The following is a 72,089-nucleotide window of genomic DNA, read 5'->3' on the forward strand; positions in this document are numbered from 1 at the left end:
GAAAATCAAAATGTTTACATTCTGGGTTGGTTCCTAGCTACTAGACCATTTGTGATCAAATGCACTGAACATCCCTAAAATTAGACCATTTGTGATCAAATGCAATGAACATCCGTAAACTATTAATTCAAAACTCTTGAATTGGAAGAATGTACTTTCTAACTCTGGAACATTGTTTTGACACTCACATAAATATAAATACTTATTCAAAGAAGTAACAACATTTCTAAACAGTTTTTATTATGTAAAAGTATTTATAATGTTCAAAAATTAGGAACATTTTTTATTTTTAAAGTGTTTATAATTTTAAAAAATTAGTTGATAATTTCATGAAAAAACTATTGTTAATAACTCAAAAATACTTATCATTTTATGAATATCAAAGTAGAGTATATTAATAGCATTATTGTATTATTATTATTCAGGACAAAACATTTAAACTAGAAAAAAAGAAAAGAAAAGAAAACATAGCATATGCCACCATTGATTTTGTAAGAGCCAAAGGCCACTAAGGCTCTCCAATGCTTCACCAAAACGCTCACCAAGCAAAATTAATAGCGAGGCAACCCAATTTGAAAATGTCTAACGTTGCTTGCCATTGCCAAATCCACTCGTCAAAGTTTTGTCAAACTCCAATCGCCTCACCAAATTTAACGATCCATCTTGACCAAGAATCCCTTGCTTTCTCTCCCCCACAATGGCTATCTCAACACTAATGCAAGTCGATTTGTCGTCAGAAGAGGCCCGCCATTAATGCAGCAAATTTGGAGATGGAGGTCCAGGCAATTGTCTAGAAGAGGAAAACAACCGGAAAAGATAACCACTCATAGGCAAAATGTGAGCATATGCGGCGGCGACGATGACCAGTAGATCTGGTGATGGGAGAGGAATAGTTGTGGGGGCGACATATTCGAGTGACTAGGGTTTGTGTAATTGATTTTAGAAATTTTTTTATTAATTTATGTATTTGATTATTAATTTTGTATATATATGTATTTGATTATTAAATATTATTAAAATTTAATACAGTAATAGTTATTATTAAATTTTTATAGTAGTGAAAATTATAGGTAAGAGAAAATAATTAGAATTGAAATTTATTAAAAAATACATAAAATAGATAAGAGAATAGAGAGTGTGGTTGGAACAATCACAATTTTTGAAATATAAAAAAGAATAGAGAGTGAATTGGTTATAATATAATAAGGAACATGGTTAGAGACAACCTAACAAAACAGCATTTAAAACTCTTTTAATCTAGTTTCTTTTGTAGAATTAAATTTGAAAATATAAAAGTAAGAAATAATTCATTAAAAAAAATAAAGAACTAGCTAGAGCAATGTTCAGTCTGAAATGAAGAAGTTGTGGTAATAATTAAGAAGCCTTTTAAGTGAAGAGATAATGGTATGTATTTCTTCTAGAATTTGGATCGATTTATGAGATAAATAAAATATTAGTGTAAGGATAAAATGAATTTTTTTTTCCATAAGTAAGTATTTCATTGAAAAAAACTTCAATGCGTCTATAGTTTATAATAGGACATATCGCAAACATCACCAAAAAAAAATTGAATAAAAAATAAAATATTAGATCTAAACTACTAATATATATTTACATTTCTCCTAACATTAAAAATATATACAAATGTTAGAAAAAATCTTCAATCCGCTTCACTTTCAAATTTAAACTCTTTATTTGCATTCATCTTCATTTGTTTTACCTCCCCAAACACTTGAAAACTTTTGACACTTTATCTCACTAATTAAATGTTTAAGTCTTGTCGTGTCTTGACTCTAAAATTCACACGCTTTATTTAACTAATTGAATTTTTAAATCTTATCGTGTCTTAACTCTAAAGTTCACATTGCCCAACTGAATTAAAGATGATTCAGAACTTAACTACCACTTTTCTAATATAGATTATTATATTCTAGGCCCCATTTTTCTTTGTGTCTTGACTCTAAAATCTACATTGCCCAACTGAATGAAAGGTGTTTCAGAACTTAACTACGACGATTCTAATCTAAATTCGCATGTTCTAGGCTCCATTTTTCTTGGTAAGAACCCATGTTCTAGTTTATATTTGGGTAAATTGAACTTAGATTTTTGTAATTTAGGACATTTAGGTTGAGATCCTTGATTTAAACATATCTCTAGAAATTGTAGTGATTTATTTTTTTTCATTTAGACACCCTTCCATTATAAATGATGTTGATTATATATATTATAATTAATTAATTAAACCCAATTAAATTAAATTTAATCAAAAATAAAACTAAATCTTAAAAATTAAATAAAAAATGCCCATTGTCACTGATAAGTTCTAGCCACTGCTGACCGTGGATTCTAGCAATTGGGCAGAGTTTGAACACACACATATACAAAGAGGGAGAAAAGGAAGCATTGAGTCTTTTCCTCTAGTCTTTTCCCCCCCCCCTCTCTCTCTCTCTCTCTCTCTCTCACAAAGCCATTGTCGATGGATTCCAACGACCCAAGTCATCAAAATCTAGGTTAAAGTTGAGTCTTTGGCTTCTAGATGTCATCAAAATCAATCGAGAATTGAATTCTAATTCATTACTATTGATTGACCAAAACTCAAATTTTCCATCCAAGTGTGCCCTAATTTGCTGCAATCACAATGAAATTTAGAATACCTAGTAAAATTACTTTTAGACAACAAACATGGACATATTCTAAAATAATCGAGCATGCAATTGCGACCTATTTTGTTCGACTTATTAGTTTAGTGTTTGGATGAGGAATTTCTCATTGTTATTTTTTTTTCTTCCTCTTGAGTTTGTGATCTAGATCTAGATCCCCACCACCCGCAATGGGGGATTAATTCCTCCTTATTAATTTTTTTAAATTTTGAATTTTTATTTTAATTAAATTTAACTGAACTTTATTTAGTTTACGGGATAATTACACCAACTTTCTTCAAAGAATAAGTGAAATTACATGCGTTATCTCTTTATCTCTAAAAATTACAAGAATATCCGTTAATTTTTACAAACTCATAACGTTTTGTTTTTACCGTTAATTTTAAAAATCTCTAATATGCCCTTGTATTTTCAGTTATCTTTTAAATCTCAAATGGGTAAATAAGTGTAATTATTCTTTAATTTTAAAATAAGAGGTAAAAGAAAAAAGATGTTTCCAAAATGACAAAAAAACAAAGTCCAAGCACTTTACATAACTTTAAATATTTGTCCAAACTGGTTCAGATTTGGGTTGAAGTGACAGTTCACAGAATGCATGAACCAGTCAAAAATGCATAAAAGAACAACAAAAGAGAAAAAGGAAAAAGAAATTAAAAAAATATGTGTCACGATAAGGATAAGGATTGCTTTGGTTACATTTATGTGGAGCATCGATGCACGAGGGTCAAAGACAAGTGACTGTAATGGGTTTCCCTTTTGTCCACCATAAGGTAAATCATGAACATAAAAAAATAAAATGATTTCATGACGATATCCTCCACTCTCATTATTTTGAGACCATGATTGATGACTATAATGGAGTCGATGAGAATATCCTCCACTCTCACTATTTTGAGGTCATAAAGCAATGAGTAATGACAATTGAGTCGATTTAGTAGCAAAGAAAAGAAAAAGTTAGATTTATTTAACTTTTATTCAACTTTTTAAAACGATCAAGTGATGCGATTTATTGACAGAATTGATTCAATAATCAGTATTCAAAAGTTAGGGTTACACAAGATACTCACAAGTTTTTATAAAAGATGCACGTGATACTTTTATGATTTTTAACATGTAAAGGGTATTGTCTTGTCTATAATTAACACAAATTTAAAGAGTGACAAGTATAGTTTATTAGTCATAAAATTAATATTCAAATGATAACAAAATGTAATTAAATATTCATTCATTTTTAATTTTTAAAAATAAAAATAAAAAACATATCAAAATAGTACCAATTTGTTCCTAATTAACATACACACACACACACACACATTATTCTTTTTTTTTTTTTTTGCAAGCCTAGCAAGCACAAAAAAATAAGAAGTTATTTTATGGTAAAATGCACTAACCTCTTGATGCCTAATTCAAGGAAATATTATTTTATTTTGAGAAATTAAATTGATCTATTCTATTATTAAAACTTAAAACATTTTAGTCTCTATTGTTTGATAATCATCATTATTTTTTTTTAAATTATCCAAAAATACTATCTTTCTCCCTCTCTATCCAATTTCTCCTTCTCCTCTAGCAACATGTCATCACCCCATCCCGATTTCGATTATCCAACCATCATTGGGTTTGTAATTACTAGAAACCAGTGATTGATGGTTGAGTTTTATCTGAGAACCTATAGCCATGGTTAGATTATTTTTTCTCCCTTTATTTTTATTTTAATTTCTCCCTCTTTCACCCCATTCTCTCTCTCTCTCTCGTCTTTCTTGTTTTTTTTTTTTTTAATTATATGGGGTTTAACCCCAACAATTAATTATGCAATATTGAACCCTAGCACAATTGCTAGAGTTCAAGATAGGGTTTAACATCTTAATAATTTCTAGGGGTTCGGTACCCTAATGATTGTGCTATAGGCTCGGTCTAACCCTAGCTATCACAATCATTAGGGTTCCTTGTTGGACACCACCAGTGTTTTATTTATTTATTTTTTGAATTTTTTTTGGAAATTGAGAGAAATTAGTCATATAAGAGAGGAGTGAGGAGAGAGAAAAATGCAAGGATAAAATCATAAATTTAACATCTATTTATCGACATGAGAGGTGGTTATAACTTCTTACAAAATAGGAAAAGTGTCCTAAATGTAGTCTCCTAAAAGAAGATAATGTTTATGTAATTTAATTACCTGTCTCTTATTTGTGTACATATAAAACCAATAATAATAACACTATTCAAGTTGTATATCATTGGTACAGGAGTTCGAAATTATCATTTTACAGGGGTGAATGTGTTTCTTTTCTTTCTTTCTTTTTTTGGTCTTTTGCCCCATTAATATTAGGGTAATTAATTCCATATTATATAAAATGTAAGGGTATAAATAGGGACCAATAACATTATTCTTAATGAAGTCTTCATAAAATATAAAATGAATTAAATGCGTCAAAGACAACACGATGTTTTCTAACCTTTCAATCTTTCTCCATAGTAAGATCAATTGATGCTAATTTTTTATTTTTCAAAAAATAAAAAAAAAACCCTAAAGAAGGATCAATGCAAGTATGAACCCAAGATATGTACAAATGGAAGAAAATTATCCGCGGCTTTGACTAGAAATAAAAGTTGGGTCTCCACTAGAGAATGAATAAGCAAATAAATATTGATGGGTCCATGGACCCATTGCAAATGACCTGAATACTTCACCTAGGCGATGCTTCTAAAGTTGCTGGGAACTTGCTGCCTGAATGCCTAAAGATTGGGTCCACAGGCCATGGGCCGTGGGCAACCCCAACCCCTATAGTGAAATGAGATCAAAAGGCAGCCACAAGAAAGAAAGAAGCAACAACCTCAGAAAGCAGAGATGCCATCCACATCAAGCCATTATTTGTTTCAAATGTTGGTTTCACACAGTTTTTTTTTTTTTTCCTAAAAAATCTCTCAAAATAACTATAAATCATTATGATGGAATGGTTTATTTTACAAGTGGAGGAATTTAAAGCGATCCGTGGTAAGAGATTATAGCGATTTTCTATAATTAAAAATAGAATTTAAGGGACTAATATTAGTTTGTTACGTTGCACCTAAAGGTCATCTAGAGGCCATTATAATTAATTTTTGGTGGCTCATTAGTCCCTTAAATCCTACTCTTAAGTGCGACAAAGAATTACTCAAATTTCAAGCATCAAGACAAGACACTCAAACCCTTGACCTATAGTCCAGGTTGGAGCCTGACTTGGTTTAGGGTGCCCTTCGATTAGTTGGCACTAAAATGCTTTTCTAATTTTTTGAACGGATGACGACCCACAAACCTTCCATTAAAGCTACTTCGCATGGCAGCCACGACAGGTATATTTACAATGGCCCAAGAAGATTTGCTTCCCTCAGATAGGGGGGTCCCTACAGCCGATCAGAATGGAGCTTCATCCAATTCCTATTGCCATTCCATAAATAATTCATTTTCAAGTTTCAACGTTCAAAAAGCTTTCTTCTTGCTGACCATTCCAATGCCTTTCGCCTATTTTGTTTTTTCAGCTTTCATACTTGGAATAGCGATCGCACCATGAAGCCGCGATTGCAATATTCCTTTAATGATGATTTGATGACATATATTAATAGTAATAATTATATTGTACTGTAACAACCATAAGCCTCACCACATCTATAGCCGTATATGTATATTTACAAAGTTATTGAAGCACTTAGGCGAATCCTAGATCGGCCATGCACAAAGGGGAAATTGGGTATATAAGTGCGTAAGGTGTTCTACATAGTAACGTGCATTTTGAAATTAAATCCTAAAACTATAAAATCGAGAATTAGTTATGACCTAAACAAAACAATACGTTACAACGTGGATTCGGCCGTTACAATTGTATTGAATGTTATTAAATTTGTTATGCTCTTCCTCTTTCTCCTTTCTATATTTTCCTTTCTTCACTTTACTCGCTAGCTTTGAAAGGCTCTGTAACCTTTAGATCTCTGGTTCAATTCCTGTGATGGGTAGAATTTCCTCCAACATGTTCAATTCTTTTTAATTTGTACTTATTGTACTTTGGACAGTTTGAATTTTAATGATTTAATTAGATGTGTGATTGGAGTGTATCTTACCAATCCAAAAACAAAAAAGTAAAGAGGAGAAAACCCTAAGGTTGAGTTCTCTGTGTTCAAGTTATTTTTAATTTTTAATTTTTTAAAATAATGAAAACGCATTCTCTCTACTGTTTTTAAAAATATATTTTTTAAAATAAAAATAATTATAAAAAAAATTCAGAACAATAAAAAATTATTTTGAGTGATTTTATTCAAAACAAACTCTAAACTCAAAACACATTTATTTATTTATATTTTATTATTGTAATAGAAAAAATATTAAAAATTTCATTAACTTGAAAATGTATATTTTTTTAATAATATATTAACATTAAATTTTTCTAATTTATTAAATAATCAAATTTATTGAATAAAATATTATTAAAAAATTATTTTCAAAATTTCAAAGAGAACTTATTTTTTAATTTTTTGTTTTGAAAAATAGTTTTTCAAAATAATAAAGAGAACGCATTTTTAATTTTCTAAAATCAAACTAGTCAAACAAAAAACTAAAAATGAATTCAAAACTTAAAATTAAAAATTAAAAAGTAAAAAGAACGCAGACTAAGAGTTTCTTTTCAGAAATTTAGTCTGTGCACCCGACTGTCAATTGTTCTTGAGTATAAAACCCTTTTGTTAGAGCCTTCTTTTTGGCATCATATGCCATCAAACAATAAGAGATAGTGAAAGTAGCATTCTTAAGATTCAAGGATCAAGAATCGAGTCTCGCCAGCGGCAGTGTGGGAGCAACCTTTCAAAATGAGGGGACTCCTTGTGCACAGTGAGCACTGGTCTAACCACTGTGCCCGACTGAGTCACCATGATTAACCCCCTCACATTCTGTCGGGCTGGATATAAGGCGCCTGGAGTGAGCAATTCACCTTTTGAGACAAGCATTCTTAAGATTCAAATTCTCAATCATATATGTTAACTTAATTACTGCCCACTATTAATCATTTGGCCTACCACGTTATCGTCACTCCAACTTTATATTACACCCAATTTTTATTTATTTTTTTGTCTATTCATATACTCTTGAATATATATCTTGTCATTCACATCTTAACTTACATTCAAACTGTGGTGGAGCTCTGTCCTCCTTTCTTTCTTCTCCGTATGAATGTTCCCATTAAGCACGTACATAATTTGGGGAGCCCAGTCCCATGCATTTATATCAATCCCTAACCATGAAAGCTTCATCTCATCCATGACAATTGAATATGATTGGTCTGTTTGCATCAGCCTTTCAAAACTAAAAGCTTCCCACTTTCGGATTTGGAAGTGGAGAATCACCCTCCTCCTAGTCAAAGTCTTTCTCTGTCTTTCTTGCAGACTCAGAATGCCTTGTCCATATTCGACAGGGTGTGAAACGCACGCCTGTGCTTGAGCTTGGAAAACACGTGTTTCGGCAAACCTGGTGTATCTGCATTGATCGATGAAACAACTTCTGTCGCAAGTCGCAACCTGCATGTACAACCATGGAGAGCCACAAGTTATACAGTGCTAAATGATGGCCAAATTAATATACTGGTCCAAGGAAACTCAAATGTTCTTCAGTTTAACTTAAACTAAAATTAAACAGAAGGATGGGTACCTTCTCTTGTCTCACGTGTGGATTAAGGGGTCTAATATTATAACTGATATATCATCGGTTGCAATCAAATCAAATAATTGCCTTGATCCTCGAGTTATCATTCCGGTCTGTTCAATAAGTAGTCAAAGCTGTCAGGGCATAATCTCGTTACAAAGGATGTACACTTTGGGGTATTATTCTTTTAAACCTCAAATTTGATATTCGATCTCTAATTAGGGAGGAAGCTCAGTAATCAAAAAGTTTTTGAAAGTTAAAAATTGCTTGTCGCCCTCACGTTTGTGGATCGAACTGATCGCTGAGTTCTCTAATTTACATCTCTTGCTGATATTGTGGGGCCGAACAGCGGAGAGTGCTTGTGATGGTACATTAACAAAAAAAAAATAATTGGTTAAAGTAAAAAAAAAAAAAGAAAAAAAAAATTAAAAAAATAACAAAGTACAAATAAATAGAAGTAATTAGGGGGTGAGAAAAATTTATGTTAAACCAAAATAATGGAACCAAACCAACCAATTTTAGTCAAAAGTTTTTGAAATTTTGTTCGGTTCAATTATTTTAATTTTTTTTTTAATAGGGAGACCAAACCGACAAAAAACTCAAATTTAAAAATTGAACCGAGCGGGTCTACAAATTGAATCGAATCAAGCTATCAGTTTTGATCAATTCAATTCAATTATTTTAGTTTAAGCAAAATTTTGCTCACCCCTACCTCAATCCAATAATCTTGTAGGGTCCTTGCGTTCCAAGTGAGTGGAGTTTCCCCTATCCTCTTGACGATTAAGTAAAAAGCAAGGAGAACAATGTTCTCTTGTAACTATAAAAATGTGTACACAGGTTGTTTGTTCAGTTGATATCTTTATTTATTTATCTATAGCTCGAACCAAAATCAAACCCTATTCTTTAATTCTTATACAAGCAGTGTATCATGTGACCTCTCTAATTTATAATAAAATATATAAATAAATAAATAACACTTTGTTTGCTTGTTTGAAGCAACCAAAAAGCAACGTCCCATCTGTGTTTGTTTCCATTTTTTTTTTATTATTATTATTCTGTTTACGTTGGAAACTTCCGATAATTACTTTTAAAAAAAAATAAAATTCATTAATCAGCTTTTCTACACGAGGTTAGTGAATTTTGGGTGGATTTAAAAAAATTTAATATTCAATATTTAATATGTATTAGAATAATTAAGAGGTGATACAGTCACGGAATTCCCCAAATCCACTTAATCACTGTGACAATATATACTTTGGATACTCACGTGTAATATTTGAATGACATTTATATATTAATGTATTCTATTTGGACCATGTTATATGTATCGAGAATATGTACAAACTCGATGACCGAATCGAATTTCATCTGATGATGAAGTCCAGACTTCATTGCCCAAGGCTTCATCCTGGATGAACCCAACCGGGCTTGATCCACGAATTAAGCCCGATCGAACAAATTCATAAAGCCTAATCAAGTTTCATCTAGAGACAACAATGATGGTGCCACGGCAGTCTGTGCGAGGTGCTACAGTGAGGCGACAATAGGATGCAGCGGTGATCGCGTGAGGCGTTGTAACGGGGCGATGACAGAATGCATCGATGGTCAGCGAGGCAAGGTAAAGGCGATAAGGCACATTGCGAGGCGACATGAAGATGGCAAGGCGCGTCGCGAGGCAAGGTGGAATTTGTTGAAAGTGGCCATGGCTGAGGAGAGAGGAGGTCGCTAAGGACAATGGTGGTGAATCTGTAAATTGGGTGAGGATATTTTTGTGATTTGACACCTTCAATCATTTTTTTGATAACCCACTTATTTGTACAAGTAGTATTTTTTTTTTTTTTTTGATTACGCCCCATTACTAGTGTCCTTAGCCACTCCACCCCTAAAGTTACACTAAGAAAGTAAATCAAGGGATGTGACCAAGTGATCAAGGTGGTAGGACTAAGCAAAACCACTAATATCACTCCTAAGATCCTCCCCGAAAAGGAAGCATTTTGCTTTCCTCAGGAATTGAACCCACACTAAGAATTTTCGAACAAACTTTTCGGCCTATCCTTTTACCACTTGACTATGCCCATTGGGGCTATAAGTAGCATTTTTCATTCTATTTTGTGCGTCGTTGATGCAAGAGTACTGTCACTGAAAATACCACAAGTGATCAGGATACACGTGACATTTTTAAGTGCCTGATCACGTCACTCGAGATGTTCATTTCTTTAATTAATTATATTGTGTGTTACACGTTTAGTCAGTACAGTTGGAGTCGCCACCTATATAAGTGTTTGAGATTATGATACGCGGCCAAGACTTCAAAATCGGTGAGAGAGAGAGAGAGAAAGAAAGAGAGAGATGGTGAGGACAAGCTGCTGTGACAAAACTGGACTAAAGAAGGGAACCTGGACGCCAGAAGAAGATATGAAGCTCAAGGCTTATATTACCAAGTATGGCTGCTGGAACTGGCGCCAACTTCCCAAGTTTGCAGGTAAATTACCTTACTGATCACTGTCCAAACAACACATACATATATAAAGGTGTGGGAAGAGTTGGCGCAAAGGTGAAAAGAATCAGGAATATTCAAGTTCGAATAGTCATGTTCAGAGCGCTAACTCACATGCTAATTCTTGGGGTCACGACCACTAATCTTGGGTGGAGCATTACCTAAGAAAAAAGAGAACAATGTAAGTCGTGATTTGACTAAGAGCTTTTTTCTTTTTTTCTTTTTTTTGGGTTTTTGAAGGACTATCAAGGTGTGGGAAGAGTTGTAGACTTCGATGGATGAATTATCTACGGCCAAACCTCAAAAGGGGCAGCCTCAGCAAGGAAGAAGAGGACATCATCATCAAATTACACGATTCACTTGGAAATAGGTTCGATCTATCTATCTCTTCAACTAAACCAAATTAACCCTCAGCAAATCAATTCATGTTTTCAACAAAAATTCATAAACCCATATTCATTTTTAGTTCATCAACACTTCCAGTTAGCACTCTGGGGAATTATATATTAATTTTAGTTATTTCTTGACTCTAAAATTTGTAGATGGTCTGCTATTGCCGCCAAGTTACCAGGAAGAACCGACAACGAGATCAAGAACCACTGGCACACCTATCTCAAGAAACGCTCAATCCACAAAGATGAAAATCCCATCTCTAATTCTCATCGTTCTAAACGCAAAAGTAGGAAAGAGAAGCGATCAAAAACAAGCATTGATGCTTCCTCCAACATTCCAACTCAACAAATCATCGAAAGCTCCCAATTATCGGCGCCACCGCTGCCACCACCGTCATCCATGGAATCATGTCCTTTGGTCACAGATACTACTGTCTCTCCCCTAGAAATGTTGGCTGAAACTGAGGAAAGTTTCTGGAATGAACCATTCTTCGAAGATAACTACGATGTCAGTGTCGGATTCTTGTATTCGAATTCCCCGATGATTGGGGAAGAATTTATGTGTTCGTATGGATTATGTGAGGAGTATTACAATGTCTTCAACTGGTAAGGCCAAGTAAGTATATATATATATATAGGATATGTATTGAGAGAGAGAATGGAAGAGTAGAGAAAAATCTATTCTTCATATGTGCCAAGTTTTATATTTGTGTTAAAGAGTTGTTTGTAGTAAACATAAAAGTTCTCTTAACAACTTCTCACTTGTCATTGGTTTCTTTCTATGTATGCCATAGAATGTGCATTTACACATTCTATGGCATACATAGTTGTGTTGAAGTGTACAAAACTTGAGACTTAATTAATTCTTTGGAAATTATTAAGTTAACATACATTTATACCCATTAATTATCACAAAGCTAGTAATTAGTTCCATACATAGACCAAATCATTGTCCCCTTAATATGCTTGAGCTCCAACTCATTAGTGCTTTTATTAGTTACTAGAAATTTTCCCTTATCAATGGTTTTGTGAAAACCTAACCCAATTTGCTCTTCGGATTTGCAATACAACAGTAGTTGCACTTCTCCTTTTCAATAGTATGTTAGAATGAAATAATGTCTGATAACAATATGCTTTGCTTAATTAACTAGGGAAAACAAGATTTTTCGCCATTGTAATAGTGAGTTCAATTATATATCACAATAGATCACCATATATATATAGCTTCTTACTTCTCACCAACTCTTCTAAAATTCTCTTTTACTAGATTGCTTGTTCAATTGCTAAACTAACTAAATGATACTTTTCTTAGTAGTAGATTGTGTCTCATTTTGTTGCTTCTTTGAACACCAAGAAAATTAATGTTGATCCCTCTTAAGTTATAGATAGAATGAATAAGGGCGAGAAGGAATGGAGTCTTTAAAAACTTTTATATAATAAAATTATATTATACTTACCTTAATAAGAAACTGACATTGATTAATTAAAATTTTAAAAACCACTTGAATGAGAAACAACTTGATTTTTGATATATTTTACCAAGAAAAAGGTTTTCTAAAAATTGAAAAGTTACTATTAATATGAATGAACTCGTGATTATTCCATTGGCATTTCTTACCAACTAAGGGAAACAATGAGAAAAGGGTAGCACCACCCCTGATCATGCCAAAGAAGGACGCTATTGAGAAGGAATTCTTCATATTGTTCTCCCTCTCTTTCGATGCATTTGGTCATTTTGTTGTTCTTTGATTTTGTTCTCTTGATACTACATGAGGCCCATGGTCTTGCTAAAGATGGTCACCTCAAGGATATTTATGTGTCGAGGTTGGCGACTACCTATCGACAATGGTGGTTGGTCACCATGTGACGAGGCTTGTGAGGAGAAGGTAACCTCGACACCATTTGTGTTAGAAGCCCACGATGGTATAGTGAGGGTCTCTTGTCAGATCTCTATGTCACCAGTTTTCTTCCTTCGCACTCAATTCAGGCTTGCCTTTCGTATTGTAGACTTTCTTAGGGCTTACTGGAGTTACAAGGGCTTCTTTAAGCCATGGCTCTTCCAATTTCAACAGAGAATTAGAGCCTTTTCCCAAGGGAGTTCAACGTTCCTCCCAACTGTTGGTGGATCAGTTTAACACTCAACTGCTTACATGTTATCGTTGCCTCAAAATCCACTGGGATATCCTAGCGATCTTTGATGGGCTCATCCTACTCTACCATGAGTCAAAAGGTGGAATCGTGTAACACTCCGTTTTTTTTCAATCGTGCGTTAACTCGGGCTTTTAGAAATATATATTTTTTTTAAACATACATTCAACATAAATCCTGACAATCCCAATTCATCTTCTCCGCATATCAAACTTAATAATTAATAAGTTAAGACAGGTGACATTATCATAAATACGAAAATAAAATCGAAATCTCAAATGGTACATAACTACAAGCACTTAATTTATAACATTGAAATCGTATCATTATTTTAATCATAACCTCAAAACATAATTCATAGAGTCTCATCTCTCAGAAATAACAACTAAACACCTCAAACATAATCAAAAGATATGCTAAAGATCTAATATGTAAGATAATGGCTGCATCTCGAAAACTTCATTTCCCTTGGCATCGTTGCTTTCACCTAGAACGTTTGAATATTTTAGGAACATAGTCCAAATTAGATGCTGAATCATCTAAGTGAGAGTTCAAAAATATTTTCATGAATATATGTAAGACCCATGAACAATCTGACATATCCTGACATATCCTAGCCTAAAAAAATCCCACACAGCACTTATAATCAAGAAAAAATGCAATCTCTTTAAAGGCAAGACAACCAGATCGACATATTGGCATAACACAATCTTGCTTAAGAGGGACAACCTCAATGCATGAACACGGGCATCACCCCTATATCATGTTAGGTATTACGTTCCCACACAAAAGTATTCTGAATCTCAAGACAACTCTGGCCATAAGATGATCAACACTATCCCCGAAATCAACGTCCACCTAGACAATAATGCTATTTCTCAAAGAAATCTGGGGTGGTATCCACTCTCAGCCCTGCCACTTGAATACTGTAGGGTGAAATCCATCTCAGCCACATCCCAAGTAGGTCACATAGTATTAATCTTTGGCACACATCTCGAGTGTTATTACTCAAGTGCCACACACAGATTAATAACTCATATCCCACATGGACAACACATAAACATATCAATGCCACATACCATGATTCGATGCATCATTTAAAACTAACATTTTCATGCATATAATTTAAAACACAAAATTAATTGCACATGTAAATAACTGCTTTGGATGAACCATCCATATGAAAATAACCATTCACATGCAACAAAACCAGTTTTTGGTAGAATCACTCATAATAAACCAAGTTTGAAATAGAAATTTTCACATTCAACAAAATAGTTTGTAGTAGAACTACTCACAATAAATCAAGTTTTTAAATAAGAAGACTCACATGCAATAAACTAACTTTTTCGATAAAACTACTCACAAGTCAAAGCCATTTGTATAAATCAAGCCAAATTTTGATGGTAAACTACTCATAATAAATAGAGTTATTTGGCGAACACTCACCTTAAATGTAATTCAAAATACCTCGAAATTCAAGCTCAAGTTCAACTCTAGTGTCAAGCTTTTAAATGCTAAATTTCGAGCCCCAACATATTCCTCGAGTTTCAAATAAGTTTTTAAAATTTGTCAAAAACTTTCTACTAATTTTTCCTCTCTTTCTTTTTCTTTTTCTTCTCTCCTTTTTTTCTTATCCTTCTCTTTCTCTTCTCACTACAAAAAATCCGTAATTTAGTGACAGATTTAACAAAGTAATTTTTTCGTCTCTAATTAGAGACGTCTCAATAACGAATAGTCCATCGCTAAAATTTAGCAACGGATCTGTGATGGAATGTTGTATTGCAAAATTTTTTTATTTTTTTTAAATTTAGCGACGAAATATTTCGTCACTAAATAATTTTTAATAGTTTTATTAAATTTTTAAATTTAGCGACAAAATATTTTGTGGCTAAATAAAAAAATTAAATTAAAATTAAAATTATTTAACGACGGAATATTCTGTCGCTAAATGATTTAAAATTTAAATTAAATATTCCGTTGCTAAATAATTTTAATTTATTTTTTTTAATTATTTAGCAACGGAATATTTTATCGCTAAATAACTAAAAAATTTAATTTACTTTTACTTTTTTAGCAACGAGGTTATCCCGTCGCTAAATTTTGTATGTTTTATTTAATTTATTTTTATTTTTTACCGACGGGTGTGATGTCATCGCTAAATTTTAATTTTTTTATTTAATTTATTTTTGCTTTTAGCAACGGGTGTGACCCCGTCACTAAATTTAATTTTTTTTTACTTAATTTATTTTTTTTAGTGACCGGGGTTATCTCGTGGCTAAATTTTATATTTTTTTATTTTTTATTTAATTTATTTTTATTTTTTAGAGACAGGTGTGACTCGTCGCTAAACTTAATTTTTTTATTTATTTTATTTTATTTTTTAGCGACGAGTGTGATCCCGTGGCTAAATTTTAATTTTTTTCTTTATTTCTTTTTTAGCAACAGGGTTATTCTATAGCTAAATTTTGTGTGTTTTATTTATTTTATTTTTATTTTTTAGCAATAGTTGTGACCTCATCGTTAAAATTAATTTTTTTTATTTAATTTATTTTTATTTTTTAGAGACTGGTGTGACCCCTTCACTAAATTTTATTTTTTTATTTAGTTTATTTTTATTTTTTTTTGCAACAGGGTTATCCCGTCGTTAAATTTTATATTTTTTTATATAATTTATTTTTATTTTTTAGCGATGGGTGTGTCCCCTCGCTAAATAATAAAAAAGTAAATTTAAATTAAATATATTTAAAAAAATTAAATATAATTAAAATATTAAATTAATAATAAAAAACTTTAATGACAGTACTAATCCGTTGTTAAAAAAATAAATTAAAAAATAAAAATTATTAATTATGTATTGAACAAAGATTAAATAAAAATTAAAATCCTTTACAATTAAATGCATATTTTATATATTTTATTATAAACCAAAATAAGTAAATTGATATGAAATTGTAAATTTTATAATAAGAAATATGGATTAAACTAATTTTTAATCAAATAAAACTTAAATATTTAAGAGATTAATTAATTATAATATTTAAGTGGTACATTAGTTGAATTAAAATTTACAACATCTTTTTTTTAAGTATTAATTTATGAATTTAAAAGATTTAAATTTAAAATCTTAATTTAAATTAAAATTAAAACAGCTGGCAACTAAATGTAGTATATAATTAATATGTGTAATGTATGTGATAAAGAGGCTCACAGATCGGATGGTCGCACGGGGGACCAGGGATTGAAACTAAGGGGGAGAAAATAGTGTGTTGGGATTAATTTCCCAACTCTACATATGGCGGCTTAAGGGGTAGACACTTGGTGCGTAGCAATAGCACCACCTGGTGGCAGGGGCACGTGCACGTGTTCACCTTGAAAGCCCCATAATTATTTTATTTTTTTAAAATAAAAGTTAGCAACGAAAGCTATTTTGTTACTAATTAGCGAATTCTAATTTATTTAATTTTTTATTTTTTTTATTTTTATTATGTATTAGTGACGAAAAATTTTCAGTCGCTAAAATAATATTTAATTTTTTAAATAATTTTTTTTTAATCAGCGACAGAAATTTTCATCTTTGATTTGTGTCGCTGCTAAATTCCGTCGTTAAAATTTAACGACGCCATTTTTAGTCATGGGAAGCTGCTCGCTAAATTTTTTAGCGATGAATTTTGATATTTTAGTGACAAATATTTTCATTATTAAATGTTATTTTTCTTATAGTATCTTTCCCAGCCTTCTGGCCTATCCGCCTAAGCCTATTTATACCTTGTCTTAGACTTGGGCTCCACACATATACACATATTAAATGCAGCATCCTTGCCCACCACTCTTATTTATATATATTATATTATATTTCTTGTAGAATCCTTGTCAATCACGCGCTCACTCACACACATATATATACATATAATTTATATAATATTCTATGCATAATATATATGTATAATTTATTAAAATTATAAAAATTATGTATAAATCCCTCAATTAAATTCTTAATCCCACTTTAAACATTGTATAATTGCAATTATATCATCAAATATCAATTTCATTTAGATTAAAATACTAAAATTTTAAAATTAATAACTCAAAATTATTCAATAAGTACGTTTTTGCCCTAGTGTTCTCACGGGACTATTGTTTCATCTTAAAACTACTTCAAGATTAATGCTTACATAAAATTAGAGCTCATTTAAGGTTCCGTTAACTTTTCGAAAGTTCCTTACAACCATTCGATTTTTTTAGGCTGAATCATAGTTGTACCAAAAATTATCTCTTATTTGATTTTTTTCGGTGTCATAAATCTCACCTCAAGACGTTTGTCGTTGTTACACCTTTTTCTTTAGACATCTAAGCTCCATAATACCCTTGCAGTCGATTTGACGACTTATTTTTTCTATCAAACAAATATTTTACGACCAAACCTCAAAAGTTCCATGCAACAGAAGAGAACGAAGCTGGTGGATTCTAGTTTTGATTATGCTCTAATACTATAAAAGTAATTGAACGAGCTTAATTTTAATTTCATTAAGAGTATTCACAAGATAAATACAAGCAGTAAAATATTTGTTATAATAGTATAGGAGAAAAATCAGAAAGAAATTAAATATTCTAAAGGAGAAAGAATTCTAATATACGTAAACGTAATATGTTAAATATATATATTGAGATAATAATATCACGAAGATATATTATTTTGATAGCACACAGAATATCTTAACATTTCATATTTTATCCAAATCAGTGTCAAGCTTGGAACAACTAAGTATACACTGTACACTGCACTTGGAACAATTATTGTGCTTATTCTTGGGTTGGGTTGGGGGTAAAGCCAAACCATCCAAAGCCAAACCATGTCCATCCAGATCATCAGCGTCAAGCTTGGAACAAGTGAGTATACACTGTACACTGCACTTGGAACAATTATTGTACTTACTCTTGGTTTTACATTGGCACATGGTTAAACCATACACTGCACGTGGAGGTGGCTGTGCGACAAAGAGTGGTGTCATGTGTCAAATCATTCAACGCACCGTGGCCTCACGATGTGTCAAATTGCTTTAATTTTTACGCAACGTGTAATCAATAGTCTGCGAAACTCAATAATTTGGCATTTTTCACGTTACAAACATTTTGTTTTTTTCTTGGGATTTCACGTGGAGGCGATAGCTGAGCGATAGGATAGGAAAAGATACAAAAAAAAAAAAAAAAATTATACTTTATTAAATACGTTTATTTTTAAAAAATAAATTTATTAAACAGATACAAATTAAGAATAATTTAAAAATATGAAATGCATGCATAGAAGTCTCTTGGAAAAGGGACATCACGTGTGACATGGCAAAAGGCTATAAAAATTTTTAAAAAAATTAAATTTTTGACGTCTCCTCAACTCTTTCTCTCTCTCTCTAGTGTTTTCTCAACTCCCTCTCTTCTCTCTCTTCGACTATGTTTCCTCTAGCGTCGCATTTCTCTTTTTGGCATCTCCTTCGTCTCTTCCAACTACATTTCTTCAAATGTCTCATCTCTCTCTCTTCAACAACTCATCAACTTCATTTCTATTTGTAACTACGTCACTTCAAATTCGACGGCATCTCCAATCTCCATCTTTCTCTCCAATTGTATCTCCTCAACTCTCTTTCTCTTTTCGATGATGTTTCCTCAACTCCTCTCTATTTCTCTCTCTTCGATTGTGTTTTCCCTCGTGAATTTGGAATCTTAAAGCGGTTGCTACTCCATGTACTTGTCAACAAATATATTAAACGTAGGAAGAACACAGCATCGTGCAAGCCATGCTTGATCAATGAATAGCCAAGCAAATGTAAAACTCAAATGTGAGAGTTGCTTCAAACACTATAACCATTTCATTTCAATCATAAATCTATATACAAGTATTTACATTTGTAGAAATGAAAACCAAAAACCCTATAATTTGCAGCAACCAAGAAAAAACACAATATCCAAAACTCACTAAAAACAAAATCATCAGACAAGCAATCATTCAAGATGCAGTCACTAGACTCACTAGACGCATACAAACCTCAACCTTTTTACCCAATTCTTGTGCTACCCCATTAATGGATGTCACTATTAGCTTCTGAATTGGTTGTAGCTGAATGGTGTTTTTGTTAGGTTTGAAATGCTATGGCACGCACTAAAAGGGGGTGAATTGGGTAATTTAAAAAAAAATTGAAACTTGAAATCATTTTGATGAAAAATAAAAATTTAATACAAATTAGGATAATGAAATGCTAGCGATAATAAACAAACCAAATAACATGAGCTCAAGATAACACAAAAGATTTATAGTAGTTCGGCTTAAACCAAGCCTAATCCATTACCTTAACTCCTCACTAAGGATTTAACAAACCAATCCAGTATAACCTCCTACTTGACCCCAAGTAGGCCCTTTAGTTCAAAACTAGGAATTACAATCTCCTACTTACACAAGTAAGCCTTCTAGCTATACAAGTTAGGAAATACAATAGTTGAATAATAAGAGAGAATCTAAGAGATGAATCTCTTAGTTACAATAATCTCTTAAAAATAAAGTACAAGTCTTGAACAAGATAAATAAATTTTAAACCACAAATACAATTTGAGAAGATGAATAAATTTTACTAGCTCACTTCACTTCATTCTCATTCATTAGCTTTCTCTAGATCATCCATGACTTGTATTTATAGACATCCCAAAAGATCTTAGAAAAAACTAGCTGTTTGTAACCGTTGGGATTTGAAAAACTAGTTACTGGAAGCTTTCTACGAATAGATCTGTCGACAGATGAGGTGGGTTAGTCAACAGTTGCTAATTAAAATAAAGACTTAGTCAACAAATACAAGAATTTAGTCGATAGATGCAATTCATCTATTCTATTAGTCGACAAAGTAAGAGAGTTAGTCGACAGAGTGAAGGCATTAGCCAACGATTGAAAGCATGTAGTCGATAGATCACATTACAACATATTTATATTTTCTTTAATTTATATTTTACCTTCCATTTACTTTAATAGATAAATGTAAATAAGAAAGTACCCCCATTTGAATTCAATAAAAATATCTAAAAAATCAAAATGCATAACAACAAGAAAATAAAATTTTAATTTTAGTACAAATTTGTGATTTAACAATTTTATCACTCTCAAAATGCATACCTTCTATTTATTGAAAAATTCATTAAAAATTGTTTTAACAACAATAAATATTAGGTATCAAAATATCGAGAGATAGTTTTTCAAAATGAAAACATTTTCTTGTATATTTCCTTATAATGCTTCAATCTTCCAAACTTAGAAGTTAAACATCAAAATACACAATAGGATGATTGGACATTTTGCTTCATTTACCATTTGAAAAATTATTTAGGAGATTTTTTTAAATCTTAAAATTTGTTTGAGCAAATCTCCATCTATAAAAAATTATAAATAATTTGATTTTCATTTTAACAAAGCACTTGAAATTGATTTTTGTTTCCAAATCATATACTTTGATTTAGAGAATAAAACCATTTGATATTTTTCATCATCAGAACTAAACACAAGAGTAAAACCTCAGCTCTTTGGTTTTGATTCTTTGATAGTTGTTAATGGCGGTCAATCTTCTATTTTCATGTCTAGAACCTTATCATATTTGTCGTCGTTTGATACTAAGAATAAGAAAGAAGATGATTCTTCACAAGAGATACTGAAGAGAAAGATGAGACACAGCCGAAGAAGGCGTCAAAGAGAAAAAGATAGGAGGATGAGAAGTTGGAGGAAATGCAATCGAATGAGATGTTGAAAAGAGAGATGAGACATCGTTAGGAAGAGGAGGTGTCCTTGCTAAACACGCTCACTAGCACATGCTCTTACACAATCTACCGATTGGGCAAAAAATGTGTTTAATAATTGTACTTTTTTGGAGTAAATATGTCTAATTGGACGTTTTAAAATTTTGGGGTGTCATTGTATTTTTGATAAAGTACAAGGGTATTTTTATACCTTCTCCCTTAACAATTGATTAAGATTAAATATATTGTGATTTTGAGGTTGAGTGTCTAAATGGTGGCATTAACCAATATTATTACTTGGAGAATCTTATGGCATATAATTTATGATTTAGGTGAGTTAACTGGAGATTATTTTTTATGGGTAAATTTAGCATATCATTCTTGCAAGTTTGTCTAAAGTGCATAGCTCATTTTTTGTATTTTTAGAAATGGTACTGACTTCTCTTGAAGTTATTTACAGGACATCACATAATATCCAATTGTTAAATAATGACAATTAATTTTATTAAAAACCTCATAATAATCTCGTAATTAAAAAATTAAAAATACTAGTGATTAGTGTCAAACTGATTAGAACCTTCATTCCAAAGGAAATTGAAAATTTGTCAAAAAAATCATTTGAAAGTCAAAAAGTAGGTGGAAATTTGTTATTGGATTTCGATTGTAACCCAAATATCACATCTAGCCAGGGTTGCAATCGAGCAAACTTGAACTTCATTGAGCTCAAGCTCAACTCGATGAGTAAGAGTATGGGCTCGATCTCAAGCCTTAAAGCCCGGCTCGAGCTCGACTCAAGCTTTGCTCGTCAAGAAGCTTAACAACGGCTCGAAGTTGCAGGCAGTCGCAAGCGGTGAATGGGTTAGTGTTGCAAACGTCTAGCGGTCAGAGAAAGCAAATCGATTGGAGAGAAGAGGCACATGGCTAACGATTGCCTTTACTGGAGAAGGCGGATAGTCGCAGACACTAGAAGTCGCATGTCAGTCGATCGTCAGAAAAGATGGACAACAACAATAGATAATGTGGGTTGGTCGCAACACATAGTGAGAAGAAAGGGAAGGAGAAGCCATTGGTCGTCCCACCGGAAGGAAAATAAGATGAATAGGCATTGAAAAAGAAGAAGAAGAACATGCACTAGAAGGAGAAATAGAAGGAAAAGAAGAACAGACGTTAGAGAAAAAGAAGAAAATGATAGGAATAGACGAGGTTAAGGGAATGAGAGAGGAGAGGAAAACAGGAGAGAAGAATGGAGTTTCTTGGAGATAGTGTCATACTTGAGATTTTGGGGCCCTGAGGCGAACTATAAAAATAAGCCCCCGAATCAGCCACGAGGGCGACATGGCAAGAACGAGTCACCAAGCACGCGAGTCGGCGAGGGTGTGAAACGGCGATGGAGCGAGAGAGAGGCAGTGAGAGAATGAGAGTTAGCCACCGACCATTAGGGCGAGGCGAGTTGGCGAGGGTAAGGCAAGCCGACGAGGGCGAGTGACTAAACAGAGCAACGAGATGCGAGATAGCTAGGGCGAGAGTGAGAGGGTGAGCGCGAAGGGTGACGGAGCAACGAGAAAAGTGAGATGCAGCGAGCAACAGAGTAGTGAGAAGCGAGGGCGACAGAGCCAGAGAGGCAAGGCAGTGAGCGAATCAGTGAAAGCAAAAGAGAGAGAAAGGTAGGGGCGAAGCTTTACAGAGAGGAAGGGAGTGGGCGACTAGACCTGGGCAGTGGACCCTTACAAAGAGGGAGGTTTCCAATTTATGTGCCCCCAAATAGTCAAATTTTCATAGGCCTTAAGGCAACCGCCTCATGGGCCTCATGAAAGGTCTAGCCTTGCTTGGATAGGCCGTCCATTAAAATCCAAATAATGAATACATATGATATAAATATAATGATGATATGTATGTATATGTAATAATGTTAATTAAATAATATATTTATAAAATATACATATATTATCTAATTATAAAATAATATATTTATAAATTATAAATAAATTTATTAATGTATTTATAAATGAACCTGTTTTCATGAACTAATCATAAACTTCTAATCAAACCAACTTACGACCCTCTAATCAAACTAGCTCATGAGATAACAAATCGAATATACTAAATTCAAACTTGACTGGTTTACAAATCGATGTTCAAATTTAAACTCAAGTTTGGATTATTTACCTTAACGAACGAGCTTTTATCGAGCCACTCACGAACGGCTCGATTTATTTACAATCCTACATCTAAGTTTTGATCAAAACCCTCGCACACGCATTTCGTGTGGAACTTTACAACTAACACGTGACCTAATTTTTTATGTTTCAAAAAGTAAAAATATTCTTTTCATATAATTTAAAAAACATCTGTGTGATATTTTCTACTACAAAGTTGAAAAATTGAGGATTATAGTTTTAGAAAACGTTTTCTATTTTGAACTCTAATTTTATAACTAAAATATGTTCTTATGTTTTAAAAAAAATCACAAAATTCATATTTAGAAAATTTACAAAACATCAAAATAATGTTTCCTAATTCATAGCATAAAGTAGAAAATTTAGCTAATTGAATTTTTTATTTTCTAATGAGAGGTTCAATTATTCTAAAAAAAATAAAATTTTCTACAACTAAACAGGCCTAAATTTTTTATTTTCTAATTAGAGATTCAATAATCCAATGAAATATTGAAGTTGAAAACACCAAAGTATTTTCTACAACTAAACAATCACCTTTTCATCTCCTATTAAATGGCCTTTTTTTTAGCTATGCCATAATTAATGTGGCAAGGGATGACTGACCCATTTGTGATAAATGTGACTGGAAACATTAATTTGGAAAGTCTACATGAATAAATAAGTTAGCATCTCTTACAGCTTCACTGCACGGATAAAACACTATTGCAAAATCTCAATTACCACCCTAAGATTTGATGTAATTGCAAGAAGCACCTCTTATGTTCTGAAAATAGCAAAAACCTCCTCTTTTGTAAGTGACCATTTTATGCTTCATTCTCTCTCTTCTTTCCTCTCTTTCTCTCTTCTCTCATTTCTCTTCTTTGAATTTAGAAAAAGAAAAAAGAAACAACTAGTGGTTCGTTGACGGCTGACAATCATTGAATTCAAAAATAAAAAAAACACGAAAGATTTTTGGGTTTCACCACAAGTTCATTTGCGATAACACTAGGTGTTAGAGGTTCATATATTAAAAACTGAAATGTTAACAAGAATTCACTACACACACACGTGCACATAAAAAATAAATATGTTGCAATCATCATTGTCATGAACAATTGACACTGTTTTAGCTATGAATGATCACCGTCTCGTCACCATAAATGAAGATCCACGGTAGATTGGGAAAGAAAAAGATCTTAAAAAAATAGAGAAAAAAATGAAAAAAGACGAGAAAGTTTTAAATATACAAGTATGTATATCATTTTTTAATATTTAACTTGATTGTAATATAACATTAAATCTCTTAAATACTCGTCATATTTCTTAAAATTTTAAAAATAATTTTTTTTGACGTTATCCTAAACCTCAAGTAGTATATGTATTTTCTCAAAAAGTATTTAACCAAAAATATTTCTTGTTTTTTATCATGTACCTAAGGGCACATAATAAAAGAAGCCTTGGGAGATGAAGGTTATAGGAAAAAGAAAAAAAAAAGGGTGAACTTTTAATATTATAATAAATTTTCAATTTTTTAACAATAGAGTGAACTTTATGTTTAACTTTATTTTTATCAGTAATATATTTATTATTCTTGGAATACAATAATTAAATTTATATATCTTAGGAAACAGCTTGGTAGAGTCTGGCAAAGAAATGGGAAGTAAGGTCCATGCTGGCAAAAGAGATTAATGGGTGTCTAGCTAGAACATAGCTTGATCTGCTATCTGGGAGAGCAGGTTCCTCATAGTGACACTCGATCTGTTGTTCGGGACAGCAAAGAGAGTACCTTGAGACTTCAAATGCTTAGTAAGTCCTCAGAAGACTTTATCCTCGAAGACTTGGGTCTTCGGCTAACTAGTCTTCAAATGGATCTGCAACATAAACTAGTCGAAAAGGCATGTATGGAGCTCTCCCACGCAAACTTTTCAATGTTTATGTCAGACGATGTTATGGTGTAAAATAAAGTATGTATGTATAAATGTTGTGTGAGGCTTCAGGTGAATGTCTTTGGATAAGAGGCTCTGAATGAGAGTCTCTGGATGGGTTTGGTATTAGACTTGGATTTGAGTCTTCAAATCCTAAATTTGGATCTTTTCTCTCTTAGCATGTACCTGATGATATTTACAAGCGTTGATGGTGGGGGTCATGTCACACGTGGGATGTATGTATAACCAAACTCTTTGGGAAAAAAAATGCAACAGATGGGGGCGAAAGGCCTGAAAGTACATTTGGGGATGAGATACCCAAAAAAGAATCATTCGGATAAGGTCTCTTCGAAGACTCTAAGTCATTAGGAGAGTTGGGCTTGAAAAGCGCTTCAAATAAGTCTTGGGCTTAGACGAGCTTAAGGGCTTGGCTAGTTTAGAGACTCTGGAGTCATCTGGGTCTTTAGTCTTTTCGGATGCTTTTAAAATTTTTGAATTTTTGGATTTGATTTTTCTAAAATACCCCCCACAACAATACTAATTTTATAATAGCGTAATCCATTTGGTTGTGCCATTAAATATTAAGATAGACGATAACATCGACACATTATTGTATTTGTTTGGTTATATGTGTGTGTATATATATATATATGCACATATAGAAAAAAAAAATGTTATGACATTATAAAATTAAAATTAAATACAAAATTTTAAAATATTATTAAATATTTAAAATTTATTATAAAATTAAATCATAGCAAAAAGTTGAGTATCTTTGAAATAATTTACCCTATCATGAATTACCCCCTAAAAAGTTACCAAAAATAGACCAAAGATGCACTATAATTGACTCCCATAAAGTATGCCCTAAAAAATGCAGGCTTCAATCCTTAGATACCCTACTTTTATCCAATTCGACAATAACAGCATATCAAATTTTAATCTCATTAGGTAAAACCATTTTTAACATTTTACCCCTAACTAGAAAAATTGAATGTTATGAAAAATTTAGATATATTTACTTTTTATTGATTTGAAAATTATTTCCGATCATATATATATATATATATATATAAGCTTATTCCCAATAACTAATAACCACAAAAGAAAAAGATTTCTAAGTCAAGGAAAATTTATGCCACAAAAAATGGTGTATAAAATTTATTTAAAAATAAAAAAGTCCTTAATTATAGATTTAGCAATTGTAATCATTTGATCATTTAATTATAGGCCAAGTGTTAGAATTTGGGAACGCCAGTCACTTGGTGATATCTTGGCATATGGTCTATGGCCCACAAGCTCTCTCAAGTAAGTGGATATATAAGTACACTCACATGCCAATTTTTGCAAAAGTTAGGGTTTATCACTATCTTGGACTTATTTGATATAAATTTAAGTCCCGTTCATAATATTTGAAGGATATATTTTAATTAAATTTTTGGGAGTTATGCCCATTACGATACGTGATAAAATTTGTGTCTCTACACGTCACATGTAATTGATGCGATACTGTATTCATTATCTTATGTAATGGGATCCGAACAAATATCGTGTATCTCTTGTGATTGTTGTAGAGCTTCACCTATCACGTGAAAAAAATTTGACCAAATCGTGTGGTGTGAAGCAATTGACATGAGTTCATGAGATTTTATGAGATTAGTTGAGTAAATTTTGAGATTCTTATATTAAAAATAAAAAAAAATTAAAGATTGATTTTGAAAATTATTTCCGATCAGATATATAAAAGCTTATTCCCAATAATTAATAACCACAAATGAAAAAGACTTCTAAGTCAAGGAAAATCTATGCCACAAAAAATGGTGTATAAAATTTATTTAAAAATAAAAAATCCCTTAATTATAGATTTAGCAATTGTGATCATTGGATCATTTAATTATAGGCCAAGTGTTGGAATTTGGGTACGCCAGTCACTTGGTGATATCTTGGCATATGGGGTTTGGCCCACAAACTCTCAAGTGGATATATATATATAAGTACACCCCATGCCAATTTTTGTGCAAGTTAGTGCTTATCACAATTTTGGGATTATTTGGTATAAATTCAAGTTTGATTGATACTATGTGAAGAATATTTTTTAATTGAATTTTCGGGATCGTGTCCATCACGATGTGTGGTAAAATTTGTGCCGCTAAACGTCACATGTAATTGATGCAATACTGTATTTATTATTTTTTGTAATGGAATCTGAACAAATACCGTGTCTTGTGATTGTTGTGGGACTCCACCTATCACGTGATAAAAATTTGACTAAGTCAAGTAGTGTGAAGCAGTTGACATGGACTTTATTATATTAATTCAGTAAAATTTGAAGTTTGAAAAAAAAAAAAAAACTAAAGATTCATTATAGAGAGGGAGAGAGAGGAGTTGTGTAAATGCAAGCTGTGGAAAGTCTATATGGAAAGTCCATAGACTAAGCGCAGCAACAGGACTTGTGTAAACGCGGGCAATGGAAAGTCTATGGACTCAGCGCAGCAAAACAAACAGTAATCTAATAGAAATTGGATTGACCCCAAATAATTTAAGTCCTCGGTTAAGGCCTCTGGCTGGCACATAATAAAATTATTATTTTTTAATTTTATTATATAATAATATTAATTAATATTTTTAATAAATATTAATTAACAAAAAAATAACACGTCAGTAAATTTACAAACCCGACGAGTTAATGTAGAGTGCGATTTTGTTCACCCTTTTAATGGGGTCAACATAACTCTCAGTGCTTTAAGGGTTAAAAATAACAGAGAGACTGCATGAGGGATAATATTTGACTACCCCTCTGTTATTTTTAACCCTCAAAGCACTGAGGGTAATTTCTCCGTTATTTTTAACCCTCGAAAGGGTGAACAAGATAGCACTCGTTACTGTGGCACCGTCCGTCCCAAGACGACAAGGGCTGGCCCATTTCATTTTCACTTTCAAGTAGTGGGCACATCCATCACCATGTGTTTCGTGTGTTGTTTCAAACTGCTTTCATGTCATGGTGCCCTCATTCAAAGCTACACGTCAAGTCATTGTCTTTCTCTTTCTCTTATTTTCTTTCTCTTTTTCCCTTGTTATTTGTTGAATGCATGGGTATTGGGTACGTATTCAACAAAGAAAAATGGTTCCTCTTCTTTTGATTTTTTTTTCCCCCCCCACTTGAGTTCTTGTTAAAATGAATTTGCTCGTCTCATTTTTTTCGGTTCGTCGATTTAATTAGGGTAAATCTACGTTGTTATCAACGAGTTTCTAAAAAAGCATCGAGAAATTAAATGAATTTAATGACAAAATATAATGTTTTTTAGTCTCTCCAAACCCTTCGGGAGAGTTAGACTTTAATTAAATATCTATCCTTTTATTTTTTGAAAAAAAATATAAACCATTCATTTGGGAGAAATTTTACTCAATTTTGATATTTAGAGTGATTTTCGTGCATTAATGTATTGTATTACTTGTCATATCAATATAAATATATAATATATTAATATGAAGTATTATCTCAAATATCAAATTTGAATATACAAGCATTGGATAGCTACGACTTAATTGATACATACTATCATTTGTCGCCCTATTTAATTTTATAAATGTTATGGTTATGTGTCCTTTTCTAAAACTATTAGCGAAAATTTTTTTTTTTTAATTTATAAAATCAAAAATTATATTCAAAATATCCCAAATATATTACCAATTAGGGACTTGAAACTTTCAATCTTGTTGAAGATCAAACTATTTAAGTTCGAAAAATAGTAATTTTCAATTTATGATCCAATTTGACCTGGTTCGTGTAATTTTCAATTAAGTCTAACAATTTATGATCCAATAGTAATTTTCAATTAAGTGTATATATATATATATATGTATATACATTAAGCTATATATATGTATATACATTAAGCTCATATTAAATATGAACAAAATTAATTTCTTAGACTAATATAAACCAAACTGTGTCGACTTGGTCGTGTCTACTAACGTAGTGTTTGTTAAAATAAGGAAGATAAGAAAGTATCAAAATAAGTGCGGAATGATTTTCGGACCAAGATGTGGAATTATCAAGATAAGGTTGAAAAGTATTCCAAAATTTTTATCAAACTGTTTGTTAAATTCTTTGGAATGCATTAGAGGACATAAACGTCATTTTTTTCTTATATGTAGAGACCAATATATGTTTATCTTGAGAGGGAAGAGAGATATGCATATCTTGAAAAATCAAGATAAGAGGTCATAAGATGATTTTCTCAAGAATGGTCAAATAAGCTTAACAAATATGTTGAAAATGATAAAAATCTGAGATCCATCCCATATCTTAATTTTTTCACTTCATATCTTGATTAATTAACGCCTCCTAAGTAACTATGTAGTCTTTAATTTTTAAATTAAAATTTTTTTATTCTAATTTAGACTAACAGTGATACTATGTTGTCCACTAGCGAGCCACATAACATTTGTCGGCCAGTGAAGGGGGCCCACGCCCCCTTCACTGGCAGGTAGTAGACAACATAACATTCCTATTTAGACTAATTGCAACTTTTATTACCGGTCAAATATTATAAAACTATTTAAATATTATGGATAATGAAAATTAAGGATCGAAACCAATGAATCAAACCAAGTGTCCTAGAAGATATTTTATGGAAATAACCCTACAAATTAAAGTAGCCAATTAAGAACTCAATAAATAAATAAATATATATAAAAATATATTATTTACTCACTACAAATAACATAATATTTAACATGAATAAAATGAGAGAGGCGGCGGTCCACCCTCCCTCCCCCAAACACTCCCTGCATACCCGACGCAAGTAGAGTGACAGATCTGTATATATATATATATATATATTATACGCGTATTTGTTTACGTAACCTCGGAGAAGCCAACTATTGACTTCAAACCGCTTGTGCACGATGTGAAACCTTGGACTGGGAGAAGAGTGGGGCCCATATCCGTACGAAAAAAATGAAAATATGCTTTTCTTATTCTTCATAGACAGATAGATATATATATATATAATTAATTAACTGACGACCTCGATTGTTGGTCGGTGAAATTATCTTATAAATTAAAAAGCTTTGCCTGACTGCATGCCTTTTGCGGACTGCAGTGGATGCATGTGCGTGTAATGGGGAGGTGACGTAAGCGAGATGACGTAAGCAAGCGGACGTCAGCAGCATGCAAGATCACCTTTACAAGGGTTGACCCACGTCAGTTGCCACCGCTCATTAATCTCCCCCACCTGCCGGCCATGAAGCATGGAAGAAATTGCTCCCAAGGGTCCCCCATATTTATTATATATATATATATATGGGACTATTCATTTGGCCCCTCATAATTCATTATGATTGTTCAATCGATGGTTAGAATTTTTGAATTAATCATCCATTGGGTCTGAACACGCTCCAGGAAAAATGAAATTTAGCGACCGAAATCTCTATTTGGTCGCTATTTAATAGTTCCTAGACTAAATTCAAGTTAGCGATGAAATATAAAATTTGTCACTAAATTTCTCAAATGAACGGATTTCGTCACTAAATTTGTCTTCGTAACTATGGATTAGCTACAAATTAGTATTTTATCACTAATTTCATCTCTAATCTATCACAAATCTATCTAAATCCTTACGGTTACTAATTCGTCATTATTTAGTTGCTAACTAGCAATAACATTGTTTTTGACGTTAAAATCCTTCATTAAACTTCATTTTTCTTGTAATGACTTAATGATGGTTTTTGGGACCGACCACCATGTGCTACCTCTGCGACTGGACCTTGGGAATGGAACCTCAAACTTAGGGATGTCGGACCTTGGGTGTAGAACCTGCAAGACAATGGAGGGCCGGGGCTTGGATCCCCCAAGGTGGACTCCGATACTCAAATCAGTAGAGTAAATGCAAGTAGTCGTAAATGAGAGAGCTGTAGAGTTTGTCATACCTGGTGAGGACTCTTGTCCTTTTATATGTAGACCCGTTATGAGGTACCCGAGATAAACCCGTGTTGAGCGGGGGCACGACTCCCGAGGATCTCGGTCTAGGTGGAACGAGTCTCGCGGCTCGACCTGAATTTCTCGGGCTCCGTTCCGGATTGTTGACTTGCTACGTGTCAGTCTCTCAAGCGATCCACGTGGCGGGTAAGACTATTGGCGCGTAGGGGTATTTTGGTAATTTTAAACAGTACCACATCATGACCGTTTTATATTTTGTTTTTCTCATTTTTTATATAACTTTTTTTAAAAAAATATCATGTGTTATGGATTATGATTAGGGTTAGCATTGGGATTAGTTCGAAATTTGAATATTGAAAAGAATAATGATATTTTTAGTCTAAGTTTTCAAATAAATATGAGGTCAAATGAGATGACTGTAACTTTTTACGCAAGGGTTAAGTGAAGTTTCATTCCATCCGCCCTTTGTATTTTCAAACTTAATATCGTGATCCAAAAATAATGACAATAATAGGAAGGTAACGTCGTAAAAGAAAGAGATGAAAAAGTGGCTATGATTAACATTTCAAAATAATGAGTAAATAACATAATTGGTCCTTCAACTTTATATTATATTACAAAATAGTCCTTATATATCAATTTGTTTTATAACAACTATTAAAAGCCTATTCTCTTTGTTATTTTTAACTCGTTTTGAATTTTTAATTTTTCAGAACACAAAAAATGCGTTCATTTTTCTGTTTTCAAAAATAAGAGAAAATTTTATAAAGAAAATCCAAATCCAAAAATTTATAAAGAATGCATTTTGTTGTTTTGGGTGTTTTCTATGAAAACACACACAAAATACGAAAAACGCACATAGCCTCTCCCACCCCACCCCACCCCACCCTCCAATCTCACATCTCTTCACTCTCTCTCCCTCAAGCCTCAACCAAACGCTGCGTTCGCCATCTCCGTCGCTGCCATAAGCCATCGTTGACCTCGCCCGTCACTGCCAAAAGTTGCCATCGACCACTTCCTTCCCCAAATTTAACAAACCCCATCTCTTCTCTCTGTCTCTTTTCTTCTCTCCAAAACACTCAAAATTGCAAATGCGAAAACACAATACTACTTTCACCACCGCCGTCAATTGCATCCACCACTGCGACCATTGCCATCGATCACATCTGCCACTACGACCACTGCCGTCGATCACATTCGCCACTGTGACCACTACCGTCGATCGCGCCCACCACCAGCAGTGCGAGCCGCCATCGATCGCCCGTCGTCGCTTCCCTCGCATTAAGTCCAACATCGTCTCCTCTTTGTTCTACTGTCGAATGACCATCGCGCTAGCTACCGCCCACAGCCATCGATCAACAACCCCAGCCATTGCTGTCATTCAAATCGCGACTTCCCCTTCACCGATCATTACTTCCATATGTGATTGATTTTTGATGTGCCTCCTATCTTCTGTGTTTTGAATTCTTTTGTGATTTGATTTTTTTTTTATTTGAATATGAATATGTAATATAATTTTTTTTAATAATTTATAATTTATTAATAATTGTTTATAATTTATTGAATAAAATATTATAAAATGATATTTTTCAAAATTTCAAAGAAAACATATTTTCTATTTTTTTTAATTTTAAGAAACTATTTTTCAAAATGACTAAAAAAAATACGCGTTTTCAAAAATCTCAAAACAAACATTCAAAACATAAAACTGAAAATAAATTCAAAAATCAAAATTAAAAACTAAAATACAAAGAGAACTCAAAACTCAAAATTAAAAACTAAAACGCAAACAGAAGTCAAAATTAAAAACTGAAACACGAAGAAAATACCACCTAAACTCTTGATCTTGTTATAATTTTATCTCTTTAAAAATTCTCTCAAACTATAAAAAATTATCAAGTTGTAAATATATAAAAATAAGAAATAAAACAAAAAAGTATAAATTATTAGCAACAGACACTTAATATTTTGAAAATTCTTGTACAAATATACATATATTTATATATTTTACATATATATAAAATTTGCAGTAAAATAATTTTTGATAGGCAAAAAGAAAGATCTCTTTGATTTTAGCGGCTTAAAAGAAAATTCAGTAATTTCCACCGATAGATTCTTCCAACCACCATTGGATTCGTAGCAATGATTACCAGCGACAGCCGCTAACAATTATTACTTTTAATAATAATTGTTAATATTAAGATATTATTTTTTATATATAATAATTTTGTTATTATGTTCATTCATAATTACGTAACCTTTTATTATAACGATATAGAGACGTATCTCATTATTTTTAATTTAACAAAAATCTATTTTTGTGAAGCAAAATTATGCAAAAATTGTTAATGCACCTCTTAAAGGTCGAGAAAGTGTTGGTCATATTGGAATTAAGTAAAAAAAAAGCATACAAGTATCTAAAACTACTTTCATAGTCGACTTTTTATTTCTAAAATATGTCAAATATATATATAAATATATATTTTGCAACTTTGTCGAGAGTAATTTTTCTCTTCTTATGAGAAGTGTATTAACAATTTTTATAAAAAATTTCTTCCTTTTGGAATGGTTTTAGGTGGGTTTTTAGATGTTCGTTAGCTTATAGTTTGGTTAAAAATGAAAATGCTATTTAGACACTCAAGTTTAATATTTTTTATAATATTTTATATTTATATTTTATATTTTATGTCACATCAATATAAATATTGCAAGATATCAATGCAAGTCTCGTCACAATAATCAAACTTGAGGAGTAATACTATTTATTTAGACTATATCTAGATAAAAAAATAGTATTTATGGGTTAAAAAAATCTTTAGTAAATCTCTCTAAGACTAACATTAAATTTAATAAAAAATGATTTTTTTAATTTACCTAGAGTGTCTGAGTTTCGCCCGACTAATCTCCAAAGACGGATGATCTTCTCCCTGATGTATCCCCGAATAAATCCGGATGAAGACACAATCTATACACACCAATTCAAAAATTGGACATTCAGTATAATCTATGCAGAACTTAAATTTTTAACAAGTCTCCACACTGATTTAAACCTGATACTTTATGTAAAACTCCAAGTGTTTTACCACTGCACCATGTCCATGGAGACAAAATAAAAAAATAATTATTTTAGAACATATAAATAATGTTTTATGTGTCATATTACCCTCCTTTATGAATAAATGGTTTCCAAAACCTAAGTAAAAAATTAATTTTATTGTTGCTATTAGGACTCATCGTTTAAGAAATTAAAAAACTTAAAAAGGCCATTAAATTAATTAATATTTTAAATATTTTCTTATCAGTTTTCGTGTAATTAACCTAGCCAATAAGATTAAGACTTGATTTGTTACTTTTTTTTTTATGACTCGAAAATTCACACCAATAAAATTTATTAAATTTAAGTTATAGCTGGTCCAATCTTAATCTTCTTCCTCAACGATCATGATGAATTCACTTGAATAAGGTTGCAAACAGAGTCGACCCTGGCCCAGGGCTACTAGGGCTCCAACTCAGGGCCCACAATTGAGGGGCCCAAATTTTTTTTAAGGTATATGTATATGTGTATAAAATTTTTAAAAAAAATTAACAAAAAAAATCTTGTCAAAAGAAAATTTTATTGCTATTTTTATTTTGTAGATACATGTGATGATTTTTTTTTGTTTCGATTAATTATGGATGATGAAAGTAGGGGTGTCAACGGTTCGAATTGGTCCGATTCTATAAGAATCTAGTAACCGAACCATTTTTAACAGTTCAAAAAAATAAGGACCGTAACCGAACCATTATATATATAAAATCAAACCATGACCAATCAATCACACTGGATCAGTTTTAGTTTGGTTTTGATTCTATCCAATTAACATTTAACTTCTAAACATTTTCACAAAATATGAAATTACAAACAAATTTATTAATTAAAATAAACTCATAACTTCATTAATACTTCAAGTTTTGAATTAAAAGTAGAACAAAATAATTCATAGACTATCTCATCAAATGAAATTACATCCATTTATTATAGCAATAACCCATAAAAGCCTAGAAATAAAAGAATTCATGAATCTCGCTAGTTTCCTAAGAAGTAATATTATTTATGCATATGTATAAATATATATATATACCAAAAAATTATAATATATATAAGTATAATTTCGATTTCGATTCTGATTTGGTTCGAACCATGGTTTGAAAAAAAAAATCAGTAACCAAACCAAATATATCGGTTCTTAATTTTTTAGAACCAGAATCTAACCATTGAACCATAGAACCAATCCAAAAGGCAAGGTTCGATTCGATTTGGTCCAGTTCACCGATTTTCGAATATTTTTTGACACCCCTAGATGAAAGGAAGATTGATCAAATCAAGAAATGTTTACGGAGATTCGGGAGGAAGTATGTAGACTCGAATATGTAGTTTTTATTTTTTAATGTAATGTTTACAATGCTAGGTACTCTTTTTTCTTTATTTAGGGTTTTGTCCCATTAAATTTTCCCCAAATAAGATTTTAATGAGACTCCAAATTTTTATTTTTTATCTTTTGTAAATTCTTATAATTTTAATAAAATTAATTAATTAATAATTTTTATTTTTTTATTTAATTTATTTAAAGGGCACACTTAAAAAAAATTGTCCTAAAACACCCAAGACCGGCTCTGGTTGCAAACAAGCACAAGTGGACTCCTTTGGCACCTCCAAAACTATCATCCAATGCCTTAAGTCAGACATGTTAAAAATAGAATATGTGCGGTAAAAGATTTTTTTAGAAAGAGCATGTGCAAGACTTGATTTTCTTAAAAAATGATCAAAATAAATAAAACGTTTGCATGATTTTTCTTACATATACATCTTACAATGTTTGCAAGTTGTCGCCGGATAAAGAATATATAAAATTGCTCCCAAAGTATAGATTGAGCGGTTAAATGAGTAATATGTTGATGTCAATTCAATGGATTGCAAGTTCAATCATCACCCTGCACAAGAATCAAATGCTCAACCTACGATTTGCTTCTCTTAGTGTAATCGAGAGCACGAACACCGAAGGCAGCACAAGGACAATCATCTCAATAATATATAAAATATATATGATATTTAATTTTATGTAATTGAATATATATAGGCTTAATACATACCCTCTCAATAATTAAAAAATATGACGTTTAATTCTTAATATGCAAAACGTCAAGATTCGATATTACAATTATTAAAAATTGTTGTTTTAAGAACGTTAGTGTAATATCCTGCATCGAGCGATAGGAAGGACCGGAACAACTTACCCTGATGGGTCTACACGAACTTCCCACGGGGTCACCAATCCTTAAGCTGTCCCCAGCTCAAGCACGCTTAACCCCGGAGTTCTTTGCCAACATTCAACCCAAAAGATATCCAGCTGATATTGTTTCCTTCTTTACTTATCCTCGATATATACTACTCTTCTCTGGGATCTTGAGGTATTACATTCTCCCCATTTGAGCATATGACGTCATCGTCGTGCGACCTTACAACTGGTCTCAGACCTTCTCCCTTTGGGGGCTGCCATCCTAGAAGCCTGCCAGAAGCCGCTCCTTGTACAGGTTCTCGAGCCCCGGCGCCACTCCCCGCCCTCATCAGACCGCCTTCACCAAGGGTCAGCTCTGATACCACCTGTAACATCCCGCATCGAGCGATAGGAAAAATCGAAACAACTTACTCGGATGGGCCTACACGAACTTCCAGGGGGTCACCCATCCTTAAGTTGTCAGCTCAAGCACGCTTAACCCCGAAGTTCTTTGCCAACATTCAGCTCAAAAGATATTCAGCTGGTATTGTTTCCTTCGTTACTTATTCTCGATATATACTACTCTTTTCTAGGCTCTTGGGATATTACAGTTAATGCGTGTATCAATGCATTATTTTTCATAAGTGACGCACCAATTAAATGATCAGTCGACAGTATTTAAACAAGCTGACTAATTTGTTGTGTTTCTTTAATAATTAAAAAATATAACATTTGATGCTTAATGTATAAAAATGTCAAGATTTCGTATTTTAATTATTAAAAATTATTAATTTAATAATTAAAATAATAATCTTAATATTTTATAAAAAAAGTCATTGGTACACTTTGGGCTACATAAAGGTGTATCAATGACAAAAAAATTCCTTATAAGACTCGTAGAGGCGCGTGAGGCGCATGCAAGGCGAGAGGTATTTTGGTGATAATACTCTCTTATGTAGTCTAAGATGTACAAAAGTGATGTACATCTAACATAATTCATGTTTTATATTTAAAAATTAAATATTATATTTTTTAATTATTAAAAGCGACTTCATATATATATATGTATGTATGTATGTATAGATATTATAAGAATTGATTCAATTCCATATGTGGCCACATAATCATTTTGTCTTTATTTCAAGGTCTTAGGAGAGAGAAGCGCGTGGACAGACAGATTCCGTGTTCTGTTGTCAGCTTACTGAGGACGCTTTCAAATAAAGGTTTTTTAACAACAAAAGTGGTTTTAATGTTCATATTACAAGTTGAACAGTCAAACATCTACTATAAGCTTTTTCTATGTTTCTTTTAAAACTTCTCTCTCTCTCTCTCTCTCTCTCTCTCTATATATATATATATATTTATATATATATATATGAGCACAAAAAGTAAAATTCAATACCAACTTGTCGAGATTTTATTTTATTTTTTTATATTGACTTTGATGATATCCGTCACTTAGTTCAATTATTATGTATATAGCTTATTTAGCAATACATTTGATCTTGATATTTTATTTAAATTTATCTTGACTAAGATTCTTTTTCAAAATTAAAAAATAAATTTGTGACTATAGGTTATTTCCTATAATCTAATAATTTATCTTAATTCTAATAAATTCAAAACAAGTCATTTCTCCTAAATTTTAGAAAAATGATCTTTAAGAGATGAAGGTGATCTTCATGAAACGACCTAGAATAATGATTCCTAATTATCTTTAAATTATTATAAGTAGAGAATGATGTCTTTTGGATCGAGTAAATATTCTTGATTGTGATTTTAAGTTTTTCTCATTTCTCTCTATTATTTTACATTTGACTTACGTATCAAAGTATTTTTTTTTTTTCTGAATTACGTTCTATTACTGGCGTCCTTAACTACCTCACCCCTAGAGCTACACTGAGGAGGTAAATCGCGGAATGTGCATGAGTGACCGGGTAGTAGGCCTTGGCATCATTGATGCCACTCCCAAGGTCGTCCTCCTCCAGAAAAAAATATTTTACTTTTTCCAGAAATCAAACCTACACCGGGAGTTTCAGGCAAGTTTTTATCCTGTCCCTTTGTCACTCGACTATGCTCGGGGCATCAAAATGGCTATTTTAGCCAACATCATCTTTTTTGCAGTTTACTAAGTCCAACTCTGAAAAAATGGTTTTTTTTTGTAAATATGTGCATCATCACTTAATATTTGGCATATCATAACTATTTTTAATATTTTGTTAGATGTTATATTTGATAGCATTATTAATCTTTCTATTTAAAATAATCACTATATGTGAGCTCATATTGAATAGCAATTAAACTTAATTAATATGATTTGAACTCATAATTTTAAATTATACATATTTTTTTTAAGTATAAAAAATACGTCAACCAAAACTATGTGAAGTAACGGTATTTAAAAAAAAAAAATTGTATGAGTTTATGAAATCCTCAAAGTCACTTAATTGGACTAAATTAAATTTATTAAATCGTTATTTAGATATTTGTGAGTGATATTTAATAATAATATTTTAATTATTATTAAGTGTCATTAGTGTCTAAATAGTATTTTCTTTAAAATTATGGCACAAAGCAACTTAATGTTAGGATCGAACCTCATAGATTAAGAACAATAATGTGATATTATCTAAATTATTAAAATATCCCTTATGCATTAGCGGTCTCACTCGCCACGTGGATCGCCCAAGAGATTGGCGTGTGACAAGTTTACAATCTTTTACTACCAGTTAAAGGACACATGGCAACACTTACAGAGCAATCTAGAATGGAGTTCGAAAAATTTGGATCGGACCATGCAACTTGTTCCAACTTGACCGAGGTCTCTAGGAGTTGTACCCGACCACTTTGGACTTTATCTTGAGTACCCTATAATGGCCTCACCTATAAAAAGCATGAACCCTCGTTAGGTATAATAAGTTTCTAATTTTTACATTTTCTACTACTCGCATTTACTTTACTAATTTGAGTGTCAGATTCTATCCTAAGGATCCTAATCCCGTCGCCTTGTTGTCTTGCAAACTACATTCCCAAGTTTAGACAGCCAAATTTGAAACTTCCACTCTCGAGATTCATCCATTGAGACGGTAGGTGGTGATTGATTTCAAAGATCATCATCAAATAATGAATAGAAATTAGACAAAAAATAATAACATATAAAAAATCAATATAATTTAGCTCAATAGCCTAAGCCCACAATCTCACCCAACACGGGACTTTAGGCATCAAAGTGTGGAAGATAAACATGACAATTAATCAACAGATTATTGGGTGTAATCTATTAATCATTTATCGAGAACTATTTATTTATAAATATCAAATTACAATCTGAAATTAAATTCTAAAATTTATTTTAATTCCATAACTGAAATCATCTTTTCGTAAAAATTATATAAGCGATTTTCTTTCGTTGAAAATAAGATAATAATTTTATTTAAATGAAAATTTAAAAAAATCATTCCAAACACTTAAATAGCATGAGCTACTCTGTTAGCCATTCATGATGACCCATTAATTGTCAATAATTCGTACTGTGAAAGTATTATAATTGCCAGCTGCACGTTGTTCATATGGACAAGCTTTACTTTTTTGTCTCTCTTCCCAACTGTCTTTCTCTAAATTTGGCTGGACGCGTACGGTTACGTTCAGAATTTCTGACCTTTTGGTAACAATTTAGTACGGAAATTGGTATCTTTTTTTACTTTTTTTCTTAGGAAAAAACAAGAAGACCTAGTTGTTTTTATTAACATGTCCAAGTTTTTTAAAAAAATAAAAATACCCAACTTCAAAACTAGTGATACTGATGGGACCCATCGAAGAGGAAAGGAGCTTTTGGATTTTAGGTATTTTTGTTTCTTCAAAAATCTTAATGTAAACATAAATTAAACACCTTAATATCGTCACGTTTCTTGTGTTAGTAAAAATGAAAGGAAGAAATGCTTTTAACACTAGGAATTACTCTATAAAAAATAAAATAATATTATTGACGAGTGACAATTTCACGTTAATTATAAAATGTGATCAAAACTCTGGTTACATCATATGATAGTCATTTATAACAATACGTATTAAATCTTCTATACATATAATTCAACATTGATTAGAACACTCTTGTTGAAAGAATAATTTCATGTTGCCTTCCCCAAATGGCTTGGATTGGGGTTTGAACATATTAAAAGCAATAAAATTATTTGCCACATTATAAATATAATAATCACTTGACATCAGAGAGAGCCAGATGGAATAACGTGTTCCGTTGTATGGTAACCTTTATTTTAGGAAGTCTCCTTGCTCCCTCGTCCCTGTAGAATTTTCCTTTGCAGCTTCTGAGAGGGACCCCACCTTTCTTCCCATTCTACAGTCAATCAACAGCTCTTAAACTCCCCAAAAGCATTCAGCTTTATATAAATTCATCGTCAACAAGCTCTCAAACGTGTCGCCAATTAAGCCAGAGAGATTCAGCAGCCACTGGAATTTAAGCTTCGAGCTTTAGATCTTCTTCTTCTATCAAAGTAATCGAGTGAGCCAGGGAGAGTGAAAGTAAGAACAGAATGGTTCGAGCAGCTCGAGTTGATGAAAATGGAATGAAGAAAGGGGCTTGGACTCCTGAAGAAGACGAGAAATTGAGGGCTTATGTTCAGAGATATGGCCACTGGAACTGGCGCCAACTCCCCAAGTTTGCAGGTTGCTGCAATTAATTAATTAATCTCACTTGAATTTGTCAATCATTTAGGCCTATATCCATTGACGTACGGTTCTTGAATCTTGATCATGCGTCCAAGAAAGATTTGGTGAATTGGGTTGCTTGTTTTCTGGCTGAAATGAATTGGGTTTTTGTTGTTTATCATTTAGGTTTGTCGAGATGTGGGAAGAGTTGCAGGCTGAGATGGATGAATTACCTTCGTCCCAATGTGAAAAGAGGAGCCTATACCAAAGAAGAAGAGGAAATCATCATCAAACTCCACCAGCAACTCGGAAACAAGTATGGTTTCACTCCTTTTCCAGCAACAAGTATGGTTTCACTCCTTTGAGTAGCTATCTAACATCTTAGTAATGAATCTGCAGGTGGTCGATTATGGCCGGAAAATTGCCCGGAAGAACGGACAACGACATAAAGAACCACTGGCACACCAACCTGAAGAAGCGAGTGAGGCGAAACCAGTCTGCGAAGACGAAGGAGGAAACCATTAACGCCCCCGGCCAAGCTCAGCCGGCCGGAAAGAGAGAACAGGAGTCTGAAGAAGCCGCCGCCGATCGCTTGCCGGAGCCGAATTCAGAAGGCTTCTTCGCGCTGTCCCCGCCGGAAGCATCTTCCAGTGAAATCACTTCTCCGAGCTCCGACTACCCGCCGTTGAGTGAACTAAACTGGGCTTTAGATTTGGAAGACGGCATCTCTTCGTTCGAAATTTCGGCTCAAGACATTGACAGTTTCTGGACTCAGCCGTTTTTGCAAGACACGTCGTACAACGTTAACAGTACTGTGTTCTCGCCGCCATTCTTCGCCGGCGAAGGAATTTACGACTACGGCATGGACTTCTTCCCCCAACTTGCTGAAGAAATTCCCCAACAATGAGAGATTCCTGATAAATGAAAGGGAAATTAAAGGGAAACAAGAGCCACAAAGAGCCTTTGTTTTGTATCCACAGCTTCATCATTTTAATTACCACTCCGGAGGGATAGTCCCCCAAGTGATAATATTAGTGAGCCCGAGATCTCGAGTTTGATTCTTGTGAGCTTTAGTTGTTTTCTTCTCAAGTCTCGATTGTATAATCTTACCCAAAAAATGAAAATTTATAATTCTTTCGGTATGCATTACCATTACCAATGTAATAATAATAATAATGTGTAAAGCATTGAATATGAATCCGATCATTAATAAGTTTTTGCTTTGAACTATTGTTTATTTCACCCCTTAAATTCATGTAGATGGCCCGTCAAAACCCAAATGAGAGAGCGAATAAGGATGGATTCTCGTGATGTCTTATTATCTCATTGATTAATGTTATTTATCTAGATTGAAAATAAATTTTTAGTTTATTTAATATATTTTTATTAAAAATAAGAAGACGTAGATGTGCAGGTGTTGTTAAGTAAAAATGTGTCAACTAGATTAGAAATTTATTTACACTCTCGGTAATAGCATTACTCTATCTCAATAGTCCATTAATATTAATAATTAAATATTAAAAATTAAAATTTACTCAATTTCTTATAAATCTAAGAACAAATTGAGTTACTTTCTACTTTAATTAATCAATAATGAGAGTCTGTGGGGGTCAACGTACGAATCTACGGTTTGGATAAGAACAAGCTTAAATTATGATGGTCCAAGTTAATGCATGAACTGCGTGACAATAAAATATATGAAAAATTATTATTATTTTCTTTTTACTAAATTGCACCCAAACTCCTTTTAATTCGGGTCAGTTGCAAGAAAGCCCTTTATAGTTTAAAATTTCTATAGATGTTTTTATGGTTTAATTTTTTTACTTGAATACCTCATTTAAAAACATTTTTTAAATTCTTGTGGCTTAAAAATGTCTTTATAGATTTTTTTGATTTAATTTTTTTTTGTTCCGACACCTTATCTAGGGACAGAGATATGCAACCGGTTTGAATCAAGATAAAAAAAAAACTTTAGTTTGAAGATTGAACGCCAAATTAGGTATCTAAGTGAATTAAAACAAATCAAATGAGCCGATCCAACAAATTAGTCAATTATATTGTTGAAATAAATAATTAAATTTTATAGTTGGGAACCACTTTTAGGTCTTTGGGAGCTTGTAAGACAAAAGACAATCAAAAGTTATATGGTGTCTCTCGCATATGCCCTCCAATGATTAACTTAGCTTAGTAAAAAACATTAAGGATAAGCAACAAGCTTCTATAAAGTTCTTGCATATTTGAAGAAGAAAAATCATCATTTATTTATTTATTTATTTTTTTAGAAGAAGGTTAGATATCATATTAGAGAATCTCCACATCTTTAGAAATTAAAGTCTTCAACATTTGTTCCATCATTCAAGACAAAGACTTCAAATATTAGCTGGCATAATTTGACAAAAAGTCTCTAGGAGATTTATCACTCTCTTGAAGAGTCGTCTCTTCTCTTAACTTTCAAATGAGAGTTGTCGAAGGAAGTTTCTAATAAACTTAGACGAGATAAACTCCTACCCTTTCATGATTTCCTTTTTTATCTTTGGACTTATTTATTTGTGGGCCTAATTTTTTGGTAAGTGGGTCGTAATTCAAGACACATCGCTATATAAGTTAAATGAATATATACCGGAGGGTGGCCATGCTAAGTACGTGTTAAAAAAATAAATAAATAAAGTTGACAATTATAATTTCCTTTTCAATTTTTATAGGCAAAGTTTGTACAAAATGAGTTTTTATATAATGATAACGTTAATTAAGAAATTAGTTATTTTTCAGAAGTCACGATTTGAAATCTTGTTAACCTAACTAATTTAAGAAAACACTCTATTGACAATGCATTATAATATTAAAACATGATGCATTGTCAATAGATATATTTAAAAATATATGGTATTATGTCAAGTCTTTTTCACTTTTTCCTCAATTATATGTAGATGTACTGTTGAGACCATTCGATGCATTCTCTCTAAGATTTGAGTGAAGACATAAATGCAACATTGTACTTCATCAAAAAATATTGTGACACTTTGAACTTTTAAAATGTTCCACTAGATATTGTACTTTAAAAAAAGTAAAACTATTAAACACCTCAACAAACAATAATTAAGAACAAAAGGTAAAAATAAAATGCAAGCGTAGGGGTTTTAGTTTTTTTTTCTATTTTTCCCTTCTTTTTCATTTGTCTATTATTTTCCTATACTCTATAGACCATCCAACCCGCCATTCTCACTCATCATTCTTGTCATCATTCTCGTTGTCATCCTTGTTGTTCTCATCATCAGCAAGCCCATCATCATTTTTGTACTAGAACATCGAAACCTGTTGAACCTGTCATTGAATCGGTTGAGCCCATCATCATTCCCATCGTCGTCAAGTCCGTTATCGTTTGGTTCATATCGTTGTTCCTAACAGTCGTTCCATTTTATAGTGGATCGATTATAGATATATATAGGTATATATATACCACTGCAATTGTGGGTTTTATACCTATATTATATATATAAACCTATCGCAACAATGGTCATGCTGTTAGTATTATGTGCTTTGATGCTAAATTTGGATGTCATTTAGCGGGCTTATTTTAATGCATTAATTGTATTTTTGTATAAATTAATAAAAGACAATATTTTTTTTATTCATATTTTCTACAATCAATTATATGAATGAGTCCCTCAATCTTTTGTGTGAGAATCTTATTCTCAAAGTGTTGAGACTGTATGATAGGATTATCTGGTAACATAATACTTTAAACTATTCACAGTCCTTAAATTCTTTGGATAGGGACTCTAATTAATCGAGTATGGATTAGCACATGGGTTACTATCTCGTTCAGTACGAGGATACTGATGGGAAGATGGTGTGTCACACGCTATATGACATGAGATGTCGCTAGTAAACCTGTGAGTGGTTGATAGGGAATGATCTGCTGATGACTAACCACATGGTATGGTGGATAATGGTTGAGTCATCAGGTTGCGATAGTGTGTTGATCCTTAGATTTGAACCGACACGATTGTTTTATGTATTGGTGTACGAGATTTGCTAATAAGCCGAACTATCCAATTAGGAGGTGAGAACGTTCATCTATGTGATTCCGTATTACTGGTATATAGAGACAGGTGTTGGGAATAGAATTTGGTGCCCTCATCGATATTTGATGGGGTGAACGTCTTATGTGATCTACTATTAATGTGATGGGATAGTCCCTGGTCATAGCAGATTGAAAGTTAGGAAAGGTGTTTCATAAGGTATCATCTGGTCATATTAATGAGGTCTAACATATAGTTATTGAGTTTGTTACTCTATAACTCTCGCTCAGTTGGGACGTCAGGTGATGGAAGGATTATAACACACGGTAATCGTCAATTATAATAAGTTCACTTGAAGTGAAACTTCATTACCACCTGTACTGTCCTGCATCGCTGCTAGGCGTTATTTAGGAACTTTTGGAATGTTGTCGGGATTTGAAAAAGTTCCGGTGATGGGTCAAGGAGGTTAACTGATACCGAAAATAGTTTCAATGTTATTTAATTGCTAGCGAGTAGTGAATCTAGAAAGTCACACACCATATAGTGTTGCGTTAGGTATTGACATCATGTGCTCAAAATGTCTATAGAATTGATTGGTCAAAAGTTGACAATTGGCCCCCCTCAATAGTGTATAGTGCATAGTAATAATGTATAGTACATAATGCATACGCGCATAATGCATAGTATGAAATCAATTATTGATTGCACACAGTAAGAGGTGATCAAAATTGCACAGTACATTGTGCATAATGAAATTGCATAGTAACCTCTTGAATTATTGAAAGAATAATTGAAGGAGTATCTGCACGGATTTAAAAAATTATTAAATTTGAGGAGGGGAAGGAAGATAAAGGGAAGGGGGTTTATTTAATGGCAGAGCCTTTATCTCTGTTTTCTTCCATCTCTCTGCTTTCTTCGAACGTAGCTTCTTCTTCTTCTTCTTTCTTTTTCTTTTGAAAAATCATAAAAATTATATGTGTAACTGTTACAACGTATAATTTTGAGATATGGACACTGGTGATATGTAGATCCTCTATGTGTAGCACAGGAAGAGGTGATCAGAGCGATATCCTACTGAATACTAAGTGTGGATCGACTAGAACCACGACATCTTAAGGTGGACTCTGTCTCAATACAAAAATTGGTTCTGTATTTCATCTCTTCATTAGCAAGAATGTATGCATTTATTTATGTATTTAATTGTTAATTATGCGTGTTATTTAAATACCCAAGGTATGTATGTCATGTGTTATATTCCGTTACGTGTATCTGATATACGGTAAAAAATTTATTTTTGCCTATACCGTCGTACTAGTGATTTCCTTCACATGCTTCACGCATTCACTACCATGTGTTCTCACTTGTTTTATTGAGATATTTAATGGTTTTACTTTTTTAGGATGCGATAGTGCATTTTTAGTAAACTAAAGATTTTCATAGGGAAGTAACTAACGTTACATTGTTTTAAAAATGGAATTGAATCAGCCACTTAAATTCAATGAATTTAATCGACAATCGACCCTCAATCAATTCAGAGCCAAAACGTCAACTGATAATAAATTTGGTTGATATGGACTGCTGAACTAATTACCTCTTTAATGGACATTCAACCAAGTTGTTGATTTTCGTGCACTAATTACCTCTTTATTCTTCAGATTTAAGCTGTTATTACTTTTTTATTTATTTAACTAATTAAATTAAAATCCAATTTACTTGTCATTCCTATCGCTGATGAACAAGTTGAATTTTGATCAATAAATGAAGTTTTTGATCAATAGATGAAGTTTACATCAAAATAAAAATGATAAGAAATACCATGGGGCAAAAGTTCTAGTGGTTTCATCGTTGAATGCTTAGTTAGTGGATCTCGTGCTCGAGTTCGTCTCAAAGTGTCTTTACTATTCAAGTGTGATTTTGATACGATATTTTGTTAATACCTCTTCAAGTTTGAAGGAAAAAGGACTAATGACACTACCAATAAAGTCTAATAGAAGATTAGAGGGACTTATGCTCGAGTTCTCTTGAAAATGTCTTTAGTTCTTAGATGTAATTTTGATATAGTTTTATGTTTATACCTCTTAAGTTTAAGGGAAAAAGGGACTAATGATGTTACCAATAAAACCTAATAGGAGGTTAGAGGGTCTCGTGCTCGAGTTCTCCTAAGGGTGTCTTTTTTTTCTCAAATGTGATTTTGATATAGTTTTTTTGTTAATGTTCCTTAAGTTTAAGGAGAAAGGACTAATAAAGCTACCAATAAAACCTAACAGGAAATTTATAGGGAAAAAAAAAGCCTCACAGGACATTGGAAGGTCTCATGCTCGAGTTCACCTGCGAGTGTCTTTACTTCTCGAATGTGATTTTGACGTGCTCTTCTATTAATACCTCTTAAGTTTAAAGGAGAAAGAATTAATAACGCTATCAATAAAGCCTACCAAAAGATTAGGTTAATTTCTTAAACGACCTTTGAATGTTGAAACTTTTGGATGTTTTTGGCATGGTTATGGACGTGTTTACTATGTGGAAATCAAGGGAAGGTATGCCCCCGGGGCATGGATTAATTGGCAAAGGAAGAATCGTTAGGGTGTTGTTTTTTGGGCTCTCAAGTTCCGTGTTCGAGTCTTAATTAGGAGATAGTTCAGCAAGTAAAGAGCGATCCTAAAAATGAAAAATGCTTGCCGCCCTCACATTTGCGGTTGTCCTAGGGGTCAAAACCTGTGTGTTGGGTTTCTTGATTTAGCTTTTTTGCTGAAATCATGGGACTGAATAGTAGGAGATGCTTGTGATAGTGCTTTAACCAAAATCAAGGAAAGGTGCAAATTATTAAGTCTGCCTTTGAATGGTTCAAATCTATCATGGATGTTGTTCCAAAAGGTGAAGTCGCTCACCCTGGGCGCCCCCCACACCCCGGCCCGACAGGAATATGGGGGGAGGTAAATCATGGTGACTTACCCAGCCAACAAAGGCTAGACCAGTGCACACTGCGCACAAGAAGCTCCCTTCACTTGAGAGATTACTCTCACACTGCCGCTGGTGAGACTCGATTCTTGGTCATTGTTCCAAACTTCACCCCTGCCAACCAGATGAGCTACCCATGCGGGCTCTATCATGGATGTTGATATGGCAATCAAGCATAAGTAGCAAGTTTTGTTTGTTTGGAAAAAGAAATATGGGTAAAAGAGACAACTTTGTGTTTGAACAAAATTGGTATTAATTAGTCAATTAAATATTATCTAAAAAAGGACATCTCAAGGAGCACGAAATTAAAATTGATATCGACTTGTTTTCTAAGAAAGTCTACTAGATATGGTGTGAGCGTAACAATCGTTGTTTATGTGGTCAGGAGTATTCATCAGATCAATTGGCTCATTTGATATAAAACGTCATTTAAATACACTAGTTTACTTTTCATTTTAGAGATTAACCTTAATCTACTTATGACGCTTCTCTTAAGGAGTTTTGGATAGTCTCTAACTTTCTTGCAATTCTATCCTTAAGAGTCCATGTGTTCTTCATTGGAGCTGTTAGTTTTTTTTTTTTTTTTTTTATGTTTTTGTTTTGCTTGGTATATGCCTTAACGATATTTATGTAGAATTTCTTTTTTTCTCTTTTCTTTTTTATGAATTTTTAAGTTACAGAAAAAAAAAAAATTAAAACTGAAACGTGACGTTCTTCCTAAAGGTTTGATGGCATCAGCAGCATGGCGTCAGCTGCCAGCTATTGTCTTCGTGAGCATTTCCCACCAAGCATTAACGACAAAACTAAAACCAATTATTTATCACTAATATTAATTAATTAGTCAAGCACAAATAGGTCAAGCACCAAGCAAGGCTGGTTTCTATTTTATTTTACTGATTATTAACTAATAATTAATATGTTATATTTTAAATTATTTTATTAAATAATAAGAATATTTAAATATTAAAAATAAAATATACTAAATAAAGACGCTCTTCAATAAAACTCTATTTTTTTTTTTATCAGAAAGATTATGAAAACGCTTAGACGTGGTACTTTTGATAACATTAATGTATTAATATATTATATTTTATGTCGTGTCAATATAAATAAATAATATATTAATATATACATATTACTAAAAATGTCACACCTAAGCATACAAATAACATTTCCAATTATTGATACATTATGGGTAGCTTTTGGTAACCATCGCATCAATTATGCGTTGTGCCTTTTAGTCAAGTAATGGGTGGTTGTGCATTAAATTGATACTCCAACCCCCGGTTATTGATGATTGGTGCTATGATGTACAAATGTTTGGTCGATCCATTAAATGTCAATTGATAAATATAAATAATTAAATGTTATAAATTAATTATTAAATATTAAAATTTATAAAAAAAGTATTTTAAAATTTATCAAACTCCCAGTAATTTGAGAATCAAGTTTCCAAAAAATTGTTAAAATAATAAAATTATTTTATCGACGAAAATTTTTAAGCGACTCTTATAGGTATTTTCAGAGACAAATAATAAAGAGATCTACTAATCCTTTTAAATGAGAATTTAGAAGAGAATTTCTCGTATCTTCTAATTATTTTCTTTCTTGTAAAATTCTGACGATTTGAAAGCTACTGATGTTTTAGATGTGTATTAAACTAGTGAGTTCTAATCATTTTATTTCTTGTAGAATCTTGACGGTCTGAAAACTACTGATATTTTAGATGTGTATTAAACTAGTGAGTTTGATGTTGAGAATGTTTGGTGAATTTAAGATGATCCCAAGGTAAATAAAACTGTTGATTAGCTTAAGAGAGAGTAATTTTTGAATATTCTCTTTATTTAAAGTGTATTTCTCTTCTCTTTAATTTGCACCATATCCCTTCATATTATATCCCAAGGGGTACCCTAGAAGACCCCTCAATAATTTAGATAATCTTTTCAATCAAATATCAATAATTTATGTTGGGTTCAATTTTAGGTTTAAAAGTGGGCTTGAAAGGAAGGGCCAATTAAGTATGAAATAAAGGGCCCAAAATTTAATAAAGGATGGGCCTACAATGTAGGACAAAGTGAATATTTAAAATGGAGGCCCAAGAGATCTTTGCCCTTGAGTTTTCTAAATTAAGCTCAAGTGGGTTCACTAATGGGCTAGTGGCAGCAATTGATGGGGATGAGGATGGGTTTGGAGGGGATGGCTGACGGCGGCAAAGGATTTGGAGGCAACGATGATGACTACCGAAGTTGGAAGAAGGTGGCAATGGTGAGAAGGAGTTAGAGGAAGACAGCAATAGAGAAGCGATGAGATGAAAAAGATGGATAAATTGAAAGTTTGGAAGTTGTGTGAGGACAAATATGTCATTTACTTAGTCAACGAAACAAGCTACTAAGAACTTATTTGAAAAAATTAGTATTTAAAATGTTATTAAAATAGCTTATAACCTCAGCATCGTTTAAGCTCTAAGATTTTAAAAAATGTATAATAAAAAAAATTAAATAACTTATAAGCTAAAAGAATAAGTTGAACACCCTCATAGTAGTAGGAGAGCAGGGCCGGACCTACCCTTAAGCCATTTATGCCATGGCATTAGGCCCCCCAAATTAGTAGGCCCAGATTTTAGAAATTTGTAATATTTATATTTATTTTTTATTTTTTAATAATTAATATTTTATTAAAAATTAAATATAAAATATTTTAAATTTTTTTAACTTCCTTCATCATTTTCCATTTTTTAACCGTTGCTATGGTGTTTCTAATAAAACCCATGATTTATTAGATAAACTTGATTATAGAGATTTAATCAACAATTTTGCATCTCAAAAGACAAGAAAAATTGATTTTATATAAAGGTAAATATAGTCCAACACATATTTGTAGAATGAAAAGTTACTATTGGTGAATTTTATCCTTTAATACTATCGGTTTAATGTTATGTTTTGTTTCTCTCTATAAGAGAATCATAAATGTATAGTTTTTTGCTCGCAGATCTTATTAGAATTTTATCCTTTAATATTATCAGTTTAATATTATATTTTGTTTCTCTCTATAAGAGAATCATAAATATATAGTTTTTTGCTCGCACTGATCTTGTTAGACTTTCAAGAAAAATTAATTTTGTTTTTCTTTGTTTATTGTTGTAAGTTGTTTTTTTTTTTTCTTATCTCTGAGATATTATATTTTAGTTAAAAATTTATTATCGTTATGAGATTATTATATTTTGTAGTTGATTGAATTTTATTTTTTTTATTTAATAAAATGATAAAATATTTATGTAAAAAAATGTATTATTCATTTTTTTATAAAAAAAATTAATACTAGAAGGCCTCAACAAACCTTTTCGCCTAAAACCCCCAATTTTGTTGGGCCGGCCCTGTAGGAGAGTACCAGAAAATTCTTCCAGTTGTCATGTGCGCCCATTGCTAAGCTAATTATTTGAATCCACTATCGATCTAAGCAGCAAAGCAGCAAGAATAGATAAATGAAGTCGTCCAGTTACATTAGCCAACCATCAAAACTCAAACCAAGCAAAGAAGATCAAGGAAGGTTGCGGCGGCCATGGTTTTGGCACCAGTCATGGCTTTCGAGAAGTCTAGGCATTCCGGCGCACTGCACCTGCGTTTTGAAGACTCCAATTATCCGTATTCCGTAAGCAAAAATTATTTTTATTTATTTTAAAAATAAAATAAATATTTTATTAATTAAATTTTTGTCTTCAATTTTAGAAATAAAATATTTTTCAATTAACAATATAAACAAGAGAAAAATATCTAAAAATGTAAGAGTTAAATAAACAAAATATACGAAGAGTTCACAGTCAGGTCTTCCAAATTAAAAGGTCATCGATTTATTTTTATTTTTTTTATTTAATGCCCAGATCAAAACAAATTTCTCAAACAAAATTTTTGTCATCTAAATAATTATTTTATCAAATTGTTCTCGTAAAATAATGTCACTTCTTGCCCATTTTTTTTTTATGTTGAGTTACTAGTTTACACCTCACTATTCATTATTTAATATTAAAAAATAATTCATAGATTAAGAGGATTGAGAGTCTTTTCTCGTCTAAATGATATCTTACTATTTATTGTTGAACATTTAAAAATGATCTATGTATTTAGGGAGTGAGGGTTCCTCTTCTAAATAAAATAACAAAATAAAAAGATCATGAATTTAAATAAAAATTAACATAAAATAGAATTAATAATTTTGTATCTTAAAAAATAAAAAAATTTAATTAATAAGTAATTTTGTGGGTCCCCCTTACACAAGGAATGCAATTATTTTGATATTAAATTAATTTTCCAGGCACATGCAATTATATTAGGTCTTGATGGTACTCCCATCTGTTCTATAACTGTTCTATCGAATTAGAAGGATCTCCTTGTCAGCGGCGAGGCATAGGATGCCCTTATCAGCAGCAAGGCATAGGCCAGCCTATGCCTTGGCCTATTAGGATCTCCTTATCAGCAGCAAGGAATAGACTTGTCAGCAGCAAGGCATAGCCTATGCCTTGGCCTATTAGGATCTCCTTATCAGCAGCAAGCCTAATGGACCAAGGCATAGCTTGGCCTTTGCCTTGCTGCTGATAAGGAGATCCTTCTAATTCGATAGAACAGTGGGGAGTACCATCAAGACCTAACAATTGCACGTGCTTGGAAAATTAATTTGATATTACATATAATTGCATAACATGCTGGGAGAGTCAGAATTTTAATTCAGTAGAGTGAATTTAAATATAAAAAATATAATTTTAAAAATAAAATAATAATGTTAATATTAAAATATAAATTTTTTATAATTATTTCCTATAATTTTTTATATTTTAATAAATTCGTATAATAATCTCATTATTAATTTTATTAAATACATCATTTTTAACATACATAACTAATCTATCATTTGTTCATTAGTCTTCAATCCTATTACGTAATCGATTTTTCACATTATTTATTATAAAAAATTTCTTTTAACTACGGCACTAGTAATCGAAAGAAAAAAATCAAGTAGGTATTGGAAAAGAAAGCAAGAAATGGGGTAAATTTAGAAATGAAATAGATTAGGACTTAAGAATTAGTGGATTTGGACCATTTGACCTATTTAAGATAAGTTTTAATACCATAATTTTGAATTAATTTTACTAGTTAGACTTGATAAAAAATAATATATATATATATATATATATATATATATAAAATCTGGGTGAGTGAGGGCAACTGCCCCTACTTGGCCTCACTTAGCTCCGCCACTCGTTATAGTGACTGCCCACATGGGTTATCATATATATAAATTAATTTGATATTACATATATATTTTTTAAAATTTATATTAAACAAGGATAAAATTAATTTGTTGGATTAATTTAAATTAGACCAGACTATGTTGATCCGGTCCTCTAAATTACCAGTTCAGTCTTTGATCTTCAAATTAAAAAAAATTCGATCCTGACCTAGATTGATTGCACACCCCTACATAACTAAGGCTAAAGAATTTCCAAGAAGCAAAGATCAAATAAACATGCATAATCCAAGTTGAATAAAATTTGATTAGTCCATTAATGGTTTATTAAGTGGTTTTAAACTCCAAATTAACACATATGGGTTATTTAAAAAGAAAGAAAAATCACATAAGGACTTCAAATTATTTAAATAGTTTAGAACGCAAAAAAGTCCATGTGAACTAAACAATAAGGTTTTGGGATGAAATTTGCCACCCAAATTATAACTTCCCAAACATTGATTTCCATGCTTTTGACATCTTTGGATGTTTTATGACAAATTATCTAAAGTTACTAGAACGTCTTAGATATTAAAAAACTAAATATTATGCTTATTTAATTCATGTAATATCTTAATCATACAATAAGATATTAAGTTTGTCACAAGGATAATATACTATTAATCCAAAATAATGTCAAATATTATTTCTGATGATGATTGGAGTCTATTCATCACTTGTTCTATCCAAAGCCAAGTGTGTTAAGTAGATATGCTTGATTGTGAACTTGTCTAAAACTTGTTTGACCTACAAGGGTGAGATTTAGTTTACTAGTATATCCTCTGATGATCAATTCAAACTTCGTATCAAAAATCATTATTGTCAAACTCGCAAGTTAACTCGTATAAGTTTATAAGTCATGTAGGTTTAAACGAGTAAACTCGCTTATAAACTTGAATTTTCATAAAATTAAAGTTGACTTGTGTAAACTTTTACTAGAAGAGAAAAGATGAATAGAAGATTTTCATTCTAGCCATCTAAAGTGTATACAACAAATAATATTTATATACAAACTTTCCACAAATTCCTCTAATACATAAGTTATTTTGAAATCAAAAATAATATCACAATGTAATTGTTAGCTTTGAATATTAGTTGCAATCTTCTCTATTTTTGACTGAGTAATCTTGGTTCTGTGATTGTAGTTGTGGCGTTTGGATTAGGTTAGACTGTATCACCAATACGCCCCCTCAACTGAGTGGACAGATCTTGAACATGAAGGTTGTCACGTAAGAGCTAAAAATGAACAGATAGCAATGGCTTTGTTAATAAATCCGCAAGCTGATCCTTAGTGGATAGAAAAGAGACCTGAAGCTTTTTAGCTAAGACTTGATCCCAAACATAGTGAAAATCAATTTTAGTATGTTTAGTTCGGGCATGGAATATAAGTAACGTCAATATTGTCACACCACAATTTGGGACTTGTTACTAAGGGAAGTTGCAGATCATAAAGAATGGATTGGAGCCAATGATCTGATTCAATGCTGCTTTGAGCAACAATTTGTTGTTGTAACGACCCGTCAGGGGTCTAGACGTTTTTGGGTATTTTATTTTGGGTTCAAAAATTTTTGCTTTAATTAATTGAGGGTTGAAAATATTCTCCTTGTTTATTGGAATAAAGAGTAAATGGAAATAAGAGTTTCGTAGCCTATTTAAATGGGATCCAAAAATATGGGAAAAGTCCAAATAAATTGGGCTATTAAGATGTGTTTGAAATTTTAATTATATTATGAATGGACTTGGATGATGAAAATTTATTTTTGGGTTAGCAAGTTGGGCCATGGAATGGCCCATAGTATGGGCTGAGCCCAATTGAGAAATGAAACTTGAAATCTTTAAAAGAAAATCATAATAAAATAAATTGGCCATCAAATGTCAATAGTGCCCTTGGTCTTCCTTTTGACCATTGTAAATGTGAAAGGCAGTCAGGTCATTTCGACCATGTAGCAGGTGCAGACTGTGCATTTTCCCTTCTTCGTGCTACACTTGTACTGGTGACCTTTCTCCTGTGCGTACTCTTATTTCCCATCTGAAACTACTTCTTCTTAACCAGCATTCTTCTTCTTCTTCCCTGTTCATTCACTTCTGCTACGTTGTTGTTTCTTCATTACTGTGGCGGAGTAAGTTAAGTGGAAGAGGCTGGTGGTGTTCTTCTTGGATTTCATCTTCATCAGGCAAGTTCTTCTTGCACTTTCTCTTAATTTTCAGTGCGAGCTCCTTTGTTATTTATTTTCTCGTACAAGTTCTCTTCATTTTAGTCACTGTGAGGAGTTATATATATAAACATGTATAAAATATATTGATACGTTTGTTGCTATGTATGGTTCACTCTCTGCTAGAGTTCATTGAGTCTTCAAATCTGGGTATCTGTTGGAGTCTTATTGAGGTCTCGAAATGGGCTTTGTTTTCACCCCAAGCTTTCTTCATGAATGGCATTTTATATAGCTAGGTGAGGATGAGAACCTCTGCTCGTTTTGCATCCAAAGAAGCAGTGTTAAATGTATGTATATATATATATATAGCTGTGTGTATATCACCTCTGTATGAGCTCGATGTTCCAAATGCATCTTATAGTTGTATGTGCTATGTCGAAATGTAAAATGCGAAGTCATCTGCCACTCATTCGAATGATTTTATTGAGGTATTCGAAGGTCTTGTATCAAACAACAAAAACTGAACTGAATATATATATATATATATATGTTGTTCACCCATATATGAGACCCACTTGTAAATGCATATATACAACATACGTAACGAGCTGATACCCCTCAGAGATTTGTAAAGCTTATTAGAGCATACCCTGCCTAGCTAATCCACCATATATTCATGCTTAAACAGTCATTCGAATGCCCCCTGTTCTATTCTGTTCGGCAAACCCAGTTATATATATATACACGTTTAGCTTCATTGATGTTCTAGCAAGCTCGTTCCAGCTCTTTGTCCCGAGCTCACACCTATATGCTCCCTGACCATAAGCTTAATCACGAGATCGTTCCCGTGAGCTCATTCCTCAAGCGCTTGGCCGCGAGCTCTTGCCGCGCGCCTGACCTCAAGCTCGTCCAGCGAGCTCTTGCTTAACCCCTTGATCGCGAGCTCGTTCAACGAACTCATGTTGACCTCATGACCTCGAGTTCGTTCACTTGTCCTTCCCGCGAGCTCTCTCCGTAAGCTGCGACCTCAAGACCTCGAGTTGGTCCCGAGCTCATCCCATATTACTTTGAATGGGAGCTATTAGCTCTCACCCTATTTATATTTTACATTTTCCTTAATTTATATTTTACTTTCATTTATTTTAATACATAAATATAAATAAGAAAGTACCCCTATTTGGATTCAATAAAAATATCAAAAAAATCAAAATTCATAAAAATAAAAAGTTAGAATTTTGGTTTTAGTATAAATCTACGAATTTGCAATTTTACCACCATCGAATACATAATTTTCGTTTCTTGAAAAATTCATTAAAAATCACTTTTACAACAATGAATGCTAGGTATCAAATTACCAGGAGTTAGTTTTTCAAAATGAAGACATTTTCAAAATATGTTCTATTTGGTCCATTGCCTTAGAAAAATTTCAAGTTTATGTTTGGTCAACAATTTTGCGTGGTGTGGTCATTTGATTACATGGGGTCTAATAATGAATTTGAGCTATGAGCACGAATGCAAGTAAATGCATACTATTACTGGTTAAATGAAATCACAACAATCATATGATGGGAAGAATAGTTATTAAATTTATAATACTCATCAGCTGGTGAATCGAGATTTAATATTAAATAGCATCTCTCAAAGAAGTATTCTTGTGTTGTAAATTACATTAAGTATTTTTGTGTCACAAATTACATCTTAGATGTGGTAAACATTATGAAGTAAGATATGTTGAATTTATCTGATGATGGGGAAAATACCCAGTATGGGTAAGTGATGTTAACAACATGAATATCGTAGAATCAAGAATTTAAATACATGTGGTTGGCAAATGCATACATGATACATACATGTACAGGTTTCATATATATATATATATATGTTTTGCGCACCTATTATTTTGCGCGGAAGGAGAAAGGGTACCCTAAAGCACCTAACACGAGACGAGGTGGCCATAGCTTGGTAGATTGGCTCCATATTTATTTATGAAATTTTATGGAACTTATGCACTTTTGCATGCATTGATTTATGGCTTGTGAGCCAGGAAAATTGATATTAATAATGAAATGATGCACTTTTGCATTTATTGATTGATGGCTTGAGAGCCTATGAGAATTGATAATGACATTGAAATTTTATGCACATTTGCATAGTGATACATGGTGATATGATATATGAAGTGAATTGATAAATTCAGGAATTATGAATCTTGTATATAATTGTGGAGTCCTTGATTACTCTTCTTGGTGTCATCGAATTCTTAGATCCTATATATTGTTTATTGTTTCTCGAACTTGCTAAGCCTTGTGGCTCACTTGATCTTTTTTGCCATTCTAGGTAAAGGACCGATTGTTATTTGGGGGCGAGTCCAGTAGGATTGTAGCCAAGGGATAGTGGTGTACGGAGACGCGTCCTAGCTTCAAAGATCCTAGTTAGTGTTTTGGTGAGGATTATAATGAGAATTTATTATGTTATTGGCATTTGAGCCTCTTATCATTTTGTATGGTCGTCGAGCCTAGAGTTATGAGATATTGGGCATGTAATTGAACCTTAATTTAATTTCTGCTGCTAGAAATGAAATGAGTGTAGTTCAGTTTTGTTCTATATCATCTATGTAAGGACCTTCTTTTGAGTATTCGGAAGCGGGCCTTACAGTTGTTGTTTGCAGCTCCAACTCATAAGATTGGATCCATGGAAAATGCAGTATGCCCTAACACTATGTTTGTCATCTTTGTCCCTTGCCCAGTTGGCATCATTATATCCTTGAAGAGAATGTTCTAAAGTACTTTGTAAACGAAGTCCATAGCCCACCGTAGACTTTAGATACTGAAGGATTCGTTTAACAGCTTGCCAATGAGTGTCTTTGGGTTGATGCATGAATTTGCTAACACGATGGACTGCAAAAGCAATACTTGAACCAGTGAAATCCAAGTAATGTAATGCACCAACAGTGCTTCTATATAGTTGCGAGTCAGAAAAATCATGACCTTCAAACTTAGATAAACTGCAAGTTGTACTCATAGGAGTTGAGCATGGCTTCACTTCATGCATGTTAACTCATTCTAATAGGTTGATAACATATGTTCTTTGTGTTAAAAAAAGATCATGGCCATTGAGTGAGTGTGTGTATATATATATGGGTGTGTTTGTGTGTGTGTATATATATATATATATATATGTGGGGGGGGGAGGGGTCGGCCATGGCGGTCGACCCATTCTCTTTCCTTCTCTCCCTGCGACGGCAGCCAGATGGGTCGGCTTCCATGGCTGTAGCCATGGAATCGTGTGTGTGTGTGTGTGTATGTGTGTATATATATATATATATATATATATGGGGGGGGTTGGCCATGGCGACTGACCTACTTTCTCTCTCTCTCTCTGCGATGGTCATGAGGTGGGTCGGCGACCCACCACCATTGCCAAGGTGGGTCAGTAATGGCCGACCCACCGGGGGGGACCCCGCATCGTGGGGGGGGTCTTGAACCCCCGAATAGCGAGGTTCGGGGACCCCCTGAATCGTGAGGTTTGGGGGTTCGAGAAACCCCACAATGCGGGAGTCCCCTCGGTGGATCCGCAAGTGGTGTCGACCTATCTCGCGGCCATTGCATAGAGTGAGAATATGCGTGTGGGAGGGGGGGTTTGCTAATGGCGGTGGGTCGGCAGCCATGGTTGTCGCCCGTGTGTATATATATATATATGTATGTGTTTGTGTGTGTATGTGTGTATATGGTGCGGGAGAGAAAGAAAGAGATGAGGTGACGGTCGTGGGTGGTCAGAGAAAAGAGTGGGCTGTGAGGTAAAATAAAAATTTTAAAATTAATGAAGAATTCGACAGGATGCGAGTTGTGAAGAGCACTTTTACGAGTTGCGGATTGAATTTCCTATCACTTTTGGTAACCATAGCATCAATTATGTGTTGTGCCATTAGACAAGTAAAGGGTGGTTGTGCGTTAAATTCATACCCCAACCCCCGGTTATTGATGATTGCTACTATGATGTACAAATGTTTGGTTGATCCATTAAATGTCAATTGTTAAATATAAATAATTAAATGTTATAAATTAATTATTAATTATTAAAATTTATAAAAATATTTTAAAATTTATTAAACTCCCAGTAATTTGAGAATCGGGTTTCCAAAAAAATGTTAAAATAATAAAATTATTTTAGCGACAAATTTTTTTAAGCAACTCTAATAGATATGTTCAGAAGCAAATAATAAAGAGGTTTACTAACTCTTTTAAATATGGAAATTTAGAAGAGAATTTCTCGTATCTTTTAATTATTTTCTTTTCCGTAGAATTCTGATAATTTGAAAGCCACTAATGTTTTAGATGTGTATTAAAATAGTGAGTTTGATGTTGAGAATGTTTGGTGAATTTAAGATGATCCCGAGGTAAATAAAACTGTTGATTAGCTTCATAGAGAGTAATTTTTGAATATTCTCTTTATTTAAAGTGTATTTCTCTTCTCTTTAATTTGCACCATATCCCTTCATATTATATCCGAAGGGGTACCCTAGAAGACCCCTCAATAATTTAGATAATCTTTTCAAACAAATATCAATAACTTATGTTGGGTTCAATTTTAGGTTTAAAAGTGGGCTTGAAAGGAAGGGCAAATTAAGTATGAAATAAAGGGCCCAAAATTTAATAAAGGATGGGCCTACAAAGTAGGACAAAGTGAAGATTTAAAATGGAGGCCCAAGAGATCTTTGCCCTTGAGTTTTCTAAATTAAGCTCAAGTGGGTTCACTAATGGGTTTGGCAAATGGAAGCCCAAGTTCTTTACATTAAGGCCTAAGCTGACGCTTAGGCCCAAGAGGATGTGCAAACATTGAGGGTGTTGGGCGCACCCTCTTTTTGTAAAGGGCTTATAAGTTTTTTTACTTTTAAGCTGTGTAAAATTTAAAAGTTAAGTAATATTTAAGTTAATAATGTATTTAGATAAATGTATTTTAAGCTCTTAGTTAAATAATTATGTGTTTGATTTGAAAAAACTGATAAGATCAAAATTTGTCAAAAAGACAAAAATTGACATGTTGTTGAATAATACAAATAAAATTTATAAAATTATTAATTTTTAATAAAAATAAATTATAAATTGATGTCAAATTAATAAATTGTTAAAATTATATGTTGATAAATTATACACAATTATTAAAATTTATATTAATACAATATATATATATTAAATATATATTACCCATATATGTTTATATACATAGAGAAGGACCGATTGAGGAGGAAGTGGAGGACGATGGAGGAGACACGAGTGGCAGAAGATGACGATAGACATGGAAGAGCCAAGGATGGAGGCTAGTGGCAACGATTGATGGGGATGAGGATGAGTTTGGAGGCGGTGGTTGACGGCGACAAAGGATTTGGAGGCGGTGATGATGACTACCGAAGCTGGAGGGATGTGGCAAATGTGAGAAGGAGTTGGAGGCAGACAGCAATAGAGAAGCAGTGAGATGAAAGAGATGGATAGATTGAAAATTAGGAAGTTGTGCGAGGACAAATATATCATTTATTTAGTTAACGAAACATGCTATTAAGAACTTATTTGAAAAAGTTGATATTAAAAACGCTATTAAAATAGCTTATAACCTCGATATCAAAACTCAAAGCAAGCAAAGAAGATCAAGGAAGGTTGCGGCCTCATGCATGGCCATGGTTTTGGCACAAATCATGTCTTTTGGGTAGTCTAGGCATTCCGCAGCACTGCATTTGTGTTTTGAATACTCCAATTATCCATGTTCCGTAATCCGTAAGCGAAAATAGATAGATACTACAACCTTAAGCCTGATAATTGCCGGCCCGGCTTAAGAATATTTGTGAGTCTAGATGAGAGTTATTTTGGTGGTTTCTTAATAATATAAATAATTTTTATTTTGATTACTTTTTGAGATGTAAAATTATTAATTAAGTTTTTGTATTTAATTTTAGAAATAAAATATTTTTCAATTGACAATATAACAACAGAAAAAATCTGAAAACGTAAAAGTTGAATAAGTAAAAAATAAGAAGAGTCCACAACCACATCTTGCAAATTAAAAAGTTATTGATTTACTTTTAATTTTTTTTCTTTAATGCCCAAATCAAAGTAGATTTCTTAAACAAAATTTTCGCCATCCAAATAGTTATTTTATCAAAATTTTCTAATAAAATAACGTCATTTCTTGCTATTTTTTTTCATGTTAGATTACTAATTTACACCTTACTATTCATTACTTAATATTAAAAAATGATTCTTGGACTTAGAAAGTTGAAAGTCTTTTCTCGTCTAAATGACATTTTACTATTTATTATTGAACATTTGAAAATGATCCATCTATTTAGGTAGTGGAGGGCCTTCTCGTCTAAATAAAAAATAAAATAAGCAGAATATGAATTTAAATAAAAATTAACATAAAATAAAATTAATAATTTTGTATGTTAAAAAATATATAAATCTTAATTAATAAGTAATTTTGTGGGTCCCTCATACCCTAGAAATGCAATTATTTTGATATTAAATTAATTTTCCAGGCACAGGAAATTATTAGGTCTTGATGGTTCTCCCATCTGTTCTACAACTGTTCTATCGAATAGGCTTGTCAGCAGCCTATGCCTTTTATGCCTTGGCCTATTAGGATCTCCTTATCAGCAGTGTCGGCAACAAGGCATATGCTGGCCTATGCCTTGGCCTATTTGGATCTCCTTATCAGCAGCAAAGAATAGGCTTGTCAGCAGCAAGGCATAGGCGCCTATTTGGATCTCCTTATCAGCAGCAAGGCAAAGGCCTGACAATTGCGTGTGCCTGGAAAATTAATTTGATATTACATATAATTGCATATTGATTGCAATTATATGTACTAACAATATAATTGAGAGTGAATTTAAATATAAAAAATATAATTTAAAAAAAAAGATAATAATAATATTAAAAAAAATATATTTTTTATAATTATTCCCTACGATTTTTTATATTTTGATAAAGTCGTATAATGACCTCATTATCAATTTTATTAAATACATTATTTTTAACATATATAACTAAGTTATCATTCATCTATTAGTTTTTAATTCTATTACGTAATCGATTCTTTATAATATTTATTATAAAAAATATTTTTTCAATTGTAATGAAAGAAAGAAAATCAGGTAGCTATTGGGAAATAAATCAAGAAATGAGATAAATTTAGAAATGAAAAGGATTAGAACTTAAGAATTAGTGAATTTGGACCATTTGACCTATTTATGCTAAATTTTAATACAATAATTAAGAAAAATATTTTGAGAGTTGGACTTGATTAAAAACAATATAAAATAAAAGAAAAAGATTTGGCCGAGTGGGGCAACTGCCCCCATTGGGCCTCACTTGGCTCCGCCATTGATTATAGTGACTGTCTATATAGGTTATCATATATGTAAATTAATTTGATATTATATATATTTTTTAAAATTTATATTAAACAAGGATAAAATTAATTTGTTGGATTAATTTAAATTAGACTAGACTATGTTGATCCGGTCCTCTAGATTATCAATTCGGTCTTTGATCTTCAAATTAATTTTGTTTTTGATCCTGACCTAGATTGATTGCACACCCCTACGTGATAAGCTAAGGCTAAAAAATTTCTAAGAAGCAAAGATCAAATAAACATGCATAACCCAAGTTGAATAAAATTTGATTAGTCCATTAATGGTTCATTAAGTGGTTTTAAACTCCAAATTAACACACGTGGGTTACTTAAAAAGAAAGAAAAATCATATAAGCACTTCAAATTATTTAAATAGTTTAGAACGCAAAAAAGTCCATATGAACTAAACAAAAGGTTGCGTTGTTTTTGTTATTTTTAGGTCATTTTTAATTTTTAGTTTTTTAAAATAATGAAAATATGTTTATTTTGTTATTTTCAAATGAAAACAAGAAAAAATTTTATAAAGAAAACTCAAAATAATAAAATATTATTTTAATTATTTTCGGCCAAAACCATCTCTAAATCCAAAATATGGAAAACATAATCCATTTTTTATGTTTTGGCTCTAAAAAAGAAAAAGAAAAAAAAAGAAAAAAAATAAGGAAAAAAATTATTCTTAAATTTTAAAAATAAAATTATATATTTATTTAAAATTTTAAAACTGCAATATATCTATATTATAATTAAAAATATAGAATTGTTGACCGAAATTACTCCGATCCACCTATTGTGTATTTTTATGTTTAATAGAACATAATTTTAGTAAAACTATTTTTGGTATATTTAAATCCCCTAATAGAATTTTGATATATCTTATGATGGACAACATATTTTAAGTATTGTATTTTTTTGTGTATCAAAATGAACCAAGAAATGCTATTTGTTCTAAGTGGAAGATTAACGCATTATAAGGAAACATATAAAAAATATTTTCATATTTGAAAACTATCTCTCGGTATTTTGATAGCTAATATTCATTATTGTTAAAATAATTTTTAATTAATTTTTCAAAAAATAGTAGGTTTGTATTTTGGAGGTGATAAAATCGTCAAATCCCAAATTTGTATTAAAACCAAAATTTTATTTTCTTAATGTTATAGATTTTGATTTTTTTAGATATTTTTATTGAATCCAAATGAGAATACTTTCTTATTTACATTTATATATTAAAGTAAATGAAAGATAAAATATAAATTAAAGAAAATATTAACATTTACTTTAAAGAAATGTAAATATGTTAGCCAATTTAATTTTTCTGAAAATCTAGACTGAGAGTCGACTCCCGATGAGGGACAGTCTATAACGCCCCGTTTTTCGAGTGCGTAAAATCTCAGGACAATTCTGGGATAATTTTTTTTTTTTAAAAAAACTATTGCTAAATCATATCACTTTTTAAATAAATCCCAAAAGCTCCATTCATTTATCTCCGAGGAGAATCATCATGAATATCAAATGCGAAAGCTAGAATCGAACCTAATATCATAACATTAATCATAATTCAGTGCTTACATCCCGGGAACATAAATTTCTCAACATGTCTTAATACATAACATGAGTTCTCAACTAACATTAACCTTAAATAGGGTTCTACATCATCATTCCTTATAACGTTCAGAATTTGAAGTAGCAGAATTTAAATACATGAGCTACATAACATACATTCAACTGATCATACAACTCATCATGCACTTTGCTAAGTGCCATTTCATGCCTTATTCATCCTCGTTTCTGCTACAATCTCCATCTGGAACGTTTGAATATTTCAGGGGCAAAGGCCAAGTTAGATGATGAATCATCTAAGTAAGGGAAACAAAATATTTAATGCTCGTGTATGTATGCAATGCACTTAACATCATAACTCTCATGTTTGGATCGACTGCACCTTAAGATTACCCGCCATTTTTCCAGTCTCCCTGCCAGACCGGGGTGTATGGGTGTACTGCCAGTACCTAATCCCAAACCCATGCAACGTATGACCGTGAATCTTATCACGCTCATATGTATAATTCATAAATCAAAACATGTAAAATGCAATTTACATGACATACTCATAACAAGGCATGACAACATGATAAGATCATAAAACTTGGTCTAGTTGGGAAGTACCACTTACCTTGTAAAAAGACAATTTTGCCCCTAACGTAATTTGCCTCAAAATATGTGTCGAACTTCCAATTGTACTCAATTATGAAGCTTGACGTACCCTGGCACCATAATTACTTAAGAAAATCAGATTTCTAATTTTTCTCTAATTTTTCTAATTTCTCCAATTTCCTCCTATTATTTCCTCAAGATTATAAAATAAATACTTTTTCATAAAATTTTCTCAATTTCTCTTCACAATAATTCCTAAAATAATATTTCTAAGTCCCAGAAATTTTCTCATAATTTTAAAATCCATGTTCTATTTATTTCTCATTTTTTCCTTTAATTTTCAAGCATCTATTGCCTCAAAAATCCATAATAAATACTAATCATACATTTCTCTTCCAATTTCACTATAAAAAATTATATAATATTATTCTAATATTTCGAGAATTTTTAAAGAAATTTTTGAAGATAACTTACCTTCCCGCGGAGTGATTTGGTATTCTTCTATATTGCGATGAAGTCTCGATTTGTATATCCAACAACGTCTTTTGTCACAAATTTTCACATGAACTATTAAACTCAACCTATAAGATTTTTCTAAAAATTTTTGGTATTTTTTTTTCTCTATATTCTTTCTTTCTCTTTCTCAAATCTCTCTCTTACTCTCAAATTCTTCTTTCTTATAACCTTTCTCTTTTTAATTCAAGTCCTCCAACCTTTCAAGTTTTCTTTATTTATAGAGGTTGAATTAAGTTTAGTATAATTGTAGTGATCCACTATTTTTCATTTTTTTCTAAATTATTTTTCACTAAATTTCACTCATAATATCTAATTATTTGTTCATACACTACTTTATTTTCCACATTTCTCCATTAATTCACCCATTATCTTTGATTATTTAGCCATACTTTACTTTGTCTCTCACATTTCTCCATTAATTCACCCATTATCTTTGATTATTTAGCCATACTTTACTTTGTCTCTCACATTTCTCCATTAATTCATCATTTATCTTTGATTATTTGTGCACACCATATTTTGTCTCCCACATTTCTCCATTAATTCACCCATTGTCTTTGATTATTTGTTCACATCATATTTTGTCTCCCACATTTCTCCATTAATTCACCTATTATTTTTGATTATTTGTCCATACTCTATTTTGTCTCCACATTTCTCCATTATTTCACCCACTATCTTTAATTATTTTTTCTTTAATTATTTTTCAACTAAATCTTATTTTGAATGGACTATTCTTTCATTTAGTCCATAAATTTAAGCCCACTTTCTTAGCCTATTAACTCTAAGCCCATTTACTTAGCCTTTCATTTCTCAACTTAGCCCACTAACTATAAGCCCATTTACTTAGTATTTTTTTTTTCAATTTAGCCCACTAATTCTAAGATCATTTACTTAACATTTTTTTTTTTTAACTTAACCTACTAACTCTAAGCCCATTTACTTAACATTTTATTTTTCAAATTAGCCCACTAACTCTAAGCCCATTAGTTTTCTCAATTATAATTTCTAATGATGTTAAAAAATATTTTAAATATAAAATTAATTATTATTATTCTCAAAATACTAGGGTATTACATAGTCGACTATGGGTTATGCAGAGTCAAGATAGTTGGGAGCAGGTTTTGGCTAGTCGACTAGGAGTCGACTGAAGGCCAATGAAAGTCGATTGTAAGCTTCAAGAGTCGACTGTGGGTGTCGTGAAGTCGACTGTCAGTTAAAACAATCGACTGTCAGACTCAAACAGTTGGATTTTTCTAGTCGTTATAGATCCGTTGGAAGCTCAAATATATATATCAAGAAGAGTTTTTTGGAGAAGACTAATGCACTATCAAAATCTATCATTTTAAAACACACCCAAGCTCTCAAGCACTCAAGAAAAGCAATCCAAGGCCCAAGTATTAAAGATACATTATTTGAAGTCCAAGACAAAGAAGAAGAAGTTTTCTTCTTGTTGGTAATTCTTGTATCATTTGTATATTTGCCTTGTAATATTTGTTCTTATATTCATATCCATATTAGTCCAAGTTTGTTGGACATAGGATTGTTTATTTGTATTAATTGTGGATTGTGAGTGGCATCCTAGAGCCCGTTGTTGTAACAGCCCACCTCTTCAGGGCGTGTTATGCTTTAGGAAATTTGGTCTCCCTTTTTTTTTATATATATCCAAAATTCCCTAAGTCCTTATCTAGTGCTAGACGAGATGTTTACACTAGGAATTAAATACAAAACGGAAGCTAAATCGAACCTGATCATGGCAATACATACATGAATATTTGGACATAATATTTATTACAAAGTTATTACATAAGCTTTTGAAAATAAACAATTGTACAAAATTCTTAAACTATTCACATTAGATCATAACATGGCACATTTCCTCATCTCGCATCTCTACACATCTCCAACCTCGATATCATCACTGCAAGTCCTGACTGGAATGTTGAATGTTCCAGGGGCGAACTCGAGTTAGATGATAAACCATCTAAGTAAGGGTACATAATGCTATGTCATGTGTGTATGTAATGTCTTACCTCGTAGGTGTCAACTGCACCTTCAGGCTACCTACCATTTTAGCGGCCACCTCTATCGAAACCGGGGTGTATGGGTGCACCATTGGTAAGGCAGCGGTGTCAGTTCGTACTCCCTACGGTCTCATATGCGGGTGATCAATGACATCGACATGTGTTTATGCATTTCGTAATCATGTCATGGATGCAATCTACGTGTTGGGTACATATCATAGTATGCCAATATGATGTAAGTATTCTCGAAGGTAAACATTTATAACTGTACTAGATTCGAAATAGTACACTTATAGCTAAGTTGTCTCGAAAGACGTGTCGGCCTCGAAAATCGTTTCGAGCGGCTAATTCTCAATCTTCTTGCCGTCAAGGGATCCTAAAACATCAATTTATTTTTAGAATATCATTTCACTATTTTTTTTTTTTTTACTTCTGAGCCTTATTCTCCAAAAATTGTATAAAAATTATCTAGACTTTCATAAAGTCTAATTTCTCTCTACTAGAATTCCTTAAATAATATTTCTAAAATTCTGGAATTTTCTTGAAATTTTTCAACTTAAATTCCTATTTTTTCCTTAATTCCATAATAGCTAAATTCCCTAAATAATACATAATAATTATCTAAACCCTCATATTATTAAATTTCCCTTCACTAATATTTCTTGAATAATACTTCTAACATGCCAAAATTTTTTGGAATTTTTCCAACTTAAAATCCTATTTTTTCCTTTATTTCCATAATAGAAAAATCACTTAAATAATTAATAAACTTAGCATTTTTCAGAAAACTTTTCATAAAACATGGCATAAACAAAATTCCAGATTTAAATAAAAGTTTTACAAAATTTTATTTCTTTTATTTTTATTTTATTTTATTTTTTTTCTTTATTTTCTTTTTTCTGTCGGGCGCGTGAAGGCCACGCGCCTTCTTCCTACTCGCGGGCGCGTGGCTACACGCGCCCAACTGGGGCTTCTTCTCCGGCGGCCATTTCGCCACCGACGATGCCTTGGCTATTCCAAGCTTAAAAAAAACACTCTTATTCCCTCATATCCGACCATCTGATTCCAAATATAGCCTTAAAAACGAGAAAAAAGCATTAGAAATACCTTGATTCGTCGATTGAAGGTGCGGCTCCGGTGAGTTGCGCGTTTTTCGGCTAAGCTTCGATCTGCCTCCTCCTCTGCTTCGTTGGCCACCAAACTTAGCAGAAACATTGCCCACGACTCAAAGACCAAGACCCCGCTCTCAAATCTCTCAAACACCCTCCTAATTGACCAATCTAAGCCTCGAAATTTTCGGATGAATGGGGCATGTGCGAACTAGGCTATTTATAGCCAAAACTCCGCCGCGAACGTCCCATCGAAGTACCCACTAGCCCTAGAAGCTATTACTGACGCCATTGAGAGCATTTAAAGCTCCTCTTACCCTCTATCGGCCGGTTGCAGGCGCGACCATGCTTGGCCGTGCGCCTGCCCAGATTTTCAACGATTTCACTTTTATATATATATATACGGATATTTACATATATACTTATATATATTTATGCCATACATATATACATACTCATACGTTTATACATATACTTATTCATATTTACATACTAATATTTATACACTTATACATACTTATATTTACTTATATTTACATACTTATACCTACTTACATAATTTCTGGCATACTTTAATAAATTAATTACATAACATATTAAACTAAATAATTATATCATAAAAGCATAACTTAATATACCATTAAATTTATTCATAATGGCTTAGGGTATTATAGTTGTAATCTAGGTAGGTTGTATTAGTTTCCGGGGGTAAGTTAAGGGGAAAATCTCGGAGTTGTGTAAAAGTTTTTCAGGTGAGCTTGTAGGAAAACCTAGGTGCGATTATTGTAAACACCCCCGCCCGGATATCCCAACCACTCGGACTATCCGAACGAAAGCGCTTACGATAGGGACAAGAATGGAACACCATATGAGAAATTACCCTGGCATGCATACATAAGAAATAAAACAGCGAAAGCAAAACTATATACATGCACGCACACGAGTACTCCGCTGGAACAACGGTCTTATAGTATATAAATACATACAGACACCTGTGCCAACAATTAGAAAATACAAGGAACGACCCAGCATAGTCAAAATAAAGGGACCAACATCCCATCAAAACATCAGAGACAATGGGGGAAAATCGATTGTACACCATACTGACACAGCTGGCTGCTAGGTACTACGATTCTCACTCTCGACTTTTGTTTTACCTTTACCTAGAATGATGGAAAACAAAGTGAGTAACAAGACTCAGCAAGTTATAAGAAAAGACAGGTTATAAGTTAAATAGAATGAATGAACTCGCTAAACATAGTCCCCACACGTACACACAAGTCATGGGACGTTACAATACATCAATAAAGCATAATGAAAGCACATATCGGTCCTTGGGGCCCATACAAGACACCCGGCACCCAAGTCCCATACCAACTTGCCGTTGCCCTATACGGAAACATAAGTCTTCAACAAACTTGTGCGTACTCCTCGGGTCGGTACTCCTGACACCCGAGCCTTTGAATAACCAAGCCTTAGGCTTCCTCGGAACGGTATACTCCCGTTCGAGACTTCTGAACAGATAATAACCATGCAATGTGCATATAAAATGCAAAGCGTAGTAAGCATCAATTAGATACACTAGCGCTCATACATCCAAGCATCAGGCAAATGCTTTGCCCACATAGTAAACCACACACGATGCATATGTCTGTAGCAGATGCAACTAACAATACTAGGATATCCGTGGCCAAGTATAACCAGAATATGAAAACCCCAACATGCAGCCCACACCCATGTGCATACCAAACCATGCAACTGAAATAAAATATAACCAGTCATGCTATAATCACATAATGGCAGAGCTAGTTAGCAGTGCTTGGCACCGATCGACGGTCAGTGGCTAGGAGTGTCCGACCGACGGCCTAAGAAAGACCGTACAATAGCCATTCCAATGTCAATGAACAGCTGACCCCTGCCCCCACTGCCCAATAGCTTTAGCCTACTAGCAGCCATGAATCCATAATCTAAGAACTTAATCCCTGAGTGAGTTTGGCATCATTCTCATAGGCATAGGGGTGGCACAAACCCCCGTAGGCAACCAACAAATAAAATCCTCGAAGCTAGCTTATTAAATTTAATTTACGTCAAACGACCCATAATTCCATAATTAATAAATGGGCCGAAACAAACGGAGGGAGGGTAAATAAATTGACAACAGAAAGAACGTCGCAGAGGGGATAAGGAACTTACCTTAGAGAAGATATCCTTGGTCTTGTTCTGTCCCAACGCAGTAAAAATTATACAAATTACAACATCGTAATAATTTTTCAAAATTAATAAAATTGAGCTCTAAATGAAATTCCATCCGTACAGAATAATTATTACTAGCTTCTCTACTTACCAAGCTAATTAAATCCTCAATTAGACTGAATTGAAACCTCAATTTCTCCCCAAATTCTTCCAATCTTCATGCCCCCGCTCGCTGTTCTTTTTTTTTTTTTTTTTTTCCAATTTTTGCTTGTTGTTTTGCTGCTTTAAGAACGTCCGAATTGATAGAATTGAGCTGATGTGTTACACACCAAGAGGGGGGGGTGAATTGGTATATAAAAAAAAAATTCTTTTGAGAAGTGAAAATACTTTCGTATAAAAAGGAATAAAAGTGTAATCTTATCAATAAAGAAGAACAAAGTCAAAAGTGCAAGGATGCAAAAATAAAAGAGAAAGGATGAAGGGTAGTGAAGACATATTTATAGTGGTTCAGCCTTCCAAGCTTAGTCCACTACCTTAGCTATCCACTAAGGATTTTAAACCAATATCACTATCAAACCCCCTACTCAATATGAGCAGGTCCTCTAGTGCTTGACTAGGCAGTGTACAACCTCAACCTCCCAATTTAATGGGCCCTCTAGCTACTGCTAGGAAAAAAATACAATCAATGAAATAGAGAATCTAAGAGTTACAACTCTTAGTTACAATTTCTCTCTTTAAATAAATGATCGAGGCTTAAAAAATAATAGAACAGTAAGTTATCAAAGCCTCTAAAATGGAATTATAGAGAGTGAAAATCAAAAGCTCGATGTAACAGTGAAGGCACGGTAGATAAAGATATTCAATGATTTTTCAACAGCCTTCAATGCGTCTTTAACCACCTATTTATAGTTGATGGTGGGCAAGTTGAATTTTTGGACCGTTGTGGGTGGTTGGGCGAGCATTTAATGCGCCAAAAACTAGCCGTTATAAGTTTCTGTGAAACACATAGTCGACAGAGAAAATAGGTTAGTCGACTATTTTATCAATTAAAGCTAAGTATAGTCGACAGACAGAAAGTGATGGTCGACTATCTTTCAATACAAAAAACCCATGGTCGACAGATACAAGTGTATAGTCGACAGATGTGAAAATGTGAAGAAAATTTTGAATTTACAGAACAACAATAGTCGACAGATGAAAAGCCATAG

General features: G+C 32.5%; 2 protein-coding genes across 2 annotated transcripts; both read left to right on the forward strand.

The window, feature by feature from the left end:
- The first annotated feature begins 10,651 nt into the window (after window positions 1-10,651).
- Window positions 10,652-11,962, forward strand: LOC127811957 (transcription factor MYB15-like). Its single transcript, XM_052352177.1, has 3 exons — window positions 10,652-10,807; window positions 11,063-11,192; window positions 11,365-11,962. The coding sequence occupies exons 1-3, from the start codon at window positions 10,675-10,677 to the stop codon at window positions 11,822-11,824; spliced, it is 723 nt and encodes a 240-aa protein (XP_052208137.1). The 5' UTR covers window positions 10,652-10,674; the 3' UTR covers window positions 11,825-11,962.
- A 28,803-nt stretch (window positions 11,963-40,765) lies between these two features.
- On the forward strand, window positions 40,766-42,301 carry LOC127810973 (transcription factor MYB15-like). The gene is made up of 3 exons (XM_052350617.1): window positions 40,766-41,092; window positions 41,261-41,390; window positions 41,474-42,301. Exons 1-3 carry the CDS (start codon window positions 40,960-40,962, stop codon window positions 41,979-41,981), a joined length of 771 nt encoding a protein of 256 aa, XP_052206577.1. The 5' UTR covers window positions 40,766-40,959; the 3' UTR covers window positions 41,982-42,301.
- Window positions 42,302-72,089: the final 29,788 nt, after the last annotated feature.

The sequence above is a fragment of the Diospyros lotus genome, chromosome 10, assembly GCF_014633365.1.
Source record: "Diospyros lotus cultivar Yz01 chromosome 10, ASM1463336v1, whole genome shotgun sequence".
NCBI lineage: Eukaryota > Viridiplantae > Streptophyta > Magnoliopsida > Ericales > Ebenaceae > Diospyros > Diospyros lotus.

Coding starts and splice junctions, on each gene's coding strand:
- LOC127811957 (XM_052352177.1), top strand. CDS start 10,675: ATGGTGAGGACAAGCTGCTGTGACAAAACTGGACTAAAGAAGGGAACC. Junction 10,808..11,062: donor CCAACTTCCCAAGTTTGCAG/GTAAATTACCTT, acceptor GGGTTTTTGAAG/GACTATCAAGGTGTGGGAAG. Junction 11,193..11,364: donor CACGATTCACTTGGAAATAG/GTTCGATCTATC, acceptor TAAAATTTGTAG/ATGGTCTGCTATTGCCGCCA.
- LOC127810973 (XM_052350617.1), top strand. CDS start 40,960: ATGGTTCGAGCAGCTCGAGTTGATGAAAATGGAATGAAGAAAGGGGCT. Junction 41,093..41,260: donor CCAACTCCCCAAGTTTGCAG/GTTGCTGCAATT, acceptor TTTATCATTTAG/GTTTGTCGAGATGTGGGAAG. Junction 41,391..41,473: donor CACCAGCAACTCGGAAACAA/GTATGGTTTCAC, acceptor ATGAATCTGCAG/GTGGTCGATTATGGCCGGAA.